This window comes from Lemur catta, chromosome 24 (genome assembly GCF_020740605.2).
Source record: "Lemur catta isolate mLemCat1 chromosome 24, mLemCat1.pri, whole genome shotgun sequence".
NCBI classification, from domain to species: domain Eukaryota; kingdom Metazoa; phylum Chordata; class Mammalia; order Primates; family Lemuridae; genus Lemur; species Lemur catta.
The window spans coordinates 16,620,353-16,692,441 of record NC_059151.1 but is presented as its reverse complement, the minus strand read 5'-3'; positions in this window follow the sequence as shown (position 1 = coordinate 16,692,441).

The following is a 72,089-nucleotide window of genomic DNA, read 5'->3' as shown; positions in this document are numbered from 1 at the left end:
AGGTTAAGCGGTTAAAGTTACGGTTACAGTTAGGTTTACTTGTTAAGGTGAGCAATAGGGTTAGGGTAAGGTATTATGTTTAGGGTTAGGGTTATGGGTTAGGAGTAGTATTATGCTTAGGGCATGGGCTCTGTCTGGGGTGGTTAGGGTGCTGGGATTGTCACCAGGAACCCACTCTACCATACTCTGGGTATGCGCTCCTGGGTCTCATGCAGAACACAGTAGCAGAGCCTCCTTTCACACATGGCATGGGAGGATTGTATGCTTTCTTAACTCTGAGAATCAAGAAGTCTGAGAATTAGATTTAGGGTTAGGATTATGGTTAGGATTAAGGATTAAGGTTAGCGTTAGGGTGAGGGCTTCGGGTTAGTGGTTAGGGTTAGGGTTAGGGTGCTTGTTTGTTTAGGGTTAGGGCTAGAGATGTAAGTGGTAGTGTTAGGGTTAGGGTTATCATTAGGGTTAAGGTTAGTGTTTTACAATTAGTGTTATGGTTTAGGTACTGTTATGGTTATGGGTTAGGGTTAGATTTAGGGGTTAGAGGTTGGGTTTAGCGTTAGGGTTAGGGTTAGGGTTAGGGTTAGCAATAGGGTTAGGGTTAGGTGTTATGGTTAGGGTTAGGGGTAGCAGTTAAGTTTAGGGATTAGGGTTAACGCATGGGCCCTATCTGCTCTATGCAGGGTCGGGAACAGGGAACATCACCGGGACCCCACTCCATTGTACCCAGGGCATGGGACCCTGCCTCTCACTTGGGATACTTGGGTGGAGCCTCATCTCACGCATGGCTTGGGTTGGTTGTAGGCTTGCTTATCTCTGGGAATGGAAGAAGTGTGAGAATTACATTTAGGATAATGGTAAGGGGTTAGGATTATGGTTAGGGTTAGGGATTAGGAGTAGGTTTAGGGGTTAAGGTTAGGGTTAGGGGTTAGAGTTAAGGTTAGGGATTAGAGTTAGGGTTGGCTGTTAGAGTCAGGGGTTAAGTTTAGGGTTAGGTGTTAGGGTTAGTGTTAGGGCTTAGATTTAGCAGTTAGTTTAAGGGCACAGGACCTGTGTATCCATGGTAAGAGGGGGGTGGGCAGGGTCGCTGCGACACCACTCCATCGACCCTGGGCCTAGGGCCCTGACTGTCATGCAGCACTCAGGCGGAGCCTCATCTCATGCATGGCATGGCTGGGTTGCAAGCTTGCTTAGCTCTGAGAATGGAAGAAGTGTGTGAAACAGGGTTAGGGTTAGGGTTACGGGTTGGGAGTTAGGGGTTAGGGTTAGTGTTAGTGTTAGGGGTTAGGGGTTGCAGTTAGCATTACGGTTAGGGTTTAGGGGTAGGGTTAGTTTTAGGGGTAAGGTTAGGATTGGGGTCATTGGTTAGGGTTAGCATTAGATGTTAGGTTTAGCATTAGGGTTAGGGTTGGGTGTTACATTTAGGGTTAGGGTCATGGATTAGGTTTATGGATTCGGGTTAGGACATGGGCCCTCTATGATCTATCAGGGGTGTGGAAATGGGAAGATCACTGGGGTCCCACTCCATCGTACCCTGGACCTTGGGACCAGACCTACATGCAAGAATACATGGAGTCTCATCTCACGCATGGCATGGCTGTGTTGTAGGCTTCCTTAACTCTGAGAAGGGAAGAAGTGAGAGAATTAGGGTTAGGGTTATGATTAGGGGTTTGAGGTTAGGGGTCAGGGTTGGTGTTGGTGTTAGTGGTTAGGGGTTAGGGATTGGGGTTAGTGTTCGGGTTGGGGGTTAGGTTTTAGTTCTAGGGGTATGGTTAGGGTCAGGTTTAGGGGTTAGTGTTAGGGTTAGGTTTAGGGCTTAAGGTTAGGGTTAGGGTTAAGTGTTAGGATAGGGTTAAGGGTTACGGTTAGCGTTAAGTTTAAACGTTAATGTTAGGGTTAATGGTTGCTGTTAGGTTTAGAAGATAGATGGGGCCCCACTCCATCATATCCTGGGCCTTGCGCCCAGTCCTACATGCAAGAATACATGGAGCCTCATCTCATGCATGGCATGGCTGGATTCTAGGCATGTTTAACTCTGAGAACGGAATAAGTGTGAGAAATAAGGTTAGCGTTAGGGGTCAGTGGTTAGGGTTAGTGTTAGGGTTTGGGGTTAGGGCTTATGTTTCGCATTAGGATTAGGGTTTAGGTTTAGGGGTAGGATTAGGTTTAGGGTTTAGGGTTTGGGTTAGGATTAGGGTAAGGTGTTAGGGTTAGCATTAAGTTTTAGGGTTAGCAATGGGTTAGGGTTAGGTGTTATTTTTAGGGTTAGAGTGAGGGATTAGGGTTTCAGATTCGGGTTAAGACATGGGTCCTATATGATCTATCTGGGATGGGGAAGTGGAAGATCCTCTGGGCCCCACTCCATTGTACACAAGGCATGGGCTGCAGCCTTTCATGTAGGACACAGGGGCAGAGCCTCATCTCATGTATGGCATGTGTGGATTTTAGGCTTCCTTAACTTTTTGAATTGAAGAAGTCTGAGAATGAGATTTGGGGTTAGGGTAAGATGTTAGGATTAAGGTTAGGATTAGGTGTTATGGACTAGGATTAGGTTTAGGGGTTATGGTTAGTGGTTAGAATTAAGGTTAGTGTTACTGTTAAGCTAGGGATTAGGACTATATTTAGTGGTTAGGTTTAGGTTTAGGATGAGGGATTATAGTGAGGGTTAGGTCTTAGGGTTACTGTTAGGAGTTAGGCTCATGGGTTATGGTTGGGGCTAGAGGTTCAGGTTAGTGTTAGGGTTAGGGCTCAGTTCTACTGATTAGTGTTATGGCAAGTGACCTGTCTAATCTATAAGGCACTGGCGGTGTGGCTGCATCCCCACTCCATTGTACCCTGGGCCTTAGGCTCTGACTGTCATGCAAGACTCAGGCAGAGCCTCATCTCACGCATGGCATGGCTAGATTGTAGGTTTGCTGAACTCCTAGAATGGAAGAAGTGCGAGCGTTAGGTTTATCGTTAAGATTAGGATTAGGGTTTAAGATTAGGTTTAGTGTTAGGGTAAAGAGATAGGGTTAGGAATATGGTTAGGGTTTGGGGCTAACATTAGTGTTAGCGCTAGGGTTTTGGGTTAGGGTTTAGGGTTAGGGTCATTGATTGGTTAGGCTTAGGGCTAGGTTCATTGTAAGGTGTAGGGTTCAAGTTAGGGTAGTATTTAGGGTTATGGTGAGGGTTAGCCTTTTAGTGTTAATGGTAGTGGTTACGCTTTTGGCTACGGGTTTGTGTTAGAGTTAGGGGTTTGGGGTTGGGATTAGTGTTATTGATAGGGATAAGTGTTCATTTGAGAGGTTAGGGTTAAGCTTAGGCTTAGGTTTAGTGGTTAGGTTTAGCCTTAGGGTTAGAGTTATACATTAGATTTAAGGGATGGGCCAGCTGCTCTATGTGGGGTCGGACTTGGAGCATGGACAAGAACACGCTCCTTTGTACCTAGGTCATGGGACCCTGGCTCTCATGTGGGATACAGGGGAAGAGCGTCATCTCAGGCATGTGATGTGTTGGATGCAAGCTTGCTTATTTCTGCGAATGCAAGAAGTGTGAGAATTACATTTAGGGTTAGGGTAACTGGTTAGGATTATGGTTAGGGATAGGGTCTCCGGTTAGGGTTAAGGTTAAGGTTTAGGGTTAGTGTTGGGTGTTAGGGTCAGAGGTTAAGTTTAGGGTTAGGGTTTAGGGTTAGTGTTAGGGCTTAGATTTAGTGGTTAGTTTAAGGGCACAGGACTTGTCTAATCTACAGTGAGAGGGATGCAGACAGGATCACCACGACACCACACCATAGTACCCTGGGTTTTAGCCCTTACACTCATGCATGACTCAGGTGGAATCTAATCTCACGCATAGCATTGCTGGGCTGTAGGTTTGCATAACTCTGAGAATGGAAGAAGTGTGAGAATTAAGGTTAGGGTTAGGGTTAGGGGTTTTAGGTTAGGGGTTAGGGTTAGTGTTAGGGTTAGGGGTTAGGGGTAAGGGGTTGGGATTAGTGTTAGGGTAAGGGTGGTGGTTTGGTTAGGGTTAGGGCTAGAGATGTTGTAAGTGGTAGTGTTAGGCTTAGGGTTGTCATTAGGGTTAGGGTTAGGTTTAGTGTTTTACAGTTAGTGTTATGGTACTACGGTTATGGTTAGGGGTTAGGGTTAGAGTTAGGAATTAGAGGTTTAGTTTAGTGTTAGGGTTAGTGTTAGTGTTAGTGTTAGCAATAGGGTTAGGTTTAAGTGTTATGGTTAGGGGTAGCAGTTAGGGTTAGGGATTAGGGTTAACACATGTGCCGTATGTGCTCTATCCTGGGTTGGGAACAGGGAGCATCACCGGGACCCCACTCCATTGTACCCAGGGCATGGGACCCTGACTGACTTGGGATACTGGGGCGGAGCCTCATCTCACGCATGGCTTGGGTTGGTTGTACGCTTACTTATCTCTGCGAATGGAAGAATTGTTAAAATTACATTTAGGATAAGGGTAAGGGGTTGGGATTATGGTTAGGATTAGGGATTAGGAGTAGGTTTAGGGGTTAGGGTAAGGGTTAGGGGTTAGGGTTAATATTACTGTTTAGAGTTAGGGTTGGGGGTTACGGTCAGGGGTTAGGATTTGGGTTAGGAGTTAGTGTTAGTGTCAGGGCTTAGATTTAGCGGTTAGCTTAAGGGAACAGGACCTGTTTATCTATGGTGACAGGGGGGCGGGCAGGGATGCTGTGACACCACTCCATCGTACACTGGGCCTTAGGCCCTGACTGTCATGCAGCACTCAGACGGATCCTCATCTCATGCATGGCATGGCTGGAGTGCAGGCTTGTCTAACTCTGAGAATGGAAGAAGTGTGAGAATTACATTTAGGGTTATGGTCAGGGTTAGGGGTTGGGTTAGGGTTAGGGTTTAGGGTTTGGGTTAGGGTTAGGGTCAGGGGTTAAGGGTAGCATTAGGTGTTAGTGTTAGCATTAGGGTTATGGTTAGGTGTTATATTTAGGGTCAGAGTCAAGGTTTAGGGTTACCAATTCGGGTTAGGACATCGGCCCTATCTGATCTATCAGTGGTGGGGAACTGGGAAGTGTTTGGGTTAGGTTTAAGGGTTAGGGTTAGGATTGGGGTTAAGTGTTAGTGTTGCGGTTAGCGTTTAGGGTTTAGGATGAGGGTTAAGGTTTAAGGGTTAGAGTTAGGGTTAGGGTTTAGGGTTAGCGTTAAGGTTAAAATTAGGGTGAGCTCTAGGGTTTTTCTTAGGGTTATGTTTAGGGTTATCAGTTTTGGGTTAGGTTTAGGGTTTAGCAGTTACTGTTATGGCTAGAATGTAAGGTTAGTGTTATGAGATAGGGGTTGTTGTTAGGGTAAGGGTTATGCATTAACGTTAGGTTAAGGGTTGGCGTTAGGGTTATGGTTCGGTTTATGTTTTAAGGTGAGCAATAGGGTTACAGTTAGGTGGTACATTTTGAGTTACGGTTATGAGTTAGGGGTAGTGTTTATGCTTAGGGCACAGGCCCTGTCTACACTTGGTTAGTGGGTTAGGGGGCTGGGATTGTCACCAGGAACCCCTTCTATTGTATGCTTGGTACGGGCCCATAGGTTTCATGCAGTATAGCGTGGCAGGGCCTCCTTTCATGCATGGCATGGGAGGATTGTAGTCTTGCTTAACTCTCAGAATGGAAGAACTGTGAGAATTATGGTTATGGTTTGGGTTAGGTGTTTGGGGTTAGGGGTTAGGGTTAGTGTCAGTCATCTCACGCATAGCATGGCTGGATTGTAGGTTTGTTTAACTCTGAGAATGGAAGAAGTGTGAGAATTAGACTTAGGATTAGGGTTAAGGTTAGTGTTAAGTGTAGGGTTAGGTTTAGGGTTTACGGTTTAGGTTAGGGTTAGGGTCAGGGGATGGGGTTACCATTACGTGTTAGAGTTAGCGGATTCAGGTTAGGACATGGGCCCTATCTGATCTATCAGGGGTGAGGAAATGGGAAGATCGCCAGGGCCCCACTCCACCGTACCCAAGGCATGGGCCCCTGAGTTTCAGGTAGGACACAGGGGCAGAGCCTCATCTCATGGATGGCATGGGTGGATTGCAGGCTTCCTTAACTTTTCAAACTGAAAAAGTCTAAGAATTACATTTGGGGTTAGGGTAAGGGGTTAGGATTAAGGTTATCATTGGATGTTAGGGACTAGGATTAGGTTTAGGGGTTACGGTTAGAGATTACAATTAGGGTTAGGGTTACTGTTAGGGTTAGGGATTAGGACTATGTTTAGTAGTTAGGTTTAGGTTTAGGGTGAGTGGTTATGTTTAGGTTTCAGGATTAGGGGTTACTGTTAGGAGTTAGGTTCCTGGGTTACGGTTTGGGCTAGGGGTTTAGGTTAGTGTTAGCTTAGGTTTAATGATTAGCTTAATGATTAGCGTTAGGGGTTAGGGTTAGGTTTAGGGTTTTTCATTGGGTTAACGTTCAGGTTACTGGTTTAGGGTTAAGGTTAGGCTTTAGGTGTTATGGTTATGGCTACGAGGTAAGGTTAAAGATATGGGATAGGTATTTTTGTTAGGGTAAGGGTTATGGATGAAGGTTAAGGGGTTAGGATTAGGGTAACGGTTAGGTTTACGTGTTAAGGTGAGCCAGTAGGGTTAGGGTTAGGTTTTATTTTTAGGGTTAGGGTTATGGGTTAGGGGTAGTGTTGATGCTTATGGCACGGGCCCAGTCTGCAGTAGAAGGGTGGGTTAGGGGGCTGGAATTGTCGCCGGGAAGCCCCTCTATCATATGCCCATGGGTTTCATGCAGGACACAGTGGCAGAGCCTGCTTTCACGCATTGCATGGGAGGATTGTAGGCTTGTTTAACTCTGAGAATGGAAGAAGTGTGAGAATTAGATTTATGGTTAGGGTTAAGGGTAGGGTTAAGGTTAGGGTTTAAGTTTTGGGTTAGGGTTAAGGTCAGGGGTTAGGGTTAGCACTATGTGTTACGGTTAGCATTAGGGTTAGGGTTAGGTGTTATGTTTAGGGTTAGATTCTGGGGTTAGGTTTACGGATTTGGGTTAGGACATGGGCCCTATCAGTGGTGGGGAAAAAGGAAGATAGCCGGGTCCCCACTCCGTTGTACTCAGGGCATGGGCCCTGCCTTTCATGTAGGACACAGGGGCAGAGCCTCATCTCACCCATGGCATGGGTGGATTGTAGGCTTCCTTAACTTTGCAAACTGAAGAAGTCTGAGAATTAGATTTGGCGTTAGGGTAAGGGGTTAGGATTAAGGTTAGCACTGGGTGTTAAGGACCAGGATTAGGTTTAGGGGTTACAGTTAGAGGTTAGAATTAGGAATAGATTTACTGTTATGGTTAGAGTTTCGGATTATGTTTAGTAGTTAGGTTTATGTTTAGGGTGAGGGGTTATGTTTAGGTTTCGGGATTAGGGTTACTATTAGGAGTTAGGTTCCTGGGTTACCATTAGGGCTAGGTGTTTGCGTTAGTATTAGCTTAGGTTTAATTATTAGTGTCAGGACACAGGCCCTGTCTAATCTGTGGGGCACTGGGTGTGTGGAGTGTGGTTGCGTCCCCATTCCATCATACCTTGGGCCTTGGCTCTGACTGTCACGCAGGACCCAGACAGAGCCTCATCTCACGCATGGCATGACTAGATTGTAGGCTTGCTTAACTCCTAGAATTGAAGAAGTATGAGAATTAGATTTAGGGTTAGGATTAGGGTTAGGGTTTAGGTTTAAAGTAAAAAGTTATGGTTTGGAATATCAGGGTTAGGGGCTAACGTTAGTGTTAGGGCTAGGCTTTAGGGTTAGGGTCATTGTTTGATTAAGGTTAGGGCCAGGTTCATTGTACAGGATTACAGGATTAGGGTTACGGTTAGGGTTGTGGTTACGGTATGGGTTAGGGATAGCGTTGGGGTTAGTGTTGGTGGTTAGGTATTATGGTTTTGGTTATGGGTTCAAGTTACAGTTAGGGGTTGTGGTTAGGATTAGGGTTATGGATGAGGGTTACTTTGAGAGGTTAGGGTTAAGCTTACAGTTAGGTTTAGGGGGTTGCTTTAGCATTAGGCTTGGGTTATGGGTTAGAGTTAGGGATTAGCATTAAGGCATGGGCCCTAGCTGCTCTATTTGGGGTCGAGACAGGGAGCATCGCGGAGTCCCCACTCCGTTGTACCCAGGTCATGGGACCCTGGTCTCATGTGGGACACAGGGGAGAAGCATCATCTGACACATGGCATGGGTTGGTTGTAGGCTTGCTTATTTCTGCGAATGGAAGAAGTGTGAGAATTACATTTAGGGTTAGGATAATGGATTAGGATTATGGTTAGGGATAGGGTCTGTGGTTAGTGTTAAGGTTAGGGTTCAGAGTTAGTGTTGGGTATTAGGGTCAGAGGTTAGGTTTATGTTTAGGTGTTAGGGTTAGTGTTATGGCTTGGATTTAGTGGTTAGTTTAAGGGCACAGGACCAGTCTAATCTATGGTGAGAGGGGTGTGGAGAGGGTCGCCGTGACACCACACGATTGTACCCTTGCCTTGGGCCCAGACCTACTGTCAAGGCTCAGGTGGAGCCTCATCTCACGATTGGCATGGCTGGATTTTAAGGTTGCTTAACTCTGAGAATTGAAGAAGTGTGAGAATTAGGGTTAGGGTTAAGGTTAGGGATTGGGGTTGGGTTTCAGGTTAGGATTGTTGTTAGGGTTCGGGTTAGGGGTTAGGTTTTGTGTTAGGGTTTAGTGTTAGGGTTAAGGTTAGGGTTAACTGTTAGGGGTAGAGTTTAGGGGTAGGGCTAGGGTTAAGGTTAGGGTTATGGTTTAGTGTTACTGTTAGGGTCGTTGCTAGGGTTAGGGTTGTTGTTAGGGTTAAGGATAAAGTTAGTGGTTTCGATAGTGTTAGGGTTAGGGTGGGAGTTTTTAAGTTAGTGTTAGAGTTTAGGTGTTACGGTTATAAATAGGGGTTAGTGTTAGTGTTAAGGGGTATGGTTTGGGCTTAGGGTTAGGGTTACTTTTAGGGTTAGGTTTAAGGTTTGGTGTTAGCATTAGGGTTAGGATTAGGTGGTATTGGTATGATTAGAGTGATGGGTGAGAGCTAGGGTTTAGGGTTAGGGAATGGACACTATCTGCTCTATGGCGGGGAGTCAGGAACTGGGAGAATTTCTGGGTCCCGACTCCATCGTATGGAGGGCAAGGATCCCTGCCTTTCATGTGGAACACAAGGGTGCAGCTTCATTTCACGCTTGGCATGAGGATATTGTAGGCTTGCTTATCTCTGATAATGGAAGAAGTATGAGATTTATATTTAGGGTTAGGGTTAGGAGTTAGGAATTGGGTTAGGAATAGAGTTAGGGGTTAGGGTTAGGGTTAGGAATTAGGATTATTTTTAGGAGTTAGGGTTAGGGTGAGCAATTACCGTTAAGTTTAGTGTTAGGGGTTAGAGTCAGCGGTTTGGTGAGGATTATGTTTAGGGTTAGTGCTTAGGTTTAACGTTTAGGTTTAGGCTCGAGCCCTGTCTACTCTATGAGGGCTCGGGGACAGAGAGCGTCACAGGGATTCCACTCCAGCGTACCCTAGCCATGAGGCCCTGACTGTCACACAGGACAGGGGAGGAGCTTCATCTCACAAATAGCATGGCTGGATTGTAGTCTTGCTTAACTCTGAGAGTGGAAGAAATGTGAGAGGTTCTGTCAAACACAATGAAGAAAGAGTCATTTCATAGGAAGAGGGTAACTCTTAGCCTGAGAGGAGTCATGAAAAAGAACCCTTACATTCACGGAGAGAAAGCCACTATAAAGAGGTGGATTGTAGGATTGACCTAATGCCTAGCACAAACCCTAACCCCTAATTTGAACCCTAACCCCAATCCCAACCTACACCCGGACTCCAACCCCTAACCCTAAACCTAAACCTAACCCCAACCCTAACCCTAACCCCAACCACAACTCTAACCCTAAACCCTAACCCTAACCCCAACCCCCACCCTAATGCTAAACTTAACCTTAAGCCCTAAAACTAATCCTAACTGTAACACTACCTCCTAGCCATAACAGTAACACCTAAACCCTAACCCTAACCCTAAACCATTAACCCTAACCACAACCCTACAAACAACCTTAACCCTAACCCTAACCCCTAGCCATAACACTAACCCCTAACCCTAAACCTAACCCCAACCCTAACCCTCACCCTAACACTAATCCTGACCCTAACATTAACCCTAACCATTAATCCCTAACCCTACCACTAACCCTATTCCCTAACCCCAAACCCCTAAACCTAACCCTAACCCTAATTCTCACACTTCTTCCATTCTAAGAGTTAATCAAGTCTAAAATCCAGCCATACCATACATGAGATGAGCTCCGCCTGAGTCTTCCATGTAGGTCTGGGCCTAATGCAGGGGTAAATTGGGGTGGTGTCGTGGAGATTCTCTCCGTACCACTCTCACCATAGATTAGACAGGTCCTGTGCCCTCAAACCAACCACTAAATCTGAGCCCTAACACTAACCTTAACACCTAACCCTGAACTTAACCCCTGACCCTAACACCCAACACTAACTCTAGACCCAAACCTTAACCCTAACCACAGACCCTATCCCTAACCATAATCCTAACCAGTTACCCTAACTCTAAATGTAATTCTCACACTGATTCCATTCGCAGAAGTAAACAAGCCTACCACCAACACATGCAATGTGTGAGATGACGCTCCTCCCCTTTATCCCACATGAGTGACAGGGTCCCATCAACTGGGTACAACTGAGTGCAGTCCCAGCGATGCTCCCAGTCCCGACCCCGCATAGAGCATATAGGGCCCATGACTTCATCCTAATCCCTCACTCTAACCAGTAACCCTAAGCATAATGCTAAACCTATAAACTAAACCTAACCCTCAGCTTAACCCTAACCTTTCAAACAAACCGTCATCCCTAACCCTAACCCCAACCCCTAACCCCTAACACTGACAAGAACCTGTAACCAAAACCGTAATACATAAACACTAACACTAACCCTAAAACGCTATCCCTAACACTTACCCTAACCACATCCCTAACCCTAACCCTACCCCTTACAGTGAACCTAGCCCTAACCCTAACCGAACAATGACCCTCACCCTAACCCCTAACCCTAAACCCTAGCACTAACACTGTTAGCCCCTAACCCTAATGATATTCCTAACCCTAACCCTTTACCCTAAACCTAAACCCTAACCCTAATCCTAACCCAAAATATAATTCTCACACTTCTTCCATTCTAGGACTTAAGCAAGCCTGCAATCTAGCCATGCCATGTGTGAGATGAGGCTCTGCCTTAGTCCTGCGTGACGATCAGAGTCCAAGACCCATGGTATGATGGAGGGGGGACGCACCCACGCTGCACAACCGCAGTGCCCCATAGAGTAGACAGGGTCTGTGCACTGACACTAATCATTAAACCTAAGCTAACACTAACACGAATCCCTAGCCCTAACAGTAACCCATGAACCTAAATCCTAACAGTAACCCTAATCCCTAATCCTAAACATAACCCCTCACACTAAACCTAAACCTAACTACTAAACATAATTCTAATCCTTGACTGTAACTGTAACCTTAATCCTAATTCTAACCTCTAACCATAATCCCTAAACCTAATCCTAGTTCTGAACTCCTAACCCTAACCTTAATCCTTACCTTTTACCCTAACCCCAATGTAACTCTCCAACTTCTTCAATATTAAAAGTTAAGGAAGCCTACAATCCACCCATGCCATGTGTGAGATGAAGCTCTGACCCTGTAGCCTACATGAAAGGCAGGGGCCCATGCCCTGTGTACAATGGAGTGGTGCCCAGGCTATCTTCCCATTTGCCCACCACTGATAGATCAGATAGGGCCCATGTCCTAACCTGAATCCATAACCCTAAACCCTGACCCTAACCCTAAGCATAACACCTAACCATAACCCTAATGCTAACACTAACACCTAATGCTACTCCTAACCCCTGACCCTAACCCAAACCCGAAGCCCTAACCCTAACCCTACCCCTAACCTTAACACTAACCCTAACCCTAAATCTAATTCTCACACTTCTTCCATTCTCAGAGTTAGACAAGCCTGCAATGTAGCCATGCCATGCATGAGACTAGGATCCGCCTGAGTGCTGCATGACAGTCAGGGTCTTAGGTACACTGTAGGATTGAGTGGTGTCACAGCGACCCTGCCCGCCCCCCTCGCACCATAGATAGACAGGTCCTGTGCCCTTAAACTAACCACTAAATCTAAGCCCTAACATAAACCCTAACACCTAACCGTAAACCTAACCCCTATGCCTAACGCCCAACACTAAGTCTAAACCCTACCTTAACATGAACCCTTAATCCTAACCCTAACACCTAAACCTACTCCTAATCCCTAACCCTAACCATATTCTTAATCCCTTACACTTATCCTAAACGTAATTCTCACACTTTTTCCATTCGCAGAGATAAGCAAGACTACAACCAACCCGAGCCATGCGTGAGATGAGCTCCACCCCAGTATCCCAAGTGAGAGGCAGGGTCCCACGCCCTGGGTACAACGGAGTTGGGTCCCGGTGATGCTCCCTGTTCCCAACCCAGCATAGAGCAGATAGGGCACATGCGTTAACCCTAATCCCTAAGCTTAACCGCTACCACTAACCCTAACCATAATATCTAAACCTAACCCTACTGCTAACACTAACCCTAACCCTAACACTAAACCAAACCTCTAATCTCTTACTCTAACCCTAACCTGTAACCATAACCATAGTACCTAAACCATAACACTAACTGTAAAACACTAACCATAACCCTAACCCTAATGACAACCCTAAGCCTAACACTACCACTTACAACGTCTCTAGCCCTAACCCTAACCAAACAATCGCCCTAACCCTAACCCTAACCCCTAACACTAAGCCCTCACCCTAACACTGTTAATCCCTAACCCTAACCATAATCCTAACCCTAAATCTAATTCTCAGACTTCTTCCATTCTCAGAGTTAAGCAAGCCTACAATCCTCCCATGTCATCCATAAATGGAGGCTCTGCCACTGTGTCCTGCATAAAACCCACGAGCCCATATCCAGTGTATGATAGAGTACGTTGCTGACGACAATCCCAGCCCCCCAACTCACCACCCTAGTTCAGCTAGGGCTCATGCCCTAAGTATAAACACTACCCCTAACCCATAACCCTACCCCTAAACATAAACCTAACCCTAACCCTTAACCATAAATCTAACCTCTTACACTAACCCTGAACCCTGATATTAACCCTAACTGCTAAGCCTAACCATAATGGTTAACTCTAACACTAATCCTAACCTTAAACCTTAAACCTAACCCTAAAACTAAAGCACAAACCCTAACCCTAACCCTTAACCCTAAACCTAACCGTAACCATTAACCCTAAACTTAACCCTCAAACCTAACCTTAACACAAACTCTTAACACTAATACTAACCCTTAACCCTAACCCCAACCTTAACCCTTAATCCTAATCCTAACCCTTAACCCTAACCCCTAATCTTAACGCTTATCCCAACCCTAACCGTTAACACTGACACTAACCGTTAACCCTGACCTTAACCCTAAACCTTAACGCTAACACTTAACTGTAACCCTAACTCTTAACCCTAATCCTAACCCTTACACCTGACCGTAACCCGAACCCCTAGTCCTAACCCAAACACTAACCGCTAACCCTAAACCTAACCCTAACCCAAATACTAACCCTAACCCTTAACTCCTAACCCCTAACCCTAACCATAACACTGTTTCTCAAACTTCTTCCATTCTCAGAGTTAAGCAAGCCTACAATCCAGCCATGCCATGCATGAAGATGAGGCTCCGCCTGAGTGCTGCATGACAGTCAGGGCCCTAGGCCCAGTGTACGATGCAGTGGTTTCGCAGTGACCCTGCCCGACCCTTCTCACTATAGTAGACAGGTCCTGTGCCCTTAAACTATCCTCTAAATCTAAGCCCTAACACTAACCCTAACACCTAACCCTAAACCTAACCCCAGACCATAAACCCCAACCCTAACTCTAAACCCTAACTTTAACCCTAACCCCTAACTCTAACATTAACCCTTAAACCTAGTCCTAATCCCTAACCCTAACGGTAATCCTAACCCCTTATCCTTATCCTAAATGTAATTGTCACACTTCCATTCACAGAGATAAGGAATCCTACAACCAACCCAAGCCATGCGTGAGATGAGGCTCCGCCCCAGTATCCCAAGTTAGAGGCAGGGTCCCATGCCCTGGGTACAATGGAGTGGGGTCCCGGTGATGCTCCCTGTTCCCAACCCGGCATAGAGCAGATAGGACCCATGCATTAACCCTAATCCCCAATATTAACCGCTACCCCTAACCCTAACCTTAACACCTAAGTCTAACCCTATTGCTAACCCTAACCCTAACCCTAACCCTAATGCTAAACCCAACCTCTAACCCCTAAATCTAACCCTAACTCATAAGCATAACAGTAGTACATAAACCACAACACTAACTGTAAAACATTAACCTTAACCCTAATGACAGCCCTAAGCCTAACACTACCACTTACAACATCTGAATCCCTAACCCTAACCAAACAAGCACCCTAACCATAACCCTAACCACTAACCTTAAGCCCTCACCCTAAAACTAACGTTAATCCCTAATCCTAACCATAATCCTAACCCTACATCTAATTCTCAGACTTCTTGCTTTCTCAGAGTTAAGAATGCTTACAACCCTCACATGCCATGCATGAAAGGAGGCTCTGTCACTGTGTCCTGCAGGAAACCCAGGGACTCATACCCAGGGTATGATAGAGTGGGTTCCTGGTGACAATCCCAGCACCCTAACCACCCCCAGTGCAGACAGAGCCCATGCCCTAAGTATAATCACTACCCCTAACCCATATCCTAACCCTAAATATAACACCTAATCGAACCCTATTGGTCACCTTAACACGTAAACCTAACAATCACCCTAACTTTAACCCCTTAACCTAACCGTAATGCATGACAATTACATTGACAACAACGCCTATTCAATGATTCTAACCCTAACTCCAAGTTATAACCGTAACAACTAATCCCTAAACCTTACCCTAAAGCCTAGACCTAACCTTAACCCTAACCTTAACCTTAACCTCTTACCCTAACACTAACCGTGAACCCTGATTCTAACCTTAACCACTAAGCCTAACCATAACACTTAACTCTAACACTAAGCATAACCTGAAACCCTAAAGCTAACCCTAAAACTAAACCACAAACCCTAACCCTAACCCTAACTCTTAAACCTAAAGCTAACCATAGCCAATAACCCTAACCCTTAACCCTTAACCCTAACCATAACACAAACCCTTAACCCTAATACTAACCCTTAACCCTAATCCTAACCTTAACCTTTAACCCTAATTCTAACCCTCAACCCTAACCACTAAAACTAACACTAACACTTACCCCCTGACACTAACCCTAAACCTTAACCCTAACCTGAACAATTAACTGTAACAACCACACTAACTCTTAACCCTAATCCTAACTCTAACACCTAACCCTAACATTAACCCCTAGTCCTAATCCTAACACTAACCGAGAACCCTAAACCTAACCCTAAGCCATAACCCTAACCTTAACACCTAAACCCTAATGCTCACACTAACCCTAACTCGTAACCCCAAACCCCTAACCCTAACCTTAACACTTATCCCTAAGACTAACCGATAAACCTCACTCTAACCCTTAACCCTAACCATAACCCAAACCATTATACCTAACCCTGTCCCTTAACCCAAACCCCTAACCCTAAACCGAACCATGAACCCTAAACTTAATCCTAATATCTACCATAAAAATAACCTTTAATACCAAACCTAACGCTAACCCGAAACCTTAACACTAACCCTAAACCCCAAACCTAACCCTTAACCCTAGTCCTAACCGTTAACCCTCACCATAAGCCTTAATCCTAACCCTAATCCTAACCCTAACAATTAACCCTAAACCTAAACGTAACCTCTAACCTTAACACTAAAACTCACCCTTAACTCTAAGCCTAACCATAAACTTTAACCCTAACACTAAACTTTAAACCTAACACCAAAACTAACCCTTAACTGGAATATTAACCGTTAACCCTAACCCTAACACTTAACCCGAACACTAACACCTAAACCTGAACCCTACCCTAACCCTAACCTGTAAACCTAACACATAACCACTAAACCTAACACTAACCCCAAAGCTTAACCCCTAACACTTAACCCTAACAAAAACCCTAACCCATAACCTGAAACCCATAAATCTAAAACTTAACCCTAAGACTAACTGTTAATCCTAACATTTGACCCTAAACTTAACCATAACTGTTAACGCTAACCCTAACCCTAATCAAAAACCTTAACCCTAAACCTAACCCTAACTGTTAACCCTAACCCTAACCCTTAACCCTAGCCCTAACCTTGATCTTTAACCCTAATACTAATGCTTAACCCTAACACTAACCCTAACCCTTAACCCTAATCCTAACCCTTAACCCTAAAAACTAACCCAGACCCAAACTCTTAACCCAAACCCTAACTGTTAACACCCTAACCCTTAACCCTAACCCTATGCATAACACTTAACACTAAAACTAACCATAACCGTTAACTTTAATCCTAACCTTTAAACTTAACTTTAACCCTAACCATTACCTCGTATCCTAACCCTTAAAACTAACCCTAACCCTAACCATAACACCAACCCCCTGATGCTAGACCTAACCCTAACCCTAACACTATCCCCTAAACCTAGCCCCTAACCCCTAATCCTAACACTAACCCCAATCCCTAAGCCCTCTCCCCTAACCCTAACACTAACCCTAACCCCTAACCCCAAAACCCCTAACCATAACCCTAACCCTAATTCTCATACTTCTTCCATTCACAGAGTTAAGCAAGCCCTGCCATGCATGAGATTAGTTTCTCCCTGAGTCATGCATGAGGGTCAGGGCCAAAGGCTCAGTGTACGATGGTGTGGTGTTGCGGTGATCCTGTCTGCATCCCTGTCACCATAGACTAGACAGGTCCCCTGTTCTTACAGAGGACCACTCTATCTAAGCCCTAACATTAACCCTAACCCCTAACCCTAAACTTAACCCCTGACCCTAACACCCAACACTAACTCTAAACCCTAACCTTAACCCAAACCACAGAACCTATCCCTAACCATAAATTTAACCCGTTACCCTAACCCTAAATGTAATTCTCACACTTCTTCCATTCAGATATAAGCAAGCCTACAACCAACACATGCGATGCGTGAGATGACGCTCTGCTCCTGTGTCACACATGAGAGCCAGGGTCCCATAACCTGGGAACAACGGAGTGGATTACTGGCCATGCTCCCAGTCCCGACCCTGCATAGAGCAGATAGGGCCCATGCCTTAACCCTAATCCCTAACTCTAACCCCTAACTCTAACCCTAAGGCTAAACCTAACCCCTAAACCTAACCCTAAGCTTAACCCTAACCTCTGAAACTAACCCTCATCCCTAACCCTAACCCTAATCCCAACCCCGAAGCCCTAACTCTAACACGAATCCATAACGAAAAGCATAATACCTAACCACTAACACGAATCCTAGAATGCTAACCCTCACCCTAACCGTACCCCTTACAATGAACCTAGCCCTAACCCTAAGCAAACAACGACCCTAACCCTAAACCCTAACCCTAAACCCTAGCCCTAACACTAATGTTAGCCCCAAACCCTAACTATATTCCTAACCCTAACCCTTTACCCTAACACTAAACCTAATCCTAAACACTAACCCTAATCCTAACCCTAAGTCTAATGCTCACACTTCTTCCATTCTAGGAGTTAAGCAAATCTACTATCTAGCCGTGCCATGCATGAGATGAGGCTCTGCCTGAGTCCTGCGTGACAGAGCCTAAAGACCCAGGGTACAATGCAGTGGGGACGCAGCCATGGTCCACACCGCCAGTGCCCCATAGACTAGACAGGGCCCTTGCCCTAACACTGATCAGTAAACGTAAGTCCTAACCCTAACACTAACCCTAACCCCTTGCTCTACTGTAACCCATGAGTCTAACTGCTAACATTAACGCTAATCCCTAACCCTAACCACAACCCCTCACCCTAAACCTAAACCTAACCAGTAAACATAGTCCTAATCCCTAACCATAACAGTAACCCTAACACTAATTCTAACCTCAACCATAACCCATACACCTAATCCTAGTCCCTAACACCTAACCCTAACCTTAATCCTAACCCCTTACCCTAAACCCAAATCTAATTCTCAGACCTCTTCAATTTGAAAAGTTAAAGAAGCCTACAATCCACCCATGCCATGCATGAGATGAGGCTATGCCCCTGTGTCCTACTTGAAAGGCTGAGGCCCATGCCCTGTGTACAATGGAGTGGGGCCCAGGCGATCTTCCCAGTTCCCCACCCCTGATAGATCATACACAGCTCATGTCTTAACCTGAATCTGAAACCCTAATCCCTCACCATAACCCTAAAAATAACACCTAACAATAACCTTAATGCTAACTGTAAAACCTAATGCTAACCCTAACACTTTACCCTAACCCTAACCCAAACCCTAAACCCTAACTCTAACCCTCCCCCTAAACCTAACGCTAACCCTAAACCCTAACCTTTATGCTAAATGTAAGCCCTAACCCTAACACTAACCCAGGCCCCTAACCCCTAAACATATTTCCCACAATTATTCCATTCTCAGAGTTCAGCATGCCTACAATCCAGCCACGCCATGTATGAGATGAGGCTCCGCCTCTGTGCTGCATGACAGTCAGGGCCCAAGGCCCAGGGTACGATGGTGTGGTGTCGTAGTGACCCTGTCCGGACCCCTCTCACCATAGATTATACTGGTCCTGTGCCCTTAAACTAACTGCTAAATCTAAGCTCTAACACTTACCTTAACCCCAAACCCTAAATCTAACCTCTGACACCAACCCCCAACACTAACTCTAAACACTAAACTTAACCTTAAAAGCTAATGCCAACCCTAACGCGTAAACCTAACCCTAACTCTTAATCCTTCACCCTAACACTACACCCTAACCCTAACCAAAACACTTAACACTAATCCTAACCCTAACACTTAACACTAATTCTGACCCTTACCTAATGCCTAGCCCTAAACATAACCCTAAACCTAACCCCTTACACTATCACTAAGCCCTAACCGTAACGTGAACACTTAACCCTAACCCTAATCCTAACTTTAACCCCTAACCCTAACACTAACCCTGAACCCTAAACCTAATCGTAACCCCCTAACCAGAACCATAACACTTAACTCTAAACTTAATGCTAAGCCGAAAACTTAACCCTAAACATAACCCCTAACCCTAATCCTTAACCCAAAAAACCAATAAACCTCACCATAACAATTCATCCTAATCCTAATCCTAACCTTTACCCCTAACCATAACCCCTGACCCCATACACTAACCCTAACACTAACCTCTAAACCTGACCCTAATCCTAACCCCTAACCCTCATCCAAACCCTAAGTTTACCCCTAACCATAACCGCAAGCAGAATCCCTAATCCCTAACCTTAACCCTAACCAAAAACACTAACCCTAACACTAACCTCTAAACCTGACCCTAATCTTAACCCCTAACCCTAAACCTAACCCTAAGTTTACCCCTAACCATAACCACAAACAGAATCCCTTATCCCTAACACTAACCCTAACAGAAAAACCTAACCCTAAGTTTACCCCTAACCATAACCGCAAACAGAATCCCTTATCCCTAACACTAACCCTAACAGAAACACCTAACCCTAACTCTAACCACAAACCCTAATGAAAGCCCTAAATCTAACCAAAAACCTTAACCCTAACCCCTAACTGTAACCCTAAACCTAATCCCTAAACCTAACCCTAAGCCTAACACTAAAGCCTAAACCTAACTCTAACCTTAACCCTAACCCTAATCCCTAACACCAAACCATAACCCCTAACACCTAACACTAACCCTAACCCCAAACATAATCCTAACTGTAACCCTAAACCTAACCCTAACCATAACCCTAAACCTAACCCCAAATGCTAACTGTAACACTAACCATTACCCCAAACCCTATGCCGAATGCTAACCCTAACCCTGACCCCTAACCATAAACCTAACGATAACTGTAACACTAACCAAAACCCCTAACCATAACCCTAACCATAACCCGAATCCCTAACCCTAATTCTAACCCGAAGCTTAAACCTAAACCGAACTCTAACCCTTAACTCTAACCCTAACCCTATGACTAATCTTAACCCTAACCCTAACCCCAAACCCTCACCCTCATCCAAACACTAGCCCCTAACCCTAACCCTAACCCCAACCCTTAAACGTAATCTTAACCAAAACCCTAACCTTAACCCCTAACCTTCACACTAACCTCTAGCCCTAAACCTTACCCTGTCACTTACCCCTAAACCTAACACTAAGCCACTAACCCTAACACTAACCCCAAACTCTAACCCTAACCCCTAACCTTAACACAAACCCTAAACCCTAACACCAAACCTCAAACCCTAACCCTATCAGTTAACCCTAAGAATAACTGTTAAACTTTACCCTAACACTAACACTAACCCTAACCCCTCACCCTAACCCAAATTCTAACCCTAACCCCAAACCTAAACTTGACCCTATCCTCTAAACCTACCACTTACCCCTAATCCTATCCCTAACCCTAACGCTAGCCCAAAGCATAAACCCTAACCCTAAACCATAACCCTATCCCTAACGCTAACCCTTACGCCTATCCCTAATGCCTAACCCTAATTCTAACCAAAGACCTTAAAGGTTATCCTAACCATAACACCTAACCCTCACTCTAACCGTAACCCATAAACCTAACCCTTATCCTACCCTTACGTGTAACCATAACTCTAACCCTAGCCCTAGACCTAGACCTAACAATAGCGCTAGACCTAGCTCTAGACCTAACCATAGCCCTTGCCCTAGCTCTAGCCCTAGCCCTAACCCTAGCCCTAGCCCTAACACTAACATTAACAAAAAACCTAACCCCAACCCTAACAACCCTAATCCCTAATACTAACCTTAACATTAACCCAAACCATTACCCTAACCCTAAAAGCCCTAACCCCTAGCCATAATCCTAATGCTAACCCTAATCCTAACCTTAACGCCTAACCCTAATCCTAATACTAACCCTAACGCTATACAGAAAACTAGCCCTAACCCCTAACCCTAATCCCTAATTCTAACCCTAACAGTAACCCTAGCTCTTACCCAAACCATAAACATAACCCTAAACTCTAACCCTAATCCGAAACCCTAACACTAACCCTAACCCTAAACATAACAACTAACACTAACCCTTACTTTAACTCTAACCCCTAAACCTAACCCTAACCCTAACCTCTATCCCTAACTCTAACACTAACCCTAATGCCTAACCCTAAACCTAACCCCAGCCCTTACTGAAACCCTAGCTCTAACCCTAACCCACAAACCTAAACCCAACTGTAACCGTAAGCCTAATCCTAATGCCAAACCTACCTATAACCCTAACCCAAACCCTAACAACTCTAACCACTAATGCCTATCCCTAACCCTAACCCGAACACTATCCCCTAAGCCTAACCCTAAACCTAACACCTATTTCTAACCCTATTTCTAATACTAACCCTAACCCTAAACCTAACGCTTACCCTTAACATTAACCCAAACTCATAACTCTAATCGTAACCCTAACATTAACCCCTAACCCTAAACCTAACCGTATCCCTTACCCCTAAACCTAAAACTAAACGCCTAACCCTAATACTAACGCCAAAGCCTAACCCCTAACCCCTAACCTTAACACTATCCCTAACCCCAAATCCCAAACCGCTAATCCTAAACCTAACAGTTAACACTAAGACTAACCGTTAAACCTTACCCTAACCCTTAACCCTAAATGCTACCCTAACCATTAACCCTAAAGCTAACACTTAACACTAACCCGAACCATAACGATAACCCTAAACTTAACCCTAACACCTAACCCTAAACCTAAACATAACCTTATCCCTAACCACAAACCTAACGAGAACACTAACCCAAACCCTAACTCCTAACCCTAACACTAACTCTAACACCCTAACACTAACCTTAACTCTAATCCCTAACCCTAACCTTAGCCCTAAACCTAACACAACCCTAACACTAACCCTAACCCTAACCCTAAACTAACCCTATCATAACTCTAATCCCTAACCCTAATCATAACCGTAAACCTAAGCCTAAGCCAAACCCTAACACTAACCCTAACCGTAACCCTAAACCTAAACCCTAACACTAACCCTAACCTTAACACTAACCCTAACACTAAGTCTTAACCCTAAACCTAACACTACCCGTAACCCTAAACCCTAACCGTAACCCTAACCCTAAAAGTAACCCTTAACTCTAAACCTAACCATCTTACACTAACCCTAACGCTAAACCCTAACCATAAACCTAAAACTAACCCTAACCATAACCTTAACCCTAACACTAACACTAGCCCCTAACAGTAACCTGAACTCTGAACCTAACCTTTAAACATAAACTTAACCACAAACCTAACCCCTAACCCTAACACTAACCCCTAACCCTAAACCTAACCCTATCCCTTACCCCTAAACCTAACACTAACTGCTAACCCTAACCTTAAACCTAACACCTATCCCTAAAACTACTTCTAACATTAACTCCAAACCTAAACCTAACCCTAACCCTTAAATTAACCCTAACCCATAACCCTAACCCTATCACTAACCCGTAACCCTAAACCTAATCCAATCCCTTACCACTAAACCTAAAACTAAACCCCTAACCCTAATGATAACCCCAACTGTAACCCCTAATCCCTAACCTTAACACTATCCCTAACCCAGAACCCCAAACTGCTAACCCTAACACTAACAGATAACCCTAAGACTAACCATTAAACATTACCCTATTGGTAAACCGTAAATGCTACCATGACCATTACACCTAAACCTAATAATTAACACTAACCCTAACCCTAACACTAAACCGAACCCTAACACCTAACGCTAACCCTAAACCTAACCCTATCTCTAACTACAAGCATAACTAGAACACTAATCCTAATCCAAACTCCAACCCTAACCCCAACCTTAACCCACTAACACTAACCCTAACCCTAATCTTTACTGCTAATCCTAAACCTAACACAACTCTAACACTAACACTAAACCTAACCTAACCTTATCATAACCCTAAACGCTAACCTTAACAGTAACCCTAACCCTAAACCCTAACACCAACCATAATCTGAACCCTAACCCTAACCCTAAACGTCAGCCTAAGCCTAAACCTAACACTAACCCTAAACCCTAACCATAATGCTAACCCTGACACAAAACCCTAAACCTGAACCTAACCTAACCCTAACCCTAAACACTAACCGCAAGCCTAACTTTAAAAGTAACCCTTAACTCTAAACCTACCCCCCTAACAGTAACCCTAACCCTCACCTCTAACCCTAACCCTAACACAACCCTAACCCTAACCATAACCTTAACACTAACCCCTAACCCTAAACCTAAACCCTAACCCTAACCCTAACCCTAAACCCTAACCATAACCCTAATCCATAAACCTAACCCTAAGCCTAAACCCTAACCCTCACCCTAACCCTAATTCTAAACCCAGACCCTAACCCTAAACCAAACCATAACCCTAACCCTAACCCCTAATGGCTAACCCTAACCCTAACACTAACCTGTAAACCCTAACCCTAAATGTAACACGAACACTAACTCCTAACCCTTACCCTAACCCTAACCCCTAACCCTAACCCCAACCCTAACCCCTATACCTAATCCTTACTGTAACCCTAACCACTAACCCTAACCCTATCACCTAACCCTAACCCTAACCCTAGCCCTAACCCCTAACCCTAACCCTAACACTAGACCTAACATTAACCCTCACATTAACCCTAGTCCTAGCCCAAAATCTAACTCTAACCTTAGCCCTAAACCTAGCCCTAATTCTAACATTATCCATAAGCCTAATAACCCTAACCCCTAATACTAACAATGACACTAACCATAACCATTATCCTAATCCTAAAAGCCCTTACCCCTAAACATAACTGTAACACTAACCCTAATGCTAACCCTAACACTAACCCTAACCCCTAACCCTAACCACTAACCCTAATCTTAATTCTAACCTTAACCCTAAACATAAACCTAGCCCTAACCCTAACCATAACATTTTCCCTAACTCTAACCATAACCCCTAACCCTAACCCTTACCCTAAACCTTACCCCTAACCCTAACACTAACCCCTAACACTAACCATAAATCTAACCCTAACCATAACACTAAACCTAACCCCAAACACTAACCCAAACCCAAACCCGAATCCTAACAACCATAACCCCTAACCCATACCCCTAAACCTAACCCTAACATTAACCACTCACCCTAACCCTCACCCTAGCCCCTAACACTACCCCTAACCTTAGCCCATAACCCTAATTCTAACCCTAACCATAACCCTAAACCTAACCCCAAACCCTAATGCTAACACTAACCATAACTTCAAACACTTACTGGAACCCTAAACCTAACCCTTAAGCTTAATCTTAATCATAACCCTAACACTAACCCATTACCCTAACACTACCCCTAACCCTAAAACTAACCCTATCCCATACCCCTAAACCTAACACTAAACCCATAACCCGGACACTAACCTCAAATCCCTAACCTTAACACAAACCCTATCCACTAACCCCAAACTTCTAACCCTAACCCTAACAGTTAACCCTTAGACTAAACATTAAGCGTTACCCTACCCTAACTCTAAATCTAACCACTAACTCTAACAGTAATTCTAACCCTAACCCTAAACCTAAACCTAACCCTAGCCCCTAACCCTAACTCTAAACCCTAATCCTAACACAACCTAATGCCAGCCCTAACCATAAACCCTAACCCTAACACTAACCTCTAAGCCTAACCATAACCCTAACCACTAAGCCTAAACCTATCCCCTAACCTTAACCCTAACCCCAAAACCTAACATTTACGCTAACCGTGTCTCCTAACCCTAACCCTAACACTATCCCCTGACTGTAATCCTACCCCTAACCTGTAACCCTAAACTTAAACCAAGTCCTAACTCTACCCCTATTTCTAAACCTAGCCCTAGCCCTAGCCTTAACCCAAGACGTGACGCTAGCCCTACCACTAGCCCTAGCCCTATTCATAGCCCTAGCCCTGACACTAACACTAACCCTAAACCTAACCCTAGCCCTAGCTCTAGCCCTAAACCTAGCTCTAGCCCAAATCTAGCACTATTCATATCCCTAAACCTAACCCTAACAACGCTAACTTCTTACACTAACCCTAACCCCAACCCTAACCAAAACCCTAACCCTAACAGCTCTAACCACTAACCCTAAAGTTATGCCATCACCCTCAACTTAACACTAACCCCAAACCTTAAAACTAACCCTAAACCTAACCGCTAACACTAACCCGAAAACTTACCCCTAACCCTAACCCTAACCCCTAACACTCACCCTAATTCTAACGCTAAACCTAAACATTAACCTAATGGTAACCCATAACCCTAATCCTAATTCCTAATCCTAACCCTAAACCTAACGCTAATCCTAATCATAACCCTAACTCTAACCCTAATCCTAATCCCTAACCCTAAACCTAAACCTAAGCCTAAATCACAGCCTTAACCCTAACCCTAACTCTAACCCCTAACCCTAACACTAAACCTAAATGTAACGCTCAACCGAAACCCTAAGCCTAACACTAACCCTAAACCTAACCCTAACCCCTAACCGCTAACCATCACACCTAACCCTAACCGTAACACTAACCCCTAAACCAAAACCTAACTCTAACCCTAACCCCTAACCCTAACCTGAACCCTAACACTAACACCTATCCCTAACACTTACTGTAAACCTAACCACTAACAATAACCCTAAGCCCTAACCCAAACACTAGCCCTAACCCCTAACTGTAACCCTAGACCTAACTCTAACCCTTACACTAACCCTAGCCCTAGCCCAAACCCAAACCCTGACCATAACCCTAACCCTCACCCAAGCCCTAGCTCTAAACTTAACCCTATCCCTTGCCCTAGCCATAGACCTAGCCCTGACCCAAGCACTAGCCCTAACCCTAACATTATGCCTAAGCCTAACCTTAACCCTAACAACTCTAACCCCTAATACTAACCCTAACACTAACCCTAACCCTAACCCTAACCATAAAAGCCCTAACCTGTAACCCTAATCCTGACCCTACCCTAATCATAAACCCTAACCCTAAACATAAACCTAAACGATAACCATAATCCTAATTCCTACCCTAACCCTAAACATAAACCTAGCCCTAATCCCTAACCCTAAACCTAACCCTAACATTAACTCTAGCCCTAACCCTAATACTAACACTAACCTCTAACCATAACCCTAACCCCCAACACTAACCTTAACCCTAAACATAACCCCTAACCCTAACACTTACCCTAACCCTAACCCCTAATGATAACCCCAACACTTGTCCCTAACATTTACCCGAACCCTAGACCTCACACTTAAACTTAATCTTAACCATAACCCTAACCCTAGCCCCTAAACCTAACAGTAACCCTTAACCCTAAACCTAAGCCTATCCTTTACCCCTAAACCGAACACTAAACCCCTAACCGTAACACTAACCTTAAATACAAACCCCAAACCCCTAACATTAACACAAACCCTATCCCCTAACCCCAAACCTCTAACCCTAACAAAACAGTTTACCCTAAGAATAACTGTTAAACCTTACCCTAACCCTAACTCTTAACCTAACCACTAATCCTAACCCTAATTCTAACCCTAACCTTAAACCTAAACCTAACCCTAACCCCTAACCATAACCATAACCCCTAATCCTAACGCTAACCCTAACGCTAATCCTAACCAGAAACCCTAAAACTAACAATAACCGCTAACCCTAACCCTAACCCTAACACATAACCCTAACAAATAACCTTAACCCTAACCCTAACCTTAACCTTTACCCCAAAACCTAACCCTTACCCTAACTGTGTCCCCTAACACTAAACTTAACCATATCCCCTAACCCTAACCCTAACGCTAACCCCTAATCCTAACCCTAACCGAAGCCCTAACTCAAAATCTAGCTCTAACGCTAGCCATAGCCTTATCCCTAGCCCTAGCCTTAGACTTCACACTAGGCCAAGCCCTAGCCCCAACCCTGCCCTTGCCCTAGCCCTAACCCTAGCCCTAGCCCTAACCCTACCATTATCCCTAAACCTAACCTTAACCTTAACAATCCTAAGCCTTAATACTAGCCATGACACTAACCCTAACCTTTACCTTATCCCTAAAAGCCCTCATCTATAACCCTAACCCTACCCCTCACCCAACACTAACCCTAACCCTAACCCTACCACCTAACACTAACTCTAACCCTAATCACTAACCTTAATCTGAATTCTAACCCTAAACCTAAACATAAACCTAGCTCTAACTCCTAACCTTAATCCTGAACACTAACCCTAACCCTAACCTCAATCCTAACCTTAACCGTAACGTGAAACCTAACCATAAAACCTAGCCCTAACCGTAACCGCTAACCCAAACCTTAACCCTAACACCTAACCCTAACCCTAACATTAACCCTTACCCCAAACTCTAACCCTTACCCTGTGTCCCCTAACATTAACATTAACCCTATCCCCTAACCCTAACCCTAACGCTAACCCCTAATCCTAACCCTTACCTAAGCCCTAACTCTAAATCTAGCTCTAATGCTAGCCGTAGCCCTAGTCCTAGCCCTAGCGCTAGCCCTAGCCCTACACCTCACCCTAGGCCTAGACCTAGCCCTGACACTAACTCTAAGCATAAACCTAAGCATAGCCCTATCCCTAACTCTAGCCCTAACCCAAAACCTAACACTATCCCTAACCTTAACCCTAACCCTAAATCTCTAACCTCTTATACTAACCCTAGCCCTAACCATAACCATAACCCTAACGCTAACAGCACTAACTGCAAACCCAAAGGCTAACCCCCAACCCTAACCCTAATCCCAAACTCTAAAACTAACCCTAACCTTAACTGCTAACCCTAACGCTAAGACTAAACCTTACCCCTAAACCTAAACCTAACCCTAAACCTAATTCTAACACTAACCCTAAACTTAAAACTAATGCTAACCACTAACCCTAACCCTAACCCCTAATCCTATCCCTAACCTTAACGTTAACCCAAACAGTAACCCTAACCCTAAAACCCTAACACTAACCCTAACCTTAACCCTAACCCTAACAATAAACCCTAAACCTAACCCTAACGCTAATCAGGACCCTAAACCTAACCTTTAACCACAATCTTAACCATAAACCTAACCCTAACCCCTAACACTAACACTAACACTAACACCTAACCCTAAACCTAACACTATCCCTTACCCCTAAATCTAACACTAAACCCCTAACCCTAACACTACCCCAAACACTAACCCCTAACGCATAACATTAACAGTAACACTAACCCCTAACCCCAAACCTCAAATCCTAACCCTAACAGTTAACCCTAAGATTAACTAATAAACCTTACCCTAACCCTGACACTAGGCCTAACCTCTAACCCTAACCTTAATTCTAAACCAAAACTGAAACCTAAACCTAACCCTATCCCCTAACGCTAACCCTAACCCCTATCCCTAATGCTAACCCTACCCATAAAACCTAACCTTAACCCTAAACCCTAGCCCTAATCCTAACCCTAAGCCCAAACACTAACCCTAACCCTAACTCACCCTAATCCATACCCTAGCCCTAACTCTAAGCCTAGCTCTAACCTAGCCCTAGCCCTAAACCTAGATCTAGACCTCACCTTAGCCCTAGCCCTAGGCCTAGCCCTAACCATAGTTCTAGCCCTAGCCCTGGCACTAACCCTAACCCTAAACTTAACCCTAGCCCTAGCCCTAGCCCTAGCCCTTGCCTTATCACTAACCCTAGCCCTACCCTAACACTAACACTATCCCTAACCCTGACCCTAACACTATCAACACTAAGTCCTTACACTAACCCTAACACTAACCATAAACATAACCCTAATCCTAACAGCCATAACCCCTAACCCTAACCAAAAACCCTAACACTAATGCTAAACCTAAGCCTAACCCTAACGCTAACACAAACCCTAAACCTAATTCCTAATCCTAACCATAACTCTAACCCTAACCCCTATCCCTAACCATAACTCTAACACTAGCCCTAAACCTAAACCTAACCCTAACCCCTAACCCTAAACATAACTCCTAATCCTAACCATCAGGCTAAGCCTAAACCTAAATCCTAACCATATCGCTAACCCGAACCCTAATGCCTAACCCTAACCCTAACACTAACTCTAACTCCTAACCCTAACCCTAACCCCCCTAAGCGTAACCCTAACGCCTAACCCAAACCCTAACACTAACCTTAACACCAACCCTATCCCTAACCCTAATCCTAACCTCTAACCCTAAACCTAACACTAACTGTAAACATAAACCTAACCCCAAATCCTAACCCGAAACCTAACAACCCTAACCCCTAACCCTAACCCTAGCCTAACCTGAACACTAACCTCTAACCCTAACCCTAAACCTAACACCTATCCCTAACCCTACCTCTAACCCTAACCCTAAACCTAAACCTAATCCTTACCCTTAACCTTAACCCTAACCCTAAACCTAATACCTAATCCTAAACCTAAATCTTATCCCTTACTCCTAAACCCAAAACTAAATCCCCAACCCTAACACTAACCTCAAACCCTAACCCCTAACCTTAACACTATCCCTTACCCTGAACAACAAAGCACTAACCCTAACCCTAACAGTTAACCCTAAGAGTATAACATTAAACATTACCCTAATGCTAAACCCTAAATGCTATCCTGCCCATTAACCCTAAACCTAACATGTAACACCAACCCTAACCCTAACACTAAACCGAACCCTAACACCTGACACTAACCCTAAACCTAACCAGATCCCTAACCATAACCCTAACAAGAACACTAAACCTAATCCTAAATCCAACCCTAACCCGAACCTTAACCTACTAACACTAACCCTAAACCTAATGCCTAAACCTAACCGTAACCCTAAACCCAATACAACACTAACACTAACCCTAACCCTAACCCTAACCTAACCCTATAACTCTAAAACCTACCCCTAGCCCTAATGCTAACTCCTAAACCCAACCCTAACCTTAACCCTAAGCAGATGCCTAAGTCTATCCTTAACACCAACCCTAACTGTAATCCTAACCCTAAACCCTAACACTAACCCTAAAATTAACCCTAAACCTAACACTAAACAGTAAACATAAAATTAACCTAACCCTAACCCTAAACACTAACCATAACTATAACCCTAAAAGTAACCCTTAACTCTGAACCTAACCCCCTAACACTACCCCTAATGCTCACCACTAACCCTAACACAACCTGAAACCTTACAATAACCCTAGCCCTAACGCCTAACACTAACCATAAACCTAAACCCAAACCCTAATCCTAGCCCTAAACCCTAACCATAGCCCTACTCCCTAAACCTAACACTAAACCCTAACCCTCACCATAACCCTAACTCTAAACCCTAACCCTAAATTAACAATAATGCTAACAGTAACCCCTACGTCTAACCTTAACCTGCACCCAAGCCCTAACTCTAAACCCTAATCCTAACCCTAAAACTAATCGTAATGCTAACCCTACCCCTATCCCTAACCCTAACCCCTAATCCTAACCCTAACCCTAACCCCTATCCTTAATGTACCCCTAACCACTAACTCTAACCCTATCCCCTAACCCTAACACTAGCCCTAACCCCTAACCCTAACCCTAAATGTACCTCTAACCACTAACCCAAACCCTAACCGCTGACCCTAACCCTAACAATTAGCCCTAACCCTAGCCCTACCCGTAACCCTATCCCTAGAACTAATCTAACCCTCACACTAAACCCTAATCCTAAACCTAACCCTATCCCTTACCCCTAAACCTAACATGAAACCCCTACCCAAACACTAACCCCAAACACCTAACCTTAATAAAAACCCTATCTCATAACCCAAAAACCTCTAACTCTAACCCTAACAGTTAACCCTAAGTCTAACCATTAAATCTTACCCTAACCCTAACCCTAACTCTAACCACTAACCCTAACCCTAATTCTAACACTAACCTTAACCCTAAACCTAACCCTAACCCCTAACCCTAACACTAAATCCAAATCCTAACCCTAACCCAGCCACTAACCCTAACCTTAACCATAACCATGAAACTAACCCCAGAAACCTAACCCTTACCCTAACCGTGGCCCCTAACCCTAACCCTCATCCTAACCCCTACCCTAAACCTAACCCTAACCACTAACTCTAACCATAACTGAAGCCCTAACACTAACCCTAGCTCTAACCCTATCCCTATCCCTAGTACTAGCCCTAGACCTCACCCTGCCCTAACCCTAGCCCTAACCATAGCCCTAGTGGTAGCCCTGACAGTAACCCTAACCCTAAATCTAGCCCCAGAGCTAGCCCTAGCCATAGCCCTAGCACAACCCTAGCCCTAGCCCAAACCCTAACACTATCCTTATCCTTAACCCTAACCCTAAAAACCCTAACTTCTTACACTAACTCGAATCCTAACCATAACCCTAACCCTAACCCTAACCGTAACTCCAAATTCTAAAACTAACCCTAAACCTAACCGCTTACCCAACCCTACTGATAACCCTAACCCTTACCCCTAACATTAACCCTAACTGTAACACCGAACCCTAACACTAATTCTAACCCTAACACTAAACGAAACCTAACGCTAATGCCTAACACGAGTCCTAACCCCTAATCCTAACCCTAACACTAATGCTAACCCTAACCCTAAACCATAACCCTAACCTTAATCGTAAAGCTAACCTCTAACACTAACCCTAATCATATCCCTAACCCCTAACCTTAAACCTAATGCTAGCACCTAACCCCTAACCCTAACCCTAACCCTAACCTCTAAACCTAACTATAACCATAACCCTGGCCCTTGCCCTAAACTTAACACTAACCCTAGTCGTACCTGTAGCCCTAGCCCGAGCCCTAACCTTAAACTTAAATCTAAACCTAGACCTAACCCTAAACCTAACTCTAAGCCTAGCCCTAAATTTAACCACATTCCTAAACCTAAATCTAGGCCTAGCCATAACCCTAGCCCTAGCCCTAACACTAACTCTATCCCTAACCCTAAACCTAACCGTAGCCATAGCACTAGCAATAATCCTAGCCCTTGCGCTAGCTTTAAACCTAAACCCAAACCAAACACTAACCCTAGCCCTAAACCTAGCCCTAACCCTAGCCCTAGCTCTAGCCCTAGCCCTAACCCTAACCCTAGCCCTAAGCCTAACACTATCCCCTAACCCTAACCCTAACAACCCTAGCTGCTAACACTAAACCTAACGCTAATCCTAACCATAACCCTAACACTAACAGCCCTAACAACTAAATCTAACCCTAAACCTATCCCATAACCCTAACCCTAACCTCAAACCCTAACACTAACAGTAACCCTAACCCCTAACCTTAACTCTAACGTTAACCCTAACCGTAACACCTAACCCTAACACTAATCCTAAACCTAACCCCTAAACCAAATTCTAAATCTAACCCTAAACCTAAACCTATCCCCTAACCATAACCCTAAACCCTAATCCTAACTGTAACCCTAAAACCTAACCCTAACCCTAAACCTAACCTCTAACCTTAATCCTAACCTTAACCCGTAGACCCTAACACTAACCCTAACCCCTAACCCTAACACTAACCCTAAAGCTAAGAATAACCCTAACACTATCCTTAACCCCTAATCCATAACAGTAAACCTAACCCTAACCCTAACCCTAGCCCTAAACCTAGCCCTAGACCTAGCCCCAACACTACCACTAACCCCATCCCTAACCCCAACCCTAACACTAATCCTAAACCTAACCCCTAAACCAAATTCTAATTCTAACCCTAAACCTAACCTCTAACCTTAATCCTAACCCATACACCCTAACCCCTAAACTGTAACACTAACCATAACCCTAACACTAACAGTATCTCTTAACCCTAACCCTAACCCTAAAGCTGAGACTAACCCTAACATTATCTTTAACCCCTAATCCGTAATCCTAACCCTAACCCTAAACCTAGATCTAGACCTAGCCCTAGCCCTTACTCTAACTTTAATTCTAGCCCTAGCCCTAGCACTAACCCTAACCCTAGCCCTAATCCTAGCCCTAGCCCTAACCCTAACTCTAACCCTACCTCTAACCCTAACCCTAACATTGAAACCTAATCCTAACCCTAACCATTAACCCTAATCTTAACCCTTTACCCTAACCCCAACTTCTAACCGTAACACTAACCCCTAACCGTAAACCTAACCCTAACCCTAACTGCTAAATCTAACACTTAACCCCTTAACCCTAAAACTAACCCAAAACTCTAACCTCTCACCGCTACCCTTAACATTAACAGTATCCCCTATCACCAAACCCCTAACCCTAACCCTAACAATTAACCCTAAGCCTAACCATTAAACCTCACCTTAACACTTAAACCTAACACTTAACCCTAAACTTATCCCTAACCCTTAACCCTAACTGTAACCTTAACCCTAACCCTTAACCCTAAACCCTGCCCTAATTGTTAAACCTAACCTTAACCCTTAACCCTAACCCTAACCCTTAACCCTAATACTCACCCTTAACCCTAACCACAAACCCTAACCCTAACGCTTAACCATAAACCTATCCTTAACCGTTAAGCCTAACCCTAACAAAAACACTTAACTGTAATACTAACCCTCAACCATAACCCTAACCTTACCCTTAACCCTAATTCTAAATCTTCACACCTAACCCTAACCGTAAACCTTACCCCTAACTCTAACCAACACTCACTGTAGCCCTTAACACTCACCCTAACCATAACACTTAAACCTAACCCGAATAATTAACCATAACTGTAACTCTAACCCTTAACCCTAATCCTAACCCTTACCCCTAACCCTAACCTAACCCCTAGTCCTAACCCTAACATTAACCCCTACCTAAACCTAACCACAAACCCCTAACCCTAACCATAACACTTAACCCTAAGGCTAATCATTAAACCTTATCCTAACACTTAACCCTAATCCTAACCCTAACCTTAAACATTAAAGCTAACCTTGCCCCTTAACCCTAACCCTAACCCAAACCCCTAACCCTAACCATAAGCCCTAATCATAATCCTATCCATGAACCCTAAACCTAACTCTAACACCTAAACCTACAAATAACCCTTAACCCTAACCCTAATGCTAACCCAAAAAATTATCCCTTACACTAAACTCTAACCCTAACACTTAACCCCAACCCTAACCCTTAATCCTAACCCTAGTCCTAACCCTAACACTTTACCTACCCCTAAATCAAATTCCTAACCTTAACCGTAAACCTTGCCCTTAACCCTAAATTTAACTGTAAACTTTAACCCTAACACTAAACTTTCAGCCTAACGTTAATCCTAACCCTTAAATCTAATCTTAACCCTTAACCCTAACCCTAAACCCTAACACTAACACTAAACACTAAACCTAATCCTAACCCTAACCCTATGCCCTACACTAACACTTAAACCCTAACCCTGACATAAACCCCAAACCTTAACCACTAACCCCTTACCCTAACAATAACCCTAACCCCTAATCCCAAACCCCTAATCCTAACCCTAAATGTTAACACTCACCCTTACCCTTAACGCTAACCCTAACCCTAACACTTAAACCTAAGACTAACTGTTAACCCTAACCCTAACCCTGAAGCCTAACTCTAACACTTAACCCTAATCTTAACCCTAATCGTTAACCCTAACACTAATCCTTAACCCTAAATCTAACCCTAACCATTAACCTTAACCCTAAACCTTAACCCTAACACTAACCCTAACACTAAACCCTAATACTATCCTTTAAACCTAACCCTTTATCCTAATCGTAACCCTTAACCCTAACCACTAACACTAACTCTAACCCTTAACACTTACCCTAACCGTTAACACTCACCCTAAACCTTAATTCTAACCCTAACCCTATCACTTAACCCTAAGCCTTAACCCTAACCCTAACACCTACTGCCTTAACCTAACACTAACCCTAACCCTTAACCTCTAAACCCTAATGCTAACACTAACCCTAACCCCCTAACAGCAAACCCCTAACCGTAACCATAAACCATAATTCTCACACTTCTATTCTCGGAGTTAAGCAAACCTACAATCATTCCATGCCATGCGTGAAAGGAGGCTCTGTCACTGTGTCCTGCATGAAACCCACGGGGCCATATCCAGCGTAGAATAGAGTGGGTTCCTGGCGACAATCCCAGTCCCGTAACCCAACACCCTAGTGCAGTCAGGACCTGTGCCTTAAGCATAAACACTACGCCTAACCCATAACCCTACCCCCAAACCTAACATGTAACCCTAAATCTGTTGCTCACCGTAACTCTTAAACCCTAACTCCAATAAAGTAGCTTTTTCTAAACTGTAGTTTGGAAGAAGTTTGAGAGTCATATATAGGAACGATTTCATTCATTCAGAGAAAGCAATTACAGGGAATTTATTTCTAGGCTTGCTAAGCTCTACTTTGGAGGAAGTCGAGAGTCATATATAGGAATGCTTACATTCACAGAAAGCATCTATGCGGGGGTGATTTCTGAGCTTCCTAAACTCTAGTTTGGAAAAAGGGGAAAGTCATGTATAGGAACGCTTACATTCACTTAGAGGAAGGAAGTATCTGTAGGGATTTGCAGTATTGCTAAAATCTTAGATTGGAAAAATTGCGGGAGTCATATATAGGAATGTTAACATTCACTTAATGAAAGTAACTATCAGGGGGTGGTTTCCAGGTTTCCTATACTCTAGTTTGTAAGAAGTGCGACAGTCTTATATAGGAAGGCTTACATTCACTAAGAGAAAGCAAATATGGGTGGGTGCATTGTAGACATGCTGAACTCTAGTTTCGAAAAATTTTGAGACCCATGTATAGGAAAGCTTACAGTCACGTAGAGAAAGCAACTACCGGGGGTGGAGTGTAGGCTTGCTAAACTCTACTTTGGAAGAAAGGTCATAGTCATATACAGAGAGGCTTAAATTTATTCAGAGAAAGCAGCTGTCGGGGATTGGTTTGTAGCCTTCCCGAACTCTAGTGTGGAAGAAGTGCGAGAGTCATATATAGGAAGGTTTACATTGACTCAGAGAAAGCTACTATGGCGGTGCTTTGTAAACATGCAAAACACTAGCTTGTAAAGCGTGTGACAGTCATACATAGAAATGCTTAAATTCACTCAGAAAAAGCAAGTACGGGAAGGGTGTTTGTAGGCATGCTAATCTCTACTTTGGAAGAAGTTCGAGAGTCACATGCACGAATACTTATATTCTCTCAGAGAAAGCAACTATGGGGGGTGTTATTTGGCATGCGAAAGTCTAGTTTGGAAGGAGAACGAGAGTCATATATAGGAACGCTTACATTCACACAGAGAAAGAAACTACAGGGTGGTGTTAGGTAGGCATGTTAAATACTAGTTTGGGAGAAGTTCCAGATTCCTATGTAGGAAAGTTAACAGCCACTTAGAAAAAGCAAGTGTGGGTGGGTGGTTTGCAAGCCTGCTAAACTCTATTTTCAATGAAGTGTATGTGTCATATATGAGACCGCTTGGTTTCACTCACAGAAAGCAATGTTGGGGTCGTCGCTTGTAGGCAGACTAAATTGTAGTTGGGAAGAAGTACGAGAGTGATACATAGACACACTTACATTCATGGAGAGAAGGCATCTATGGGGTGGTTTTTTTGTAAGAATGCTAATTTCTAGTTTGGAAGATGTTCAAGAGTAATATATAGGAAAGCTTACACTCATTTAGAGAAAGCAACTCTCAGGGGGTGATTTGTAAGCCAGCTAAACTCTGCTTTGGAATAAATGCCAGAGTCATATATGGGAACGCTTACATTCACTCAGAAAAGCAATGATGGGGTGGAGGTTTGTAGGCACAATAAACTGTAGTTTAGAAGAAGTACGAAAGTCATATATAGGGACGGTTACATTCACGCAGAGAAAGCAACTGTGCGGTGGTGTTTTCTAGGTATTCTAAACTCTAGTTTGGATGAAGTGTGAGAGTCATATATAGGAAAGCTTAGAGTTACTTAGAGAAAGCAACTGTCGGGGTGTGGAATGCAGGCCTGCTAAACTCTATTTTGGTTTAAGTGTGAGAGCCATATATGGGAAAGCTTACATTCACTCAGTGAAAACAAAGATGAGGTGGTGGTTTGTAGGCATACTGAACTGTAATTTGGAAGACGTATGCGAGTCATAGGTAGGAATGCTTACATTGACGCAGAGAAAGCAACTATATGGTATTGTTTGCACCCATGTTAATTACAGCTTTGAGAAATTTCGAGAGTCATATCTAGGGAATCTTACAGTGACTTCGAAAAAGGAACTCTCGCGGAGGGGTTTCTAGTCCTGCTAAGCTATTTTCCATGAAATGTAAGAATCATATATGGGAATGCTTACATTCACCCATATAAAGCAACGTAGGAGTGGTGGTTTTTAGGCACACTGATCTGTAGTTTGGAAAAGCTAGGAGAATCTTATATAGCAATGCTTACATTAACGCAGAGAATTCAACTATGCGGTGGTGTTTGTAGGCATGCTAAACTGTAGTTTGGAAGAAGTTCGGGAGTCTTATATAGGAAAGATTACAGTCACCTAGAGAAAACAACACTCTTGAGGTGGTTTGCAGGCCTGCTAAACTCTAATTTGGATAAAGTTTGAGCGTCATACATGGAAACGCTTATATTCACTCAGAGAAAGGAATGTCGGGTGGTGGTGTGTGGCCATGCTAAAGTCTAGTTTGGATGAAATGTGAGAGTCATATATGGGAACGCTTACATTCACTCTGACAAAGCAACCATGGGGTGGAGTTAGGTAAGCAGGCAAACTGCTAGTTTGGAAGAAGGTCAAGAGTAATATATAGGAAAATTTCAGTCACTTAGATTAAGGAACTCACAGTGGGTCCTTGGTAGCTCTTCTCACTTCTATTTTGGAAGAAGTGTGAGAATCTTATATGGGAACTCTTACATTCATTCAGAGAAAGCAACTATGCGGTGGTGTTTAGTAAGCGTGCTAATCTCTAGTTTGGAAGAAGGTCAAGAGTAATATACAGGAAAGCTTACAGTCACTTAGAGAAAGCAACTCTCATGGGGTGGTTTGTAATCCTGATAAAGTCTACCTTGGAAGAAGTGCGAGAGTCATATAGCGCTTACATTCACTCAGAGAAAGCAATGATGGGGTGGTGGTTCGTAGGCTCAGTAAACAGTTGTTCTGAAGAAGTATGTGAGTCATATATTGGAACCCTTACATTCACGCTGAGAAAGCAACTGTGGGGTGGTGTTTTCTAGGCATTCTAAACTCTTGTTTGGATGAAGTGTGAGAGCCATATATACGAAAGTGTAGAGTTACTTAGAGAAATTAGCTCTAGGGGTGTGGAATGCAGGCCTGCTAAACTCTTTCTGGTTTAAGTGTGAGTCTCATATATGGGAACGCTTACATTCACTTAGAGAATGCAATGATGGGGTGGTGTTATTTAGGAAAGATAGCAGGCAGTTAGAGAAAGGAAGTGTCGGCGGGTGGTTTGTACGCCTGCAAAACCCTATTTTGGTTGTAGTGGGAGTCATATAAGGGAATGCTTACATTCACCCACAGGAAGCAACGATGGAGTGGTCTTTTGTAGGCATACTAAACTCTAGTTTGGAAGACGTACTAGTCATCTATAGGAATGCTTACATTTATGCAGTATTCAACTATGGGGTGGCGTTTCTAGGTATGTTAAAGTGTAGTTTGGAAGAAGTTCTAGAGTCTCATATAGGATAGATTACAGCAACATAGAGAAAGCAACTCTCAGGGTGGTTTGCAGGTCTGCTAAACTCTTCTTTAGAAGAAGTGCGAGAGTCATGTATGGGAATGCTTACATTCACTCAGAGAAAGCAACGATGCAGCGGTGGTTTGTAGGCATACTAAATTCTAGTTTGGAAGACGTACGAGTCATATATGCCAACGCTTACATTCACGCAGAGAAAGCAAATTTGTAGTGGTGTTTTCTAGGCATCCAAACTCTAGTTTGGATGAAGTGTCAGAGTCATGTATAAGAAAGCTTAGAGTTACTTAGAGAAAGCAACTCCCGGTGGCAGGAACGCAGGCCTGCTAAACTCTATTTTGGATTAAGTGTGAGGACTCATCTATGGGAACGCCTGCATTCACCGTAGAGAAAGCAATGAGGGGTGGTGGTTTGTAGGCATACTGCTCTGTAGTTTGGAAGAAGGACGAGAGTCATATATAGGAGCCCTTTATTCACGCAGAGAAAGCAACTATGGGGTAGTGTTTGTACACATGATATACTATAGTTTGGAGAAATTTCGAAAGTCATATCCAGGGCTGCTTACAGTGACTTAGAGAAAGAAACTTTTGGAGAGTGGTTTCTAGACCCACGAAACTCTTTCAATGAAATGCAAGAGTCATACATGGGAATACTTACATTCACTCAGTTAAAGCAAGGTTGGATGGTGCTTTTTAGGCATATTGAACAGTAGTTTGGTAAAAGTAGGAGAATCATATATAGGAACGCTTATATTCATGGAGAGAATTCAACTATGGGGTGGTGTTTTGCAGGCATGATAAATTGTAGTTTGGAAGAAGTTCGAGAGTCTTACATAGGAAAGATTACAGTCACCTAGAGAAAGCAACTCTCTGGAGGTGGTTTGCAGGCCTGTTAAACTCTACTTTGGATGAAGTGTGAGAGTCATATATGGGAACACTAACATTCACTCAGAGAAAGCAACGATGCAGTGGTTTTATTGTAGGCATACTAAACTCTAGTTTGGAAGACGTATGAGTCATATATAGGAATGCTAACATTTATGCAGAAAATTCAACTATGGGGTGGGGTTTTTCTAGCATCCTAATCTGTAGTTTGAAAGACGTTCAAGAGTAATATATAGGAAGGCTTACATTCACTTAGAGAAAGCAACTCTCGGGGTGATTTGCAGGCCTGCTAAACTCTTCTTTGGAAGAAGTGCGAAAGTCATATATGCGAATGCTTACATTCACACAGAGAAAGCAATACTTAGTGGTGTTTTCTAGGCATTCTAAACTCTAGTTTGGATGAAGGGTTAGAGTCATATATAAGAAAACTTGGTGTTATAGAAAGCAACTCCCGGCGTCTGGAAGGCAGGCCTTCTATACTCTATTTTGGTTTAAGTGTGACTCACATATGGTAACGCTTACATTCACTTAGAGAAAGCAATGATGAGGTGGTGGTTTGTAGACATAGTGAACTGTAATTTGCAAGAAGTAAGAGAGTCATATACAGGAACGCTTATATTCACACATAGAAAGGAACTATGTGGTAGTGTTTGTACACATGCTAAACTATAGTTTGGAGAAATTTCGAAAGTCATATCTAAGGCTGCTTACAGTGACGTAGAGAAACTCTCGGAGAGAGGTCTGTAGCAACTAAGGGGTGATGTTTTTTTAAGCATGCTAATCTCCAGTTTGGAAGAAGTTCAAGAATAATATATAGAAAAGCTTACGGTCACTTAGAGAAAGCACCTCTCGGGGGGTGGTTTGTAGTTTTGCTAAACTCTACTTTGGAAAAAGTCCGAGAGTCATATATAGGAATGCTTACATTCACTCAGAGAAAGCAACGATGGGGTGGTGGTTTGCAGGCACACTAACCTATAGATCGGAAGAAGTACAAGTGTCATACATAGGAAAGCATACATTCAGGCAGAGAAAGCAACGGTGGGGTGGTGTTTTCTAGGCACTCTAAACTCCAGTTTGGATGAAGTGTGTGGGTCATATATAAGAAACCTTAGAGTTACTTAGAGAAAGCAACTTTCAGGGTGTGGAATGCAGGCCTACTGAACTCTATTTTGGTCTAAGTGTGCGACTCATATATGGGAACGCTTACATTCACTTAGAGAAAGCAATGATCGGGTGGTGGTATTCAGGAGAGATATCAGCCACTATGAAAATGGAAGTTTCGGCGGGTCGTTTGTAGGCCTGCAAAACTCTATTTTGGTAGATTTGTGCATCATATGTGGGGACACTTACATTCACAGAGAAAGCAATGATGGGGTGGTGTTTTTGTAGGCTTAATGAACTGCAGTTTGGAGGAAGTACGAGCGTCATATGTAGGAAAGTTTACATTCACGCAGAGAAAGCAACTATGTGGTAGTGTTTGTATGCATGCGAAACTGTAGCTTGGAGAAATTTCGACAGTCATATCTAAGAAAGCTTCAAGTGACATAGAGAAAGGACCTCTCGGAGAGTGTTTTCTAGGCCAGCTAAACTGAATTTTCAATGAAATGTAAGATTCATATAGGGGAACGCTTACATTCACTCTGAGAAAGCAGCTATGGGGTGGTGTTCAATAGGCAGGCAAATCGCTAGTTTGGAAGACGTTCAAGAGTAATAGATAGGAAAGCTTGAGTCACGTAGATTAAGGAACTCACAGGGGGCACTTAGTAGGTCTCAATTCTATTTTGGAAGAAGTGTGAGCGTCGTATACGGGAACTCATATTAATGCAGAGAAAGCAACGGTCCCGTGGTGTTTAGTAAGCGTCCTAATCTCTAGTTTGGAAGAGGTTCAATAGTAATATATAGGAACGCTTACAGTCACTTAGAGAAAGCAACTCAGGGAGTGGTTTGTAGGCTTGTTAAACTCTACTTTGGAAGAAGTGCGAGAGTCATATATGGAAACGCTTACATACACTCAGAGAAATCAACGATGGGGTGTTGGTTGGTAGGCATCCTAAACTCTAGCTTGGAAGAAGTACGAGTCGTATATAAGAACGCTTACATTCATGGAGAAAAAGCAACTTTCTCTGAGTGAATATACCAGTTGTCATATATGAGTCCTACACTTCATTGAATATAGAGTTTAGCGGGCCTACAAACCACCGACCGAGAGTTGCTTTCTCTAAGTGACTGTAAGCTTTCCTATATATTACTCTTGAAATTCTTCCAAACTAGAGATTAGCATGCCTACAATACAACATCCCATAACTGCTTTCTCTGCGTGAATGTAAGGGTTCCTACATATGACACTTGTACTTCCTCCAAACAACAATCCAGTATGCCTTCAAACCACCACCTGAACTTTGCTTTCTCTGAGTGAATATAAGCATTCCCATATATGATTCTCTCACTTCCTCCAAAATAGAGTTTACCAGGCCTACAAACCATCCCCCAAGAGTTGCTTTTTCTAAGTGACTGTAAGTTTTCCTACATATGACTCTTGAACTTCTTCCAAACTAGAGTTTAGAATACCTAGAAAACACCACCCCACAGTTGCTTTCTCTCCTTGAATGTAAGCGTTCCCATACATGACTCTCATACTTCTTCCAAAGATAGAATTCAGAAGACCTACGAAGCAACCCCGAGAGTTGCTTTCTCTAAGTGACTCAAGCTTTCCTATATATTACTCTTGAATTTCTTCCAAACTAGAGATTTGCATCCCTACCAAACACCACCCCATAGTTGCTTTCTCTGACTGAATGTAAGCCTTCCCTTTAATGGCTGCGACAATTCATCTGAACCAGACTTTAGTACACCTACTAACCACCACCCCGACTTTGCTTTCTCCGAGTGAATATAAGCCGTCCCATGTATGACTCTCACACTTCATCCAAATTAGAGATTAGCAGGCCTACAAACCACCTCCAGAGGCTTGCTTTCTCTAGGTGACCGTAATCATTCCTATATAAGACTCTCGAACTTCGTCCAAACTACCCTTTAGCATGCCTAAAAAACACCACGCCATAGTTGAATTCTCTGCGTGAAAGTAAGCCTTCCTATATATGATTCTTCTACATTTTCCAAACTACAGTTTTGAATGCCTACAAACCACCGCCCTATCGTTGCTTTATCTGAGTGAATGTAAGCATTCCCCTATATAACTCTTAAACTTCATTGAAAACAGAGTTTAGCAGGCCTACAAACCACCCCGAGAGTTGGTTTCTCTGTCACTGTAGGCTTCCCTAGACACGACTCCCGAAATTCCTCCAAACTATTGTTTAACATGCGTAAAAACACTACCCCACAGTTGATTTCTCTGTGTGAATGTAGGCGTTTCTATATACGACTCGTACTTTTTTCCAAACTAGAGTTTAGTATGCCTACAAACCACGACCCCAAAGTTGCTTTCTCTGAGTGAATATAATCGTTCCCGTAAATGACACATACACTTCATTGAAAATAGAGTTTCGCAGGCCTACAAAGCACCCGCCGACACTTGCTTTTCCTAAGTGCCTGTTACTTTTCCTAAATAGGACTCTGCAACTTCTCCAAGAAAGAGTTTAGCATGCCTACCTAACACCACCCCATAGTTGCTTTCTCTGCGTGAATGTAAGCGTTCCTATATATGACTCTCGTTCTCCTTCCCAACTAGAATTTACCATGCCAAAATTACACCCCCCATAGTTTCTGTCTTTGAGTGAATATAAGCCTTCCTATATGTGACTCGAATTTCTTCCAAAGTAGAGATTAGCCTGCCTACAAACATCCTGCCCATAGTTGCTTTTTCTGAGTGAATTTAAGGATTCCTATGTATGACTGACACACGCATTACAACCTTGAGTTTCGCATGCTTACACATCACCCCCATAGTTGCTTTCTCTGAGTGAATGTAAACCTTCCTATGTATGACTCTCGCAGTTCTTCCACACTAGAGTTGAGTAAGCCTACAAACCAATCCCCGACAGCTGCTTTCTCTGAATGAATTTAAGCATTTCTGTATGACTATGGCCTTTCTTCCAAACTAGAGTTTAGCAAGCCTACACACCACCCCCGGTTGTTGCTTTCTCTATGTGACTGTAAGCTTTCCTATACATGGCTCTCAAAATTTTTCACAACTACAGTTTAGCATGCCTACAATGCACCCACCCATAATTGCATTCTCTCAGTGAATGTAAGCCTTCCTATATAAGAGTGTCGCACTTCTTCCAAACTAGAATATAGCAGACCTGGAAACCACCTCCTGATAGTTGCTTTCATTAAGTGAATGTTAACATTCCTACATATCACTCCCACGATTTTTCCAATCTAAGATTTTAGCAATACTGCAAATCCCCGCAGATACTTCCTTCCTCTAAGTGAATGTAAGCGTTCCTATACATGACTTTCCCCTTTTTCCAAACTAGAGTTTAGGAAGCCAAGAAACCACTCCTCATAGGTGCTTTATGTGAATGTAAGCCTTCCTATATATGACTCTTGACTTCCTCCAAAGTAGAGCTTAGCAAGCGTACAAATAAACTCGCTATAATTGCTTTCTCTGAATGAATGAAATCGTTCCTATATATGACTCTCGAACTTCTTCCAAACTAGAGTTTAGCAAGCCAAAAAGCAGCCCCCATAGATGCTCCCTCTAACTCAATGCTAACGTTCCTGTATAGGACTCACCCACTTCATCCAAACTAGAGTAAGGCAAGCCTACAAAGCACACCCCAATCGTTGCTTCCTATAAGTAAATGTAAGCAACCCTATATATGACTATCGCAAGTCTTCCAAACTGGAATTTAGCAAGCCTACATACCCACGGACCCCACTCCATCGTACTATGGGCATGGGCCTGTCACGCAGGACTCAGGCAGAGCGTCATCTCACACATGGCATGGTTGCAGTGTAGGCTTCCTTAACTCTGAGAATGGAAGAAGAGTGAGAATTAGGGATAGGGTTAGGGGTCGGGTTTGGTATAGGGTTAGGGTTAGTGTGAGGGTTAGGGTTAAGACTTAGGATTAGGCTTAAAAGTTAGGGTTAGGGTTAAGGGTTAGGGTTAGGGTCAAGGTTAAAGGTTAGGGTGAGGGTTAACCGTTAGGGTGAGGGTTAAGAGTTAGCATTAGTTTTAAGGGTTAGTGATAGGTTTAGGATTAACGGTTAGGGTTAGGTTTAGGGTTAAGGGATAGGGTTAGGGTTTGTGGTTTAGTTTTAGGGTTACGGCTAAGAGTTTGGTTTAGGGTTAGGGTTAGGGGTTAGGGTTAGTATGAGGGTTCCAGGTTATTGTTAGGGCAAGGGGTTAGGGTTAGGGTTATGGGTTAGGTTTAGGTTTAGGCTTAGGTCTAGGCTTTAGGGTAAGGGTTAGGGTTTAGGTGTTATGTTTATGAGTAGGAGTTAGGGTTACAATTGTGGGATAGGGGCTGTTGTCAGGGTAAGTCATGCATTAAGGTAAATTTAAAGTTAGGGTTAGGTTTGTGTGTTATGGTGAGCAATAGATTTGGGGTTAGTTGTTATGTTTAGGGGTAGGGTTATGGGTTAGGGGTAGTGTTTATGCTTAGGACATGTGTCCTGCCTGCACTAGGGTGATGGTTTATGTGGCTGGGATTGTCACCGGGAACCCCCTCTACTGTACACTGGGTATGGGCCAGTGGGTTTCATGCAGGACACAGCGGTAGAGCCTCCCTTCACTCATGGCATGGGATGATTGCAGGTTTACTTAACTCTGAGAATGGAAGAAGTGTGATAATTATGGTTATGGTTAGGGTTAGGTGTTTGTGGTTAGGGGTTAGGGTCAGTGTTAGTGTTAGGGGTTAGTGGTTAAGGGTTAGAGTTAGTGTTAGGTTTAGGCGGTAGGTGTTAGGGTTAGGGTTAAGGATTAGGGTTAAGTGATAGGTTTAGTATTAGGGTTAAGGTTTAGGGTGAGTGTTAATGGTTAGGGTTAGGGTTAAGGGTTGGGGTTAGAGCTAATTGTTAGTGTTAAGATTTGGATTAGCGTGAAAGAGTAAGGTTAGAGTTAAGGGATAGTATTAGGGTTAAGTGTTAGGGTTAGTGCTAGGGTTAAGGTTTAGGGTTAGGGTTATTGGTTAGGGTTAAGGTTTAGGGTTAGGGTTATTGGTTAGGGTTAGGTTTAGCATTAAGTGTTAGGGTTATGATTAAGGTTAACTGTTAAGGTTAAGGGTTAGTGTTAGGCTTAAGGGTTAGGGTTAGGGTTAAAACTTAGACTTAGGGTTAAGTGTTAGGGTTAGGGTTAGGCTTAAGTGTAAGGGTGAGTGTTAACAGTTAGGATTAGGGTGAGGGGTTGGGTTACTGTTAGGGTTAAGGGTTAGTGTTTGAGGTTATGGTTTGGGTTGGTGGTTAAGTGTTAGGTTTAGGACATAGTGTTAGGGTTAGGATTAGGTTTAGGGTTTAGTGTTAGTGTTAGTGGTTAGGGTTAGGATTAAGGGTGAAGATTAGATTTAGGGGGTATGGTTAACATTAGGTTTAAAGGTTAGTGTTAGGGTTACCATTTGCCGTTAGGTTTAGGGTTAAGGGTGAGGTCTAGGATTAATATTAAGGGTTTGGTTTAGGGGTAGGATAAAGTGTTAGGGTTAGGACTAGGTTTAGGGTTAAGGGTTAGTGTGAGGGTTAATGGTTAGTCTTAGGGTTAAGTGTTAGGTTTAGGGTTGGGGTTTGCGGTTACGTGTTAAGTTTAGTGTGAGGATTAGGGGTTAGGTGTTAGGATTAGGGTTAGCTTTTAGGGTTAGGTTTATGGCTAGGGATTAGTGTTAGGGATAGGACTAGTGTTAGGGATAGGACTAGGTTAGTGTTAGGGTTAGGGGTAAGGGTTAGGATTAGGATTAAGGGTTAGTGTTAGGGTTACGGTTAAGTGTTAAGGGTAGGTTGAAGTGTTAGGGTTAGGGTGAGTGTTAATGGTTAGGGTGAATGTTGAGAGTTAGGGTCAGAGGTAAGGTTAACGGTTAGGGTTAGGGGTTAAGGTTTAGGATTAAGCTTAAGGGTAAGGTTAGGGTTAGTTTTAAGTGTTTGTTTTAACATTAAGTGTTTGTGTTAGGGCTAAGCTTAACGGTTAGGGATAGGTTTATGGTTAAGTGTCAGGGTTAGGGTTTGTGGTTATGGTTAAGGGTGAGGATTAGGGTTAAGGGTTAGGGTTAGGGTTAAGGGTTATGTTTAGGGTTAAGGGTTAGTATTAGGGTTAAGGTTTAGGGTTAGATTTAGGGTTAAGGGTTAGGGTTAGGTTTAACGGTTAGGGTAGGGTTTAGTGTTAAGGGTTAGGGTTAAGTTTACAGTTAGGGTTAATGGTTAGGGTTAAGTGTTATGTTTAAGGATTAGGGTGAGGTTTAACAGTTAGTCTTAGTGTTAATTTTTAAGGTTATGGTTAGCGGTTTGTTGATAGGGCTAAGGGTTAGTGTTAAGGGTAGGGGTTAGGGGTTACAGTTTTGGGTTAGTTAGGTTTAAGGGTTAGAGTTAGGGTTAGGTTTAGGGGTAGGGCTTAGTGTTAGGGTTAGGGGTTAGGGTTAGGGTAAAGGGTTTAGATTAGGGTTAAGGATTAGGGATAGGTTTAAATGTTAGGGTTAGGGTTAGGTTTAGGGGTAGGGTTAGAGTTAGGTTTAGGGCTATAGCTAGGGCTAGGGCTAGGGTTAGGACTAAGGTTATTGTCGGGCTATTGCTAGGGCTAGGGCTAGGGTTAGGGTTAGGTCTAGGGCTAGGGCTAGGGTTTGGGCTAGGGCTAGGTTTAAGGTTAGGGTTAGTATTAGGCCTAGTGTTAGGGTTAGGGTTAGGTTTAGGGCTAGGGTTAGGTTTAGGTTTAGTGTTAGGGCTAGGACTAGTGCTAGAGCTACGGGTAGGGTTAGAGTGAGGGTTATGGCTAGGGTTGGGTTAGGATTAGGGCTAGGGCCAGGCGTAGGTTTAGGTTTAGGTTTAGGTTTAGAGGTTGGGGTTAGGGTTAGGGTAGGGGTTAGGGTTAGGGTTAGGGGTTAGAGTTAGGTTTAGTGTTAGAGTTAGTGCTAGGGCAAGCAATACGGCCAGAGCTAGTATTAGATTTCAGGTTAGTTTTAGTGTTGGAGCTAGGGCTAGGGTTATGGTTAGGTCTAGGTCTAGGGCTAGGGCTAGAGTTATGTCTAGGTGTAGGGCTATGGCAAGGGCTAGGGTTAGAGGTAGGGTTAGAGTTAGTGCTAGGGTTATGGTTCTTTTTAGGTGTTAGGGTTAGGTTTAGGGTTAGGGTTAGGTTTTAGGGTTAGGGTAATTGTTACCGTTTGGGGATAGGGTTAGGGTTAGGGTTAGGGGTTAGGTTTAGGGTTAGGGGTTAGGTTAAGGGTTTTGGGTTAGGGTGAGTGTTAGGGTAAGGTTAGGTTTAGGGGGTAGGCTTAGGTTTAGGGGATAGGGTTGGGTTTAGGTTTAGGCTTAGGGTTAAAATTAAGGTTGGGGTTAGGTGTTATGGCTAGGGTTAGTGTTAGGGTAAGGCTTAACAGTTAGTCTTAGGGTTAACTGTTAGGGTTAGGATGTGAGGTTTGGGGTTAGGGGTAAGGGTTAGCGCTAAGGTTAGTGGTTAGGATTTGGTGTTACTGTTAGGGTTAGGGGTTTAGTGTTAGTTTCAGGGATAAGGGATTGGGTTAAGTTTAGGGTTAGTGGTTAGTGTGGGGTTTAGTGGTTAGGGTTAGGTTTTTGGTTAAGATTAGGGTTAAAGGTTAGGGTTAGGGTTCGGGTTAGGCTTAGGGGCAAATGTTAGTTGTTAGGGTGAGGGTTAAGGGTTAGGATTAGGGTTAGGGTAGAAATAGGGGTTAGAGTTAGGGTTAAGGGTTAGGATTTTGTTTATGTTTAGGATTAGGGTTAAAATTAGTGTTAAGGATAGTGGTTAGGGTTAGGGTTATGGTTAGGGGTTAGGGTTAAGCTTAGAGTTAGCATTAGGTGTTAGCAGTTAGTGTTAGGGTTAGTCTTAGCGTTACGGTTAGGATTAGGTTTAGGGTGTTGTTTTAGTGTTAGGGTTAAGGTTAAGGTTAGGGGTTAGGGTTAGGATTAAGGTTAGGCGTTAGGGTTAGGGTTAATGTTTGGGATTAGGGTTAGGTATTAGGGTTACGTTTAGCATTAGTGTTAGGATTAGGATTAGGGTTTAGGGTTTGGATTGGGGTTAGGGTTAGCTTTACATATACGGTTAGTGTTAGAATTAGGGTTAGGGTTAGTGGTTAGTGTTAATATTAAGGTTAGAAGTTAGGGTGAGGGTTAGGGTTAGGGTTAGCAGTTAGAGTTAGAGTTAGGGTTATGGTTTGGGGTTAGGTTTATTGTTAGGGTTAGGGGTTCCAGGTGTTAGGGTTAAGGTTATGGTTAGGGATAGTGTCAGGGTTAGTGTTAGGGCTAGGGTTAGGGCTAGGGCTATAGCTAGGGCTAGGTTTAGGTCTAGGTCTAGGGTTAGGGCTAGGGTTAAGGGTTAGGGCTGGGGTTAGGGTTAGGGTGAGGGTTAGGGTTCGAGATTAGTGGTAGTTTTAGGGTTAGGGTTTAATGTTAGGACTAGGATTAGTTTTAGGTTTAGGAATAGGGGTTAGGGTTAGGGTTTAGTGTTAGGTTTATATTTATGGTTAGGGTTAGAATTATGATTAGGTTTAGGGGTTAGGGTTAGGGTTTGGGGTTATGGTAAGTTTAGTTTAGGGTTAGGGTTAGGGTTAGTGTAAGGGTTGTGTTAGGTTTAGGGTTAGGGTTATGGTTAGGGATTCGGTGTGGGTTTAATGTTAGGGAGTTAGGCTTATGTTTGGGGTTAGGGGTTAGGGTTAAGTTTAGTGTTCTGCTAGTGTTATGGTTAGGGTTGGGTTAGGTTTAGCATTAGGGTTAGATGTCAGGGTTATATTTAGAATTAGTGTTAGGGCTAGGGATAGGGCTATGATAAGGGCTAGGGCTAATGCTATGGCTAGGGCAAGTGTTAGGTCCAGGTTTGGGTTAGATCTAGGGTTAGGCTTAGGCCTGGGGTTAGGGCTAGGATTAGGCATTAGGGTTATGGGTAAGGTTGAGGTTAGTGTTATGTTTAGGGTAAGGGGTTAGGGTTAGGTTAAGGGTTAGGGTTAGGCCTTATGGATAGGGTTAGGTTAGTGTTAGGGATTAGGATTAGGGTTAGAGGTTAGGGTTGGGTTTAGGGTTACGGTTAGGGGTTAGTGTTAGTGTTAGGGTTAGGGTTTAGTGTTAGGGCTAAGGTTAGTGTTAGGGTTAGGATTACGGGTTAGGGTTAAAGTTTAGTGTTAGGTTTATATTCAGGGTTAGGGTTAGAATTAGGATTGGGTTTAGGGGTAGTGTTCGGGTTTGGGTTAGGGTTAGGTCTTAGAGTTATGGTAGATTTAGGTTAGGGTTAGGGTTAGGGTTAGTGTAAGAGTTGTGTTAGGTTTAGGGTTAGGATTAGGGTTAGGGATTATGGGTATGTTTATTGTCAGAGGATTAGTGTTAGGGTTTGGGTTAGTGGTTAAAGTTAGGGTTAGTGTTCTGGTTAAGGATAGGGTTAGGTGTTAGGGTTAGGTTTAGGGTTAGTGTTAAATGTTAGGTTTATGATTAATGGTTAGGGTAGCGTTTTGGTTTATGGGTTAGTGTAAGGTTTAAACTTTAGTCTTAGGGTTAACTGTTATGGTTAGCGGTTTGGGGTTCAGGGTTAAGGATAGTGTAAGGTTAGGTGTTAGGGGTTAAAGTTTGGGGTTAGTGTTAGGGTTAAGGGTTTAGTTTTAGGTTTAGGGGTATAGGATAGGGTTTCGTTTAGTGTTAGGGGTAAATGTTAGTGTTCAGGTTTGGGTTAGGGTTATGGATTAGGGTTAAGTTTAAGGGCAACTGTTAGGTTTATGTTTATGATTAGGGTTAGAAGTAGGGTTAGGAATAGGTGTAAGGTTTAGGGCTAGGGCTAGGGCTAGTGGTAGGATTAGGGCTAGGTCTAGGGTTAGGGTTAGTGCTAGGTTTAGGGTTAGTGTTAAGGTTAGGGCTAGGGTTAGGGGTAGGTTTAATGTTAGGCTTAGGTTTAGGGTTAGGGTTAGGTTTAAGTGTTAGAGTTAGTGGTTAGGGTTAGGGTTTGGACTAAGATTAGGGGTTAGGGTTAGCATTAGGGGTTAGGATTAGGGTTAGGGTTAGGGTTAGGGGTTAGGGTTACAGTTAGGGTTAGGTTAGGGATAGGGTTACGTTAGGGTTAGGGTTACGGTTATGTGTTAGGCCTATGGTTTGGTATTAGTGTTAGTGTTATGGGTTAAGTGTTAGGTTTACTGGTTAGGGTTAGGGTTATGTTTAGGGCTAGAGGTTAATGTTAGCATTAGGGTTTAGGGGTAGTGTTAAGGTTTAAGATTAGTGTTAAGAGTTAGTGTTATTGCTAGGTTTAAAGGTTGGTGTTAAGGTTAATGTTTACGGTTAGGTTTAGGGTTAAGGGTAAGGTTTAGGTTTAAGGTTAGGGTTTAGGATTACGGTTAGGGTTAAGTGTTAGGGTCAGGGTTAGGGTTAGGGTTAGGGGTTAGGGTTAGGGTTAGGGTTAAGGGTTAAGGGTTAGGGTTAGGGTTAAGGGTTAGGTGTTAGGGTTAGGGTTAGGGTTAAGTGTTAGGGTTAGGGTTAGGTTTAGTGTTAGGGTCAGGGTCAGGGTTAGGGTTAGGGTCAGGGTCAGGGTCAGGGTTAGGGTTAGGGTCAGGGTTAGGGTCAGTGTCAGGGTTAGGGTCAGGGTCTGGGTCATGTTCAGGGTCAGGGTCAGGGTCAGGGTCAGGGTTTGGGTCAGGGTCAGGGTCAGGGTTCGGGTCAGGGTCAGGGTCAGGGTTAGGGTCAGGGTCAGGATCAGGGTTAGGGTCAGGGTCAGGGTCAGGGTTAGGGTCAGGGTCAGGGTCAGGGTCAGGGTTAGGGTCAGGGTAAGGGTCAGGGTTTAGGGTTAGGTTTAGGATTAGATTTAGGGGTTAGGGTTACGATTAGGGTTAGGGGTTAGGGTTTGGTTTTTGGTTTAGTGTTAGGGTTACTTCTTAGTGTTAGAGTTAGTGTTAGGTGTTAGTGTTAGGGTTAGGGGTTCTGGTTAGGGTTAGGGTTAGAGGTAAGTTCAGGGTTACGTTTAGGGTTAGGGGTTAGGATTAGGGTTAGGTTTAAGTGTTAGGGTTAGCATTAGGGTTTGGGGTTAGGGTTAAGGTTAGGGTTTGGGATTATCATTAGGGTTAAAGTTTAGGATTAAGGGTGGGGTTAGGGTTCGGGGTTATGTTTGGGGTTAAGTTTAGGGTATAGTTAAGGTTATGGTTACGCATTAGTGTTACAACTTTGCAATAAGGTTTAGAGTTAGGGTAAAGCTTAGTGTTAGCTTTAGGGTTAAGTGTTAAGGGTTAGGGGTTAGGGGTTATGGTTATGGTTAGAGCTAGGGTTAGGTGTTACAATTAGGGTTAGGGTTAGGGTTATGTGTTAGTGATAGTTTTAGGGTTAGGGTTAGGTGTTAGGGTTAGGGTTAGAGTTAGCAGTTAGGTTTACGGTTTGGGGTTAGCGTTAGGGTTAGGGTTAAGGTTTAGTCTTAGAGTTAGGGTTAGGTTAGGGGTTATGGGTTCTGGTTGGGGTTAGTGTTAGGGTTAGGTTAGGGTTAGGATGAGGGTTAGGGGTTAGTATTATGGTTAGGTTTAGGCGTTACAGTTAGGATTAGGGTTTGGGGTTAGGGTTATAGTTAGGGTTAGGGGTTAGTGTTAGGGTTCAAGGTTAAGATAAGGGTTAGGATTAAGGGTTATGGTGAGGTTTAACGGTTAATGTTATGGTTAAGTTTTAGGGTTAGGGGTTTTGGTGAGGGTTATGTTTTCAGGTTAGGATTAGGTTTAGAGTTAAGTGTGATGGTTCTAGATAGGGGTTTAAGTCTAGGTTTAGGTTTCAGGGTTAGTGTTAGGTTTAGGGGTTAAGGTTAGGGTTAGCGTTAGTATTTAGGTTTAGCATTATGGTTAGAGCTTAGTGTTAGTGTTCAGGGTTAGGGTTAGGGCTAGGCATTAGGGTAAGGGTTAGGGTTAGGGTTAAGTATTAGGGTTAGTTTTAAGTGTTAGGCTTAGGATTAGGGTTTAATGTTTGTGTTAGGGTAGGGTGTAGTGTTAGGGTTAATGGTTAAGGGTTAGGTTTAGGTCTAAGCATCAGGGTTAGCATTAGCTTTTAGGGTTAAGTTTAGTGTTTAGAGTTAGTGTTGGAGGTTAGCTTCAGGGGTTAGGTTTAGGATTTGGGTTTAAAGTTAGTGTTAGGGCTTAGATTTAGCAGTTAGTTGGAGGGCCCAGGACCTGTATAATCTATGTTGAGAGGGGTCCAGACAGGGTCACTGTGACACCACACCATCATACACTGGGCCTTGGACCCTAACTGTCATGTAGCACTCAGGTGGAGCCTGATCTCACGCATGGCATGGATGGATTCTAGGCATGCTTAACTCTGAGAATGGAATAAATAAATAGGGTTAGAGTTAGGGTGAGGGGTTAGGGGTTAGGTTTAGGGTTAGGGTTAGGGTTTACGTTTAGCATTAGGGTTAGAGTTTAGGGTTGGGGTTAGGTTTAGGGATAGGGTTAGAGTTAGGGTTTAGGGTTAGGGTTAGGGTTTAGGGTTAGGGTTAGGTGTTAGGGTTATCATTAGGGTTAGGTCTAGGTGTTATTTTTAGGGTTAGGGTGAGGGATTAGGCTTTCAGATTCAGGTTAAGACATGGGCCCTATATGATCTATCAGTGGTGGGGAACTGGGAAGATCGCCTGGGCCCCACTCCATTGTACACATGGGCATGAGCCTCAGCCTTTCCTGTAGGACTCAGGGACAGAGCCTCATCTCATGTATGGCATGGGTGGATTGTAGGCTTCCTTAACTTTTGAAATTGAAGAAGTCTGAGAATTAGATTTAGGGTTAGGGTAAGGGGTTAGGATTAAGCTTAGGGTTAGGTGTTAGGGACTAGGATTAGGTTTAGGGGTTACAGTTAGAGGTTAGAATTAGGGTTAGTGTTAATGTTAAGCTTAGGGATTAGGACTATGTTTAGTGGTTAGGTTTAGGTTTAGGGTGAGGGTTTATGGTTAGGGTTAGGGATTAGGTTTAATGTTAGCAGTTAGACTCATGGGTTATTTTTAGGGCTAGGGATTTGTGTTAGTGTTAGGATTAGGGCCTATGTTTACTGTTTAGTGTTAGGGCAAGGGCCCTGTCTAATCTATGGGGCACTGGCGGTGTGGAGCATGGCTGCGTCCCCACTCCATTGTACCCTAGGCCTTAGGCTCTGACTGTCACGCAGGAATCAGGCAGAGCCTCATCTCACGCATGGCATGGCTACATTGTAGGTTTGCTTAACTCCTAGAATGGAAGAAGTGTGAGCAATAGATTTAGGGTTAGGATTAAGGTTAGGGTTTAGGATTAGGTTTAGTGTTAGGGTAAAGGGATAAAGTTAGGAATATGGTTAGGGTTTGGGGCTAACGTCAGTGTTACGACTAGGGTTTTGGGTTAGGGGTTAGGGTTAGGGTCGTTATTTGGTTAGAGTTAAGGTTAGGTTCATTGTAAGGGGCAAGGTTCAGGTTAGGGTTGTAGTTAGGGTTAGGGTGAGCATTAGCATTTTAGGGTTAGTGTTAGTGGTTAAGTATTACACTTTTGGTTACGGGGTTGTGTTAGAGTTAGGGGTTGTGGTTAGGAATAGTGTTAGAGTTAGGGATGAGTGTTAGTTTGAGAGGTTAGGGTTAAGCTTAGTGTTAGGGTTAGCGTTAGGGTTAGAGTTAGGGTTTAGGGTTAGGCCTTAGGGTTAAGGCATGAGACCTATATGCTCTATGCAGAGTTGGGACAGGGAGCATGGCCTGTAACCCACTACTTTGAACCCAGGTCATGAGACCCTGGCTCTCATGTGTGATACGGGGGTGGAGCATCATCTCATGCATGGCATGTGTTGGTTGTATTCTTGTTTATCTTTGCGAATGAAAGAAGTGTGAGAATTACATTTAGGGTTAGGGTAATGGGTTAAAATTATGGTTAGGGATAGGTTCTGTGGTTAGGGTTAAGGTTAGGGTTTAGAGTTAGTGTTAGGGGTTAAGGTAAGGGGTTAAGTTTAGGGTTAGGGTTTGGCGTTAGTGTTAGGGCTTAGATATAGTGGTTAGTTTAAGAGCAGAGGACCTGTTTAATCTATGGTGACACGGATGCGGACAGGATCACCGAGACACCACACCATCATACACTGAGCCTTTGGCCCTGACCCTCATGCATGACTCAGGCAGAATCTAATCTCACGCATGGCATGGCTGGGTTGTAGGCTTGCTTAATTCTGAGAATGGAAGAAGTGTGAGAATTAGGGTTAGGGTTAGGGTTTTGGGGTTGGGGTTAGAGTTAGTGTTAGAGTTAGGGGACAGGGGTTAGGGGTTGGGGTTAGTGTCAGGGTTAGGAGTTAGGTGTTAGGTTTGGGGGTTAGGGTTAGGGTTAGGTTTAGGGTTAGGGGGTTAGTGTTAGGCTTAGGGTTAGTGTTAAGGGTTAGGATTAGGGGTAAGGGTTAGGGATAAGGTTAGGTTTAAAACTTAGGGTTAGGGTTAACAGTTATGGATAGTTTTAGGGTTAAGTGTTAGGGATACGGTTAGGGTAAAGGGTTAGGGTGAGTGTTAATAGTTAAGGTTAGGTTTAAAAGTTAAGGTTAGGGTTAGTTGTTACGGTTAAGGATGAGAATTAGGTTTAAGGGTTAGGGTTAGCGTTAGGGTTAAGCGTTAGTATTAGAGTTAAGGCTTAGCTTTAGGGTTAGGATTAAGGGTTAGGCTTAGGGTTAACGGTTAGTGTTCAGTTTAGGGTTAAGGTTTTTGGCATAGGGTTAGAGTTAGGGTTAACGGTTATGGTTAGTTTAGGGTCAAAGTTTAGGGTTAGGGTTTGGTTTAACAGTTAGGGTTAAGTGTTAGGTTTAGATTTAGTGGTTTGGGGTTAGGGGTTAGTGTTATTGTTAGGGTTTGCAGCTAGAGGTTAAGGTTCAGGGTTAGTGCTTTGTTTAGGGGTTGTGTTAGGTTTACGAGTTATGGTTAGGGTTAGGTTTAGGTTTAGTGGTTAGTGTTAGTGTTAGTGGTTAGGTGTTAGTGTTAGGGTTAAGGGTTAATGTTCCGCTTAAGGGTTAGAGTTGGGGTTATGTTTAAAGTTTAGGGTTAGGTTTAGGGTTAAGGGTGAGGTTTAGGGTTAAGGTTAGAGGGTAAGGTTAGGTTTTGGGTTAATTGTTCTGGTTAGGATTAGGGTTAGGTTTCAGGCTTAGGGTGAGGCTTAACATTTAGGGTCGGGGTTAAGGTTTTGATTTATCGTTAGGGTTGGTGTTAAGTGTTATTTTTAGAGTTAGATATTAGGATTAAGTTTAGGGTTCGGGTTAGGGTTAGGGTTAGGGGTTAGGATTAGGGTTAGGGTTAAGGGTCAGGGTTAGATATAATGGTTTGGGTTGGGGTTAGGGTTAAGATTTAGTGTGACATTTAATGGTTAGTCTTAGGTAAGTGTTTGGGTTAGGGTTAGCGGTTTGAGGTTAGGAGTTAGGATTAGTGTGAGGGTTAGATGTTATGTGTTAGGGTTAGGGTTAGGTTTAGGGTTAGCAGTTAGTGTTAGGGTTAGGACTAGGGGTTAATGTTAGGTTTAGGTGTAAGAGTTAGGATTAGAGTTAAGAGTTAGTGTTAGGGTAACGGTTTAGTGTTAGGGTTATGGTTAAGGTTTAGGGTTAGGGTCAGGGTTATGGTTTAGGGTGAGTGTTAGCGGTTAGGGTTAGAGGTAAGTGTTAGGGTTAGAGGTAAGTGTTAGGGTTAGGATTAGTGGTTAGGGTTAAGGATTAAGATTAGCGTTAAGGGTTAAGGTTAGGTTTAGGGATAAGGGTTAGTATTAAGGTAAAGGTTTTGCGTTAGGGTTAGAGTTAAGGGTTAGTGTTAGGGTTAATGGTTATGGTTAGCTTTAGGATTAAGGGTTAGGGTTAGGATCTGTGGTTTAGTTTTAGGGTTAGGTTTAAGCATTCAGTTTAGGCTTAGTGTTAGAGTTAAGTGTAGTTGTTAGGCTTAGCGGTTAGGGTTAAGATCAGGGTTCAGGGTTTGTGTTAGGGTAAGAGCTTAGCGTTACAGGTGGGGTTTATGGTTAAGGTTAGGGTTAGGTCTAGGCTTTAGGGCAAGGGTTAGGGTTTGGTTGTTACAATTATAGTAGGAGTTCTGGTTAGAATTATGCGCTAAGGGTTGTTGTCATTGTAAGTGTTATGCATTATAGTTAGGTTAAGCAGTTAAAGTTATGCTTACTGTTAGGTTTACTTGTTAAGGTGAGAAATAGGGTTAGGGTAAGGTGTTATGTTTAGGGTTAGAGTTATGGGTTAGGGGTAGTGATTATGCTTAGGGCATGGGCTCTGTCTGCACTAGGGGTGGTTAGGGTGCTGGGATTGTCACCAGGAATCCATTCTACCATACTCTGGGTATGAGCTCCTGGGTCTCATGCAGAACACAGTAGCACAGCCTCCTTTCACGCATGGCATGGGAGGATTGTAGGCTTTCTTAACTCTGAGAATCAAGAAGTCTGAGAATTAGATTTAGGGTTAGGATTATGGTTAGGGTTAAGGATTAAGTTTAGTGTTAGGGTGAGGGTCTGAGGTTAGTGGTTAGGGTTAGGATTAGGGTACTTGTTTCTTTAGGGTTAAGGCTAGAGATGTTGTAAGTGGTAGTGTTACGCTTACGGTTGTCATTAGGCTTAGGGTTAGTGTTTTACAATTAGTGTTATGGTTTAGGTACCGTTATGGTTATGGGTTAGGGTTAGATTTGGGGGTTAGTGGTTGGGTTTAGCATTAGGGTTAGGGTTAGGGTTAGCAATAGGGTTAGGTTTAGGTGTTATGGTTAGGGTTAGGGGTAGCGGTTAAGTTTAGGGATAAGGGTTAACGCATGGGTCTTATCTGCTCTACGCAGGGTCGGGAACAGGGAGCATCAAAGGGACCCCACTCCATTGTACCCAGGGCATGGGACCCTGCCTCTCACTTGGGATACTGGGGTGGAGCCTCATCTCACGCACGGCTTGGGTTGGTTGTAGGCTTGCTTATGTCTGCGAATGGAAGAAGTGTGAGAATTACATTTAGGATAATGGTAAGGGGTTAAGATTATGGTTAGGATTAGGGATTAGGAGTAGGTTTAGGGGTTAAGGTTAGGGTTAGGGGTTACAGTTAATGTTAGGGGTTAGAGTTAAGGTTAGGGATTAGAGTTAGGTTTGGCTGTTAGAGTCAGGGTTTAGGTTTAGGGTTAGGTGTTAGGGTTAGTGTTAGGGCTTAGATTTAGCAGTTAGTTTAAGGGCACAGGACCTGTCTATCTACGGTGAGAGGGGGGTGGGCAGGGTCACTGCGACACCACTCCATCGTACCCTGGGCCTAGGGCCCTGACTGTCATGCAGCACTCAGGTGGAGCCTCATCTCATGCATGGCATGGCTGGATTGCAGGCTTGCTTAGCTCTGAGAATGGAAGAAGTGTGAGAAACAGGGTTAGGGTTAGGGTTAAGGGTTAGGAATTAGGGGTTAGGGTTAGTGTTAGTGTTAGGGGTTAGGGGTCGTGGTTTGCATTAAGGTTAGGGTTTAAGGGTAGGGTTAGTTTTAGGGGTAGGGTTAGGATTAGGGTAATTGGTTAGGGTTAGCATTAGATGTTAGGTTTAGCATTAGGGTTAGGGTTGGGTGTTATGTTTAGGGCTAGGGTCAGGGATTAGGTTTACGGATTCGGCTTAGGACATGGGCCCTATATGACCTATCAGGGGTGTTGAAATGGGAAGATCGCTGGGGTTCCACTCCATTGTACCCTGGACCTTGGGCCCAGACCTACATGCAATACATGGAGCCTCATCTCACGCATGGCATGGCTGTATTGTAGGCTTCCTTAACTCTGAGAAGGGAAGAAGTGAGAGAATTAGGGTTAGGGTTATGATTAGGGGTTTGAGGTTAGGGGTCAGGGTTGGTGTTAGGGTTAGTGGTTAGGGGTTAGGGATTGGGGTTAGGTTTTAGTTTTAGGGGTATGGTTAGGGTCAGGTTAAGGCGTTAGTGTTAGGGTTAGGTTTAGGGCTTAAGGTTAGGGTTAGGGTTAAGGGTTAGGATTAGGGTTTAGAGTTAAGGTTAGCATTAAGTTTAAACGTTAGTGTTAGGGTTGATGGTTACTGTTAGGTTTAGAAGATAGCTGGGGCCCCACTTCATCATATCCTGGGCCATGGGCCCAGACCTACATGCAAGAATACATGGAGCCTCATCTCACACATGGCATGGCTGGATTCTAGGCATGCTTAACTCTGAGAACGGAATAAGTGTGAGAAATAGGGTTAGGGTTAGGGGTTTGGGGTTAGGGTTAGTGTTAGGGTTAGGGGTTAGGGTTTATGTTTCGCATTAGGATTAGGGTTTAGGTTTAGGGTCAGGTTTACGGGTAGGGTTAGGGTTAGGGTTTAGTGTTTGGGTTAGTGTTAGGGTAAGGTGTTAGGGTTAGCATTAGGTTTTTTGGTTAGCGTTAGAGTTAGGATTAGGTGTTATTTTTAGGGTTAGGGTGAGGGATTAGGGTTTCAGATTCAGGTTAAGACATAGGCCCTATATGAATTATCTGGGATGGGGAACTGGGAAGATCGTCTGGGTCCCACTCCATTGCACACAGGGCATGGGCCCCAGCCTTTCATATAGGACACAGGGGCAGAGCCTCATCTCATGCATGGCATGGGTGGATTGTAGGCTTCCTTAACTTTTCGAATTGAAGAAGTCTGAGAATTAGATTTGGGGTTAGGGTAAGATGTTAGGATTAAGGTTAGGGTTAGGTGTTAGGGACTAGGATTAGGTTTAGGGGTTATGGTTAGAGGTTAGAATTAGGGTTAGTGTTACTGTTATGCTTAGGGATTAGGACTATGTTTCGTGGTTAGGTTTAGGTTTAGGATGAGGGACTATAGTGAGGGTTAGGTCTTAGGGTTACTGTTAGGAGTTAGGCTCATGGGTTATGGTTGGGGCTAGGGGTTCGGGTTAGTGTTGGGGTTAGGGCTCAGTTCTACTGATTAGTGTTATGGCAAGTGCCCTGTCTAATCTATAAGGCATTGGCGGTGTGGCTGCATCCACACTCCATTGTACCCTGGGACTTAGGCTCTGACTGTCACGTAAGACTCAGGCAGAGCCTCATCTCACGTGTGGCATGGCTATATTGTAGGTTTGCTTAACTCCTAGAATGGAAGAAGTGTGAGCATTAGGTTTATGGTTAGGATTAGGGTTAGGGTTTAGGATTATGTTTAGTGTTAGGGTAAAGGGATAGGGTTAGGAATATGGTTAGGGTTTGGGGCTAACATTAGTGTTAGGGCTAGGGTTTTGGGTTATGGGTTAGGGTTAGGGTCATTGTTTGGTTAGGATTAGGGCTAGGTTCATTGTAAGGGGTAGGGTTCAGGTTAGGGTAGTGTTTAGGGTTAGGGTGAGGGTTAGCGTTTTAGTGTTAGTGGTAGTGGTTACGCTTTTGGTTAAGGGTTTGTGTTAGAGTTAAGGGTTTGGGGTTGGGATTAGTGTTAGGGATAGGGTTAAGTGTTAGTTTGAGAGCTTAGGCTTAAGCTTAGGGTTAGGCATAGGGGTTTGGTTTAGCCTTAGGGTTAGAGTTAGGATTAGAGTTATAGATTAGGGTTAAGGCATGGGCCCTATCTGTTCTATGCGGTGTCAGGACTTGGAGCATGGCCGGGAACACACTCCTTTGTGCCCAGGTCATGGGACCCTGGCTCTCACGTGGGATACAGGGGCAGAGCGTCATCTCAGGCATGTGATGTGTTGGATGCAAGCTTGATTATTTCTTTGAATGGAAGAAGTGTGAGAATTACATTTAGGGTTAGGGTAACTGGGATTATGGTTAGCGATAGGGTCTCCGGTTAGGGTTAAGGTTAAGGTTTAGGGTTAGTGTTGGGTGTTAGGGTCAGAGGTTAAATTTAGGGTTAGGGTTTAGTGTTAGTGTTAGGGCTTAGATTTAGTGGTTAGTTTAAGGGCACAGGACTTGTCTAATCTACGGTGAGAGGGATGCGGACAGGATCACCACGACACCACACCATAGTACCCTGAGCTTTTGGCCCTGACCCTCATGCATGACTCAGGTGGAATCTAATCTCATGCATAGCATTGCTGGGCTGTAGGTTTGCTTAACTCTGAGAATGAAAGAAGTGTGAGAATTAGGGTTAGGGGTTTGAGGTTCGGGGTTAGGGTTAGGGGTTAGGGGTTGGGGTTAGTGTTAGGGTAAGGGTGGTTGTTTGGTTAGGGTTAGGGCTAGAGATGTTATAAGTGGTAGGGTTAGGCTTAAGGTTGTCATTAGGGTTACGGTTAGGGTTAGTGTTTTATAGTTAGTGTTATTGTTTCGGTACTACAGATATGGTTATGGATTAGGGTTAGAGTTAGGGATTAGAGGTTTAGGTTAGTGTTAGTGTTAGTGTTACTGTTAGTAATAGGGTTAGGTTTAGGTGTTATGGTTAGGGTTAGGGGTAGCGGTTAGGGTTAGAGATTAGGGTTAACGCATGTGCCGTATCTGCTCTATACTGGGTTGGGAACAGGGAGCATCACCGGGACCCCATTCCATTGTACCCAGGGCATGGGACCCTGACTGACTTGGGATACTAGGGCAGAGCCTCATCTCACACATGGCTTGGGTTGGTTGTAGGCTTGTTTATCTCTGCGAATGGAAAAAGTGTTAAAATTACGTTTAAGATAAGGGTAAGGGGTTGGGATTATGGTTAAGATGAAAGATTAGGAAGAGGTTTAGGGGTTAGGGTAAGGGTTATGGGTTAGGGTTAACATTAGTGTTTAGAGATACTGTTTGCGGTTACGGTCAGGGGTTAGGATTTGGGTTAGGTGTTAGTGTTAGGACTTAGATTTAGCGGTTAGTTTAAGGGCACAGGACCTGTTTATCTATGGTGACAGGGGGGCGAGCAGGGATGCTGTGACACCACTCCATCGTACACTGGGCCTAAGGCCCTGACTGTCATGCAGCACTCAGACAGATCCTCATCTCATGCATGGCATGGCTGGATTGCAGGCTTCTCTAACTCTGAGAATGGAAGAAGTGTGAGAATTAAATTTAGGGTTATAGTTAGGGTTAGGGGTTGGGTTAGGGTTAGGGTTTAGGGTTTGGGTTAGGGTTAGTGTCAGGGGTTAAGGGTAGCATTAGGGTTATGGTTAGGTGTTATGTTTAGAGTCAGAGTCAGGGTTTAGTGTTACGAATTCGGGTTAGGACATGGGCCCTATCTGATTTATCAGTGGTGGGGAACTGGGAAGATCGCCAGGGCCCCACTCCATTGTAGCCAGGTCATGGGCCCCTGCCTTTCATGTAGGACACAGGGGCAGAGCCTCATCTCACGCATGGTACGGGTGGATTGTAGGCATTCTTATCTTTTCAAACTGAGGAAGTCTGAGAATTGGATTTGGGGTTAGAGTAAGGGGTTAGGATTAAGGTTAGGGTTAGGTTTTCAGGACTAGGATTAGGTTTAAGGGTTACGGTTAGAGGTTAATATTAGTGTTAGCATTATAGTTACGGTTAGGGATTAGGATTATGTTTTCTAGTTAGGTTTACATTTAGGGTGAGGGGTGATGGTTAGATTTAGGAATTAGGGTTACTGTTTGGAATTAGGTTGATGGGTGTCAGTCAGGGTTTGGAGTTCCAGTTAGTGTTAGCTTAGATTTACTGATTAGTGTCAGGGCACAGGCCCTGTCTAATCTATGGGGCATTGGGTGTGTGGAGCTTGATTTCATCCCCACTCCATCATACCCTGGGCCTTGGGCTCTGACTGTCTCACAGGACTCAAGCAGAGCCTCCTCTTACACATGGCATGGCTAGATTGTAGGCTTGTTTGACTACTATTATGAAAGAGGTGTGAGAATTTGATTTATGGTTAAGATTAGGATTAGAGTTTAGGATTAGTTATAAGGTTAGTGTAAAGGGTTAGGGTTAGGAATATGGTTGGGGTTTGGGGACAAGGTTAGTGTTAGGGCTAGGGTTTAGGGTTAGGGGTTAGTGTTAGGGTCGGTGTTTGGTTAGGGTTAGGGCTAGGTTCATTGTAATAGGTAGGGTTAGGAGTAGGGTTGTGGTTAGGGTTATGGTGAGGTTTAGCTTTTCAGGGTTAGTGTTAGTGTTTAGGTATTACGTTTTGGTTATGCGTTTGTGTTAGGGTTACGAGTTAGTGATTGGGGTTAGGGTTACTGTTAGGGATGAGGGTTAGTTTGAGAGGTTAATGTTAAGCTTAGTGTTAGGTTTAGGAGTAGGTTTAGCAATAGGTTTAGGGTTAGGGGTTAGAGTTAGGGATTAGGGTTAAGGCATGGGCCCTGTCTGCTCTATGCGGCGTCGGGACTGGGAGCGTCACTGGGACCCCACTCCATTGTACCCAGGTCATGCGATCCTGGCTGTCATGTGGGACACAAGGGCAGAGCGTCCTGTCACGCATGGCATTTGCTGTTTGTAGGTTTGGTTATTCCTGTGAATGAAAGAAGTGTGAGAATTACATTTAGGTTTAGGATAGTGGGTTAGAATTATCGTTAGGGATAGAGTCTGTGGTTAGGGTTAAGGTTAGGGTTTAGAGTTAGTGTTGGGGGTTAGGTTCAGGGGTTAGGTTGAGGGTTAGGTGTTAGGGTTAGTGTTAGCGCTTAGATTTAGCAGTTAGTTTAAGGGCAGAGGACCTGTCTAATCTATGGTGAGAGGGGTGCGGAAAGGGTCACCATGACAGCACACCATCATACACTGGGTCTTGGGCCCTGACCTTCATGCAGGACTCAGGCGGAGTCTAATTCCACGCATGGCATGGCTGGATTGTAAGCTTGCTTAACTCTGAGAATGGAAGAAGTGTGAGAATTAGGGTCAGGGTTAGGGTTAGGGGTTAAGGGTTGGGGTTAGTGTTAGGGTTAAGGTTAGGTGTTAGGGTTAGGTTTAAGGTTAGTGGTTAGTGTTAGGGTTAGGGTTGGGGTTAACGTTAGAGTTAAGGGTTAGGATTAGGGTTAAAGGTTAGGATTAGGGTTAGGGTTAAGTGTTATGGTGAGGGTTAACCATCAGGGTTAAGGATACCTGTTAGGGTTAGGTTTTATGGTTAGGGTTAAGGGTTCAGTTTAGCATTAGGGTTACAGTTAAGGGTTATAGTTAGGATTAGGGGGTTAGAGTTAGGTTTAGGGTTCATAGTTAAGGTTAGGGTTAGGGGTTAGTGTTAGGTTTAGAGGCAGTGTTAGGTCTAGGTTTTAAGGTAAGGGTTAGGTTTAGGGTTAAGTGTTTGGGTTAGGTTTAAGGGTTAGGGTTAGGATTAGGTTTAAGTGTTAGTGTTACAGTTAGGGTTTAGGGTTTAGGGTTAGGGTTAAGGGTTAAGGGTTAGAGTTAGGGTTAGGGTTTAGGGTTAGCATTAAGGTTAAATTAGGGTTAAGTTTAGGGTTTTTCTTAGGGTTATGTTTAGGGTAATCAGTTTCGGTTAGGTTTAGGGTTTAGCAGTTACAGTTATGGCTAGAATGTAAGGTTAGTGTTATGAGATAGGGTTTGTTGTTAGCGTAAGGGTTATACATTAACGTTAGGTTAAGGGGTTAGGGTTAGGGTTATGGTTAGGGTTATGTTTTAAGGTGACCCATAGGGTTACAGTTAGGTGGTACGTTTAGAGTTAGGGTTATGAGTTAGGGGTAGTGTTTATGCTTAGGGCACGGGCCCTGTCCACACTAGGTTGGTGGGTTAGGGAGCTGGGATTATCGCTGGGAACCCTTTCTATTGTATGCTGTGTATGGGCCCATAGGTTTCATGCAGCACACAGTGGCAGGGCCTCCTTTCATGCATGGCATGGGAGGATTGTAGTCTTGCTTAACTCTCAGAATGAAAGAACTGTGAGAATTATGGCTATGGTTTGGGTTAGGGGTTTGGGACTAGGGGTTAGGATTAGTGTTAGTGTTAGGGGTTAAGGGTTAAGGTTAATGTTAGGGTTAGGGGCTTAGGTGTTAGGGTTAGGGTTAAGGGTTAGGGTTACGGTTAATGGTTAGGGTTAGTTTTAGGTTTAAGGGATAGGGTTAGGGGTTAGGGTTAGGGTTAGTGTTAAGTGTTCAGGTTAGCGTTAGAGTTAAGATTTATGGTTAGGGTTAGCGGTTAGGGTTAGGATCAGGGTTCAGTGTTAGTGTTAGGGTAAGGGTTTAGGTTTGGGTTTAGGGGTTAGGGTTAGGTTTAGGGTTAGGTCTAGGCTTTAGAGTAAGTTTTAGGAAATAGGTTTTATGGTTATGGCTAGGAGGTAGGGTTAGAATTATGGGATAGGGGTTCTTCTCAGGGTAAGTGTTATGCATTAAGGTTAGTTTAAGGGGTTAAAGTTAGGGTAACAGGTTTACATGTTACAGTGAGCAAGAGCTTTAGGGTTAGGTGTTATGTTTAGGATTAGGGATACGGGTTAGGGGTAGTGTTTATGCTTAGGACATGGGCTTTGTCTGCACTAGGGGGGCACGTTAGGAGGCTGGGATTGTCGCTGGGAAGCCCCTGTATCCTACGCTGGGTATGGGCCCCTGGGTTCCATGCAGGGCACAGTGGCAGAGCTTTCTTTCTCACATGGCATGGGAGGTTAAGGGTAAGCTTTCTTAATTCTGAGAAAGCAGGTAGTCTGAGAATTAGATTTAGGGTTAGGATTATGGTTGGGGTTAGGGATTAAGATTAGTGTTGGGGTGAATGCTTAGTGTTAGGGGTTACAGTTAGGACTAGGGTTAAGTTTTGGGTTCATGGTTATGGTTAGGGACACAGGTTAGGGTTACGGTTAGTGGTTAGGGTTAGGGTCAGGGATAGGTCTAGGCATTGGGGTAAGGGTTAGGGTGAGGGTTAGGGTTAAGGTTTATGGATACCGTTAGGTATTAAGATTATTGCTAAGGGTTAGGGTTAGGCTTAGGTTTTAGGGTTATGGTTTAGGGTTAGGTTTAGAGTTGTTTGTAGGGTTAAGGTTAGGATTAGCGGTTTAGGGTTAGGGTTAGGGTTTAGGTGTTACGGTTATGGCTAGGAGGTAGGGTTAGAGTTATGGAATAGTGGCAGTTTTTAGGGTAAGGGTTATGCATTAAGGTTAGGTTAACGGTTGGGTTAGGGTTAGGGTTATGGTTAGGTTTATGTGTTAAGGTGAGCAATAGGGTTAGGGTTAGATGTTATGTTTATGGTTTGGGTTATGGGTTAAATGTAGTGTCTATGCTTAGGGCACTGGCCCTGTCTGCACTAGGGGCATGGGTTAGGGTGCTTGGATTGATGCCAGGAACCCACTCTATTGTATGCTGGATATGGGCACTTGGGTTTCATTTAGGACACAGTGGCAGAGCTTCCTTTCACGCATGGCATGGGATGATTGTAGGCTTTCTTAACTCTAAGAATGGAAGAAGTCTGAGAATTAGATTTAGGTTTAGGATTATGGATAGGGTTATGGATTAATGTTAGTGTTAGCGTGAGGGTGTAGGTATAGAGGTTAGGGTTACGGTTAGGGTGATTGGTTAGGGTTAGGGCTAGAGATGTTATAAGTGGTAGGGTTAAGCTTAGGGTTATCATTAGGGTTAGGGTTAGGGTTAGTGTTTTACAGTTAGTGTTATGGATTAGGTTAGGTTACGGGTAAGGGTTAGAGTTAGGGTTTAGAGGTCGAGTTCAGTGTTAGGGTTAGGCTTAGTAATAGGGTTAGGGTTAGGTGTTATTCTTAGGGTTCGGGATAGCGGTTAGGCTTAGGGATTAGGGTTAACGCATGGGTCCTATCTGCTCTATGCGGGGTCGGGAACAGGGAGCATCACCGGGATCCCACTCCATTGTACCCAGGGCAAGGGACCCTGCCTCTCACTTGGGATACTGGGGCAGAGCCTCATCTCACGCATGGCTCAGGTTGGTTGTAGGCTTGCTTATCTCTGCGAATGGAAGAAGTGTGAGAATTACATTTAGGATAATGATAAGGGTTTAAGATTATGGTTTTGGTTAGGGATTAGGAGTACGTTTAGGGGTTAGTGTTAGGATAAGGGGTTAGGGTTAAGGTTGGGGTTTAGAGTTAGTGTTGGGGGTTAGGGTCCTGGGTTAGGTTTAGGGTTAGCTGTCAAAGTTAGTGTTAAGGCTTAGATTTAGCGGTTAGTTTAAGGGCACATGACCTGTCTATGTATTGTGAGAGGTGGGCAGACAGGGTCGCTGTGACACCAATCCATCGTACCCTGGATCGAAGGCCCTGACTGTCATGCAACCTTCAGGTGGAGCCTCATCTCAGGCATAGCACGGCTTGATTGTAGGTTTGTTTAACTCTGAGAATGGAAGAAGTGTGAGAATTAGACTTAAGATTAGGGTTAAGGCAAGTGTGTTAGTGTTAGTGTTAAGGAAGTGTGAGAATTAGACTTAAGATTAGGGTTAAGGTTAGGGTTAAGGTTTAGGGTTTAGGGTTTGGGTTAGGGTTAGGGTCAGGGGTTAGGGTTAGCATGACGTGTTAGAGTTAGGGGATTCAGGTTAGGACATGGGCCCTATCTGATCTATCAGGAGATGAGGAAATGGGAAGATCGCCAGTGCCCCACTCCACCATACCCAAGGCATGGGCCCCTGAGTTTCATGTAGGACACAGAGGCAGAGGCTCATCTCACGCATGGCATGGGTGGATTGCAGTCTTCCTTAACCTTTCAAACTGAAGAAGTTTGAGAATTACATTTGGGGTTAGGGTAAGGGGTTAGGATTAAGGTTAGCATTGGGTGTTAGGGACTAGGATTAGGTTTAGGGGTTATGGTTAGAGATTACAATTAGGGTTAGGGTTACTGTTAGGGTTAGGGATTAGGACTATGTTTAGTAGTTAGGTTTAGGTTTAGGGTGAGTGATTATGTTTAGGTTTCAGGATTAGGGGTTACTGTTAGGAGTTAGGTTCCTGGGTTACGGTTTGGGCTAGGGGTTTAGGTTAGTGTTAGCTTAGGTTTAATGATTAGCTTAATGATTAGCGTTAGGGGTTAGGGTTAGGTTTAGGGTTTTTCATTGGGTTAACGTTCAGGTTACTGGTTTAGGGTTAAGGTTAGGCTTTAGGTGTTATGGTTATGGCTAGGAGGTAAGGTTAAAGATATGGGATAGGTATTTTTGTTAGGGTAAGGTTTATGGATGAAGGTTAAGGGGTTAGAATTAGGGTAACATTTAGGTTTACGTGTTAAGGTGAGCAGTAGGGTTAGGGTGAGGTTTTATTTTTAGGGTTAGGGTTATGGGTTAGGGGTAGTGTTGATGCTTACGGCACCGGCCCAGTCTGCAGTAGAAGGGTGGGTTAGGGGGCTGGGATTGCCGCCGGGAAGCCTCTCTATCATATGCTGAGTATGGGACCGTGGGTTTCATGCAGGACACAGTGGCAGAGCCTCCTTTCACGCATGGCATGGGAGGATTGTAGGCTTGCTTAACTCTGAGAATGGAAGAAGTGTGAGAATTAGATTTAGGGTTAGGGTGAAGGGTAGGGTTAAGGTTAGGGTTTAAAGTTTGGGTTAGGGTTAGGATCAGGGTTTAGGGTTAGCATTATGTGTTAGGGTTAGCATTAGGGTTAGGATTAGGTGTTATGTTTAGGGTTAGAGTCCGTGGTTAGGGTTACAGATTTGGGTTAGGAAATAGGCCCTATCTGATCTATCAGCGATGGGGAAAAGGGAAGGTAGCTGGGGCCCCACTCCATTGTACTCAGGGCATGGGCCCCTGCCTTTCATGTAAGACACAGGGGCAGAGCCTCATCTCACGCATGGCATGGGTGGATTATAGGCTTCCTTAACTCTGCAAACTGAAGAAGTCTGTGATTTACGTTTGGCGTTAGCGTAAGGGTTAGGATTAAGGTTAGCACTGGATGTTAGGGACTAGGATTAGTCTTAGGGGTTAGAGGTTAGAAATAGGGATAGATTTACACTTATGGCTAGAGATTCAGATTATGTTTAGTAGTTAGGTTTATGTTTAGGGTGAGGGCTATGTTTAGGTTTCGGGATTAGTGTTACTGTTAGGAGTTAGGTTCCTGGGTTACTATTAGGGCTAGGTGTTCGGGTTATTATTAGCTTAGGTTTAATTATTAGTGTCAGGGCACAGGCATGTCTAATCTATGGGGCACCAGGGGTGTGGAGAGTGGTTGCATCCCCACTGCACCATACCCTGGGCCTTGGCTCTGACTGTCACGCAGGACTCAGACAGAGCCTCATCTCACCTATGGCATGGCTAGATTGTAGGCTTGCTTAACTCCTAGAATGGAAGAAGTGTGAGAATTAGATTTAGGGTTAGGATTAGGGTTATGGTTTAGGTTTAGGGTAAAAGTTGTGGTTAGAAATATCAGGATTAGGGGCTAACGTTCGTGTTAGGGCTGGGTTTAGGGTTAGGGTCATTGTTTGATTAAAGTTAGGGCTAGGTTCATTGTACGGGATTGGGTTAGGGTTAGGGTTATGGTTAGGGTAAGGGTTAAGGATAGCGTTGGGGTTAGTGTTAGTGGTTAGGTATTATGGTTTTGGTTATGGGTTCATGTAAGAGTTAGAGGTTGTGGTTAGGGTTAGGGTTAGGGATGAAGGTTAGTTTGAGACGTTAGGGTTAAGCTTATGGTTAGGTTTAGGGGGTTGGTTTAGCATTAGGCTTGGGTTATGGGTTAGAGTCAGGGATTAGCGTTAAGGCATGGGCCCTATCTGCTCTATTCGGGGTTGACACTGGGAGCATCACTGAGTCCCCACTCCGTTGTACCCAGGTCATGGGACCCTGGATCTCATGTGGGACACAGGGGCAGAGCATCATCTGACACATGGCATGGGTTGGTTGTAGGCTTGCTTATTTCTGCGAATGGAAGAAGTGTGAGAATTACATTTAGGGTTAGGATAATGGGTTAGGATTATGGTTAGGGATAGGGTCTGTGGTTACTGTTAAGGTTAGGGTTCAAAGTTAGTGTTGGTGGTTAGGTTCAGGGGTTAGGTTTAGGTTTAGGGGTTAGGGTTAGTGTTATGGCTTGGATTTAGTGGTTAGTTTAAGGGCACAGGACCAGTCTAATCTATGGTGAGAGGGGTGTGAAGAGGGTCACCGTGACACCACATGTTTGTACCCTTGCCTTGGGCCCAGACCTACTATCAAGGCTCAGGTGGAGCCTCATCTCACGCATGGCATGGCTGGATTTCAAGGTTGCTTAACTCTGAGAATGGAAGAAGTGTGAGAATTAAGGTTACGGTTAAAGTTAGGGGTTGGGGTTGGGGTTGAGTTTAGGATTGTTCTTACGGTTCGGGTTAGGGGTTAGGTTTAGTGTTAGGGGTTAGGGTTAGGGTTAGGGTTTAGTGTTAGGGTTAAGGTTAGGGTTAATAGGGGTAGAGTTTAGGGGTAGGGGTAGGTAAGGTTAGGGTTATTGTTTAGTTTTACTGTTAGGGTCATTGTTAGGGTTAGGGTTAATTCTAATGGGTTAAGGATAAGGTTAGTGGTTTTGATAGTGTTAGGGTGAGAGTTTTTGAGGTAGTGTTAGAGTTTAGGTGTTACGGTTATAAATAGGGGTTAGTGTTAGTGTTAAGGGGTAGGGTTTGGGCTTAAGGTTAGGGTTACTTTTAGGGTTAGGTTTAGGGTTTGGTGTTAGCATTAGGGTTAGGATTAGGTGGTATGGGTAGGATTAGACTGATGGGTGAGAGCTAGGGTTTAGGGTTAGGGAATGGACACTATCTGCTCTATGGGGGGGGAGTCAGGAACTGGGAGCATTTCTGGTACCCGACTCCATTATACGGAGGGCAAGGGTCCCGGCCTTTCATGTGGAACACAAGGGCGCAGCTTCATTTCACGCTTGGCATGAGGGTATTGTAGGCTTTCTTAACTCTGATAATGGAAGAAGTATGAGATTTAGATTTAGGGTTAGGGTTAGGGGTTAGGATTTGGGTTAAGAATAGAGTTAGGGGTTAGGGTTAGGGTTAGGAATTAGGATTAGTTTTAGGAGTTAGGGTTAGGGTGACCAATTACTGTTAGGATTAGTGCTTAAGTTTAGTGTTAGGGGTTAGAGTCAGTGGTTTGGTGAGGATTATGTTTAGGGTTAGTGGTTAGGTTTAACGTTTATGTTTAGGCTCGAGCCCTGTCTACTCTATGTGGGCTCGGGGGCAGAGAGCGTCACAGGGATCCCAATCCAGCGTACCCTAGCTATGAGGCCCTGACTGTCACGCAGGACATGGGCAGAGCTTCATCTCACAAATACCATGGCTGGATTGTAGTCTTGCTTAACTCTGAGAGTGGAAGAAGTGTGAGAGGTTCTGTCAAACACAATGAAGAAAGAGTCATTTCATAGGAAGAGGGTAACTCTTAGCTTGAGAGGAGTCATGAACCAGAACCCTTACATTCACGGAGAGAAAGCCACTATAAAGAGGTGGATTGTAGGATTGACCTAATGCCTAACACTAACCCTAACCCCAACCCCTAATTTGAACCCTAACCCCAATCCCAACCTACACCCGGACTCCAACCCCTAACCCTACCCCTAACACAAACCCCAACCCTATCCCCAACCACAACTCTAACTTTAACCCTAACCCTTACCCTAACCCCAAACCCCATCCTAATGCTAAACTTAACTGTAACCCCTAACACTAATCCTAACTGTAACCCTACTTCCTAGCCATAACCGTAACACCTAAACCCTAACCCTAAACCATTAGCCCTAACCACAACCCTACAAACAACCCTAACCCTAACTCTGACCCCTAGCCCTAACACTAACCCCTAAACCCTAAACCTAAACCCAACCCTAACCCTCACCCTAACACTATTCTTAACCCTAACATTAACCCTAACTATTAATCCCTAACCCCTAACCCTACCACTAACCCTAATCCCTAATCCCAATCCCCTAACCCTAACCCTAACCCTAATTCTCACACTTCTTCCATTCTAAGAATTAAGCAAGTCTAAAATCCAGCCATACCATGCATGAGATGAGGCTGCACCTGAGTCTTGCATGTAGGTCTGGGCCCAATGCAGGGGTAAAATGGGGTGGTGTCGTGGTGATCCTCTCCATACCCCTCTCACCATAGATTAGACAGGTCCTGTGCTCTTAAGCTAACCACTAAATCTGAGCCCTAACACTAACCTTAACCCATAACCCTGAACTTAACCCGTGACCCTAACCCCAACACTAACTCTAAACCCTAACCTTAACCCTAACGACAGACCCTATCCCTAACCATAATCCTAACCGGTTACCCTAACCCTAAATTTAATTCTCACACTTCTTCCATTCGCAGAGGTAAACAAGCCTACCACCAACACATGCAATGTGTGAGATGACGCTCCACCCCTGTATCCTACATGAGAGCCAAGGTCCCATGAACTGGGCACAACCAAGTGAGGTCCCGGCGATGATCCCAGTCCCGACCCTACATAGAGCATATAGGGCCCATGCCTTCATCCTAATTCGTCACTCTAACTCC